The sequence below is a fragment of the Camellia sinensis genome, chromosome 6, assembly GCF_055761805.1.
Source record: "Camellia sinensis isolate YWXY chromosome 6, ASM5576180v1, whole genome shotgun sequence".
Classification (NCBI taxonomy): Eukaryota; Viridiplantae; Streptophyta; class Magnoliopsida; order Ericales; family Theaceae; genus Camellia; species Camellia sinensis.
The window spans coordinates 185,103,929-185,176,017 of NC_138966.1; the positions used below are offsets into that span (position 1 = coordinate 185,103,929).

The following is a 72,089-nucleotide window of genomic DNA, read 5'->3' on the forward strand; positions in this document are numbered from 1 at the left end:
GAGTCAATTTAGCCTCTGTTTGAAAAGTGAGTTAATTTTTTAGTTTTTTAACTTTTTGACTATTTTAGTCTGGAACTAAAAAGCCTGATTTGATAAGGACTTTTTAATTTTTTAACTTTTATTGTGAGAGAGAAGTATAATGATTATAAATTAAATTTAATACTTTATTTTTTATAATTAAAATAATTTATTTTATTTTTTTATGACTATTTTAATCTCTAACCCATCAAAACTAACTTCTCAAACTAGAAATTTAAATTGTGAATAGACAACACTTTCTACTATTATTATTATTATTATTAACAAGAGAAGAAGAGGAAGAGATAGGATATTGGACCACTCTATAGTCTAGTTTTAGGCTACTAACCGTTGTTAGAGTTTTTCTCTGTGCTCTGTGGAGGTCTCTCTCTCTGGTGTGGTGTGGTGTGGTGTGGTGTGGTGTGGTGAGAAGAGGGGGCTGAGAGACGAGAACAGAGGACCACACTATCAATCTAGGGTTTCTATAGGCTCCTCATTAGGGTTACAAATCCCAAGCGCTCCCCCTCTCTCTCTCTCTCTCTCTCTCTCTCTCTCTGAGTAAATGTAACACATATAATGCAGCAACAGAAAGCAGATAGACTGGAAGCGCACCCATTTAGCTGCGAGGCGTAGGGTATCCTTGTATGGAACCACCCAAGACAGAGAGACAAGGACTCGTAGGGGATTCTACCCAAATCAAATCTTAGTCGGTCTGTTATTTGTCTTCTCAATGTACCATCTTCCCCCTTCCCTTCTCATTTCCTTATCTAGTTTTTGATTCCCTAGAATAAAATAAACAGCAAGGTTGCTTTTATACAATTTTTTAAAAAAAATATTTAGTAATTTAAATTTGTATGATTTAAATATATCAAAATGACATTATTTTATTTTTAAAACAATATCATTTTGAGACATTCAAGTCATTTTAAGTTATAAAAATTCGGGCTACTGCACATTATTTTTTTTTTCAATTCTCCATGCATATGTTTTTGATTGATAAGAAAATAATTTTTTTACGGTCAATCTTTTTTTTTTTACCAGTTAAAAAAGCATTGAAAAGGAAAATTATATAAATGAATTATTAATCTAAAACAAAATATAATGAAATAATCTTTTTTTAATATTTTTATAAAAGAATTATTTTTTATAATAATAAATGATAATTTTATTGATATATTTTTATTATTTTTTAAAATTATTTTTAAATCATAAATTTAAATAAATATTTTATTTATAATTTTTTTTTTAATAGCCAAACACAAATGGACGATGAAATCATCAATCCAACAAAACAAATAGAATATGAGTGCACATAAATATTCAATAATGATTCATGCTATTAAAAAAAAAATCACTAATAAGATTAATGCATTAGAAATGTCAAAAAAAAAAAAAAAAAAACACTCACTATCTTTTTCATAAATATTTCAGATGAGAGACAATGAAGGCAAGCCTTACATGTGGACCCCACAAATGTACAACCCATCTATATCTATTTATTTCTCTCTCCTGTCCTGTGCGTCGTATTTCTATGAAATTTATCAGTGCACCAAGTACAAATGCTGTTCATTCTCCATTCAACAAAAGCTTGTTCCATTTTGCTTTTCGCAGGAAACGGACGGCTATTCTTAGCTATTGAATCCAGACGATTCCATAACAGTAATTATATACATATATATTAAAATTAAATAGTTTATTTTTAAAATAATATTTATTTATTTGTTACAAAAATAATAATAATGGGTGTTTGCAGGTCAATATTATCTTTTTTTTGTTGATTATCCTGAACTTAAAAAAATTAGGCCTAGTTTAAGAAAACTAAATAAATATACTTTTTAACTTTTTATAAAATATAAGTTGGACTTAAATTGAATTTGAAGTGATGTGTTAAAAAAGTGATTTAATTTAAATAAGATGATATAACTTAAATAGGATAGTGACTTTTTAACTTTTTATCTTTTTTCAATCATGCCAAACTTGACCTTAATATGAAAGTAGAATCCAGAGTGGTTCAAACAGCACATGTGCACTCAAGTGGACTGCAAATAATGTAATAGGATTGCAATTTGAAACGTTAGGCCTTGTCGATCCCAGGCTTCTTTTTTCTTTTTCTTTCTTTTTTTTTCTGATACCCAAAATACCCCTAAGACAGGACTCTTCAGATCCACCTTTATAAGCCAAATTAAGAAAAACTAGTCAATCCCAACTTGAGTTGCACTAAACCCAACTCTGAAATCTAGGTTAATAAACCCAACTCTTAAATCTTGGCTGAGCTTGAATTAAGAATTTAAATAAAAATTAAAAAAATAAAAAAATAAAATAAAATAAAATAAAACATTAATATAACTATATTTCATTCACATTTTACCTATATTTTTCTTTTTCTTTTCTAAATCACTATCCAAATCTATAAACCAAACCCCACATAAGAAAATTTTGATGAGATTTTGACCTATGAAAGAAATCCAACGTATATCCAACTCTAAAATCAAGTTTTGCCCCCGCCCAAATTAATTCGAGTTCAAAAAAAAGCAGACTGAACCCATGAAAAATTGAAATGCTTTGACAATTTAACCAGATCTACCATCCTCAACAAGAAATACATCAATGAATAATATTGCAGAAACCTCGGGTGTGTTTGGTTACCTACCCTAACAGAACAACAATTTTCGTTATGGCCAATAACATATCATCAGATGTCGCAGACGCCTGGATAAGGCTCGTATAAAGGAAATAATTTAGCAAAAGTGGTTGTTACATTAATCAGTGCCACGGGAAGGTCAAAATGACTCTTGGGCAAACCCAAATATTTGGTCCCGGGAATAAAGGATTTAATGTAATTCTACATCCTAGGGCTACAAAATTTGGGAATGGGAATGAATTATTACCTAGATCACAAACTACCCTTGTTCCAAGCTTCTTGAGCCAGTGAAAGAGCTTGTGTGGGCAACCAACATGTCATAGAGGTTCTCGGCTGTTGGACGAGCAGTCGGATTATTCTTGGTGCATCGGCGGTAAATATTAACAAGGAAATTCAAAGTTTCTAATTCTGCCTCTGGTTGACCTGGCTCTGTACCAGATTGAGCCATTGCAGGATCCTCTGGCAAACCCAACACCTCCAGCTCATCCGTCAGCGGCGGTCGTTTTCCCATCTGATTCAATCAAACCATTAATATTCACATTCAGCTTTGCTACATGTTTCAAATGCATAATTGACAAATGGACGTTGCTTCAGCATTTCATGGAACAAAAAATCAATATTCATCAAGAAAGGACACAACACATGCACGCAAAAAGAACAGAGGATGTACCTGTAGGTGGTCATGAATGTCTGATTCTGACAACCCTGTATAAGGGACTTGCAAAGTTAACAATTCCAATATCAAGCACCCAAACGACCAAATATCCACTTCCTATAGCCAAAAAGAAAGAAACCCTTATGAGCCAAATAATCGAGGTCACGGTGGCAAATAATAATAGCTACTATGCAAGTGCAAACCCTGCTGAAAATATTCATTCAATAAGTAAAGACTAACACTGCAAAGAGGCAAAGTCGCAAGCAGACAATTGATAGAAGATAAAATACAAGACCCTGCTAGAAAATGGACTCTCTTTCTCATATGAAGCCTAGGCACATGCAGAAGGCACCAATAGAATGACATATGTCCAGTGCATTGCCCAATTCATCTCTTCCCCTTCCTCGGAAGCTAGACCCTCTAGCAAGGGGTCAAAGGTGACAGTAACTCACTGGCAGCCTCATTGTGCTCACTTGGGCAGAATCTTAGCGGTGCCCCACTTCTTTTGGAATCACCCCTTAACATTTCCCCTTCTGAACCAAACAGTAGTCTCCTTGAAGCCATTGCTTGAAAAGTCATGATAGAGCATGTCATACTACTTATGGCACCCACATGACCAAGGTTTAATATCCTCCATCTCCAAAATGCTATGCTACATGAACTATTTCATTTTACTCTCACAGTGGAAATACTAAAGATGGGTCAGTTACAGATATAGTTAGAGATCAATTCTGATTATGCAATAACCGAAGGCTTTATGCCTCCATGTCAACCCAGACCTTAAAAAGAAGGATAAATTACAAATACATCCCCTTGAGATTTGCTTATAATACGATTTCCACCCTATGGTTCTAGAAATTGCATCTCGTCCCTTAAAATTTCTAATTTCATAACAAATTACCCATTTCATTAATAAATTGTCAAGTTAATTAACACTTTTTAATGATGTCAGAAATTTATTTCAATTAATAATTCAGGTGAATTTATCATTGTAAAGAACAGTTTGAAATTTTATTTTTTTAATTAATTCTGTTAAATAAAAAATTTTAACAATGGGATACTTGTAATTTTTCATACCATAGGGGCAAGGCTCTGAAAAGCGGTTGTTGTAGCCGTGACGGTGGCGGTGGCGGTGGCGGTGGCGCGGTTGCTATTGCAGGGTGTAAAGGCCGTAGCGTAACGGTTGCAGTAACTGGAATCGTGAATTTTTTTATTTTTCGCACAATTTGAAAAACACTTACCGATAAGCATATTTTTTTCCCATGATCATATTTATTGAGTTTTAAAATAAATATTGATGAATTTTTGTAAATTTTTAAATATGATCTAATATATTTCACATTTTTAAATCACTGTAAACTGAGTTTTTTACATTTTATTTTAATAATTAATAACTTAATATTATATAAAAAATCAATCACTAACTATTATATAAGATAAATAATGACAAAAATAAGAGAATAAATAAGAACCTAAATATATATATACATATATTTTAATCAAGCCAAATAGATAATGACCACACTCAAGATTCTGAAAAGCGGTTGCGGTTGTAGGGTGTAAAGGTCGTAGCGTAATGGTTGCGGTAACCGGAACCGTGAATTTTTTTATTTTTCGCACAATTTGAAAAAAAAATGACCGATATGCACATTTTTTTTCCATGATCATATTTATTGGGTTTTAAAATAAATATTGATCAATTTTTATAAATTTTTAAGTTTGATCCAATATATTTCATATTTTTAAATCACTATAAATTGAGTTTTTTTACATTTTATTTTAATAATTAATGACTTTATATTATATAAAAAATCAATCACCAACTATTATATATAAGATAAACAATGACAAAAATAAGAGAATAAATAAAAGTCTAAATATATATACATATATTTTACTCAAGCCAAATAGATAATGACCACACTTATTATTATTATTTTCAAACAATATATAGATAGACACACACAAACAAAATGGTTGAATGATAGTAGCTGAATAGAATAGCATAGGTCTTACAGTTTCAACAAATCAATAACATGTTCTTCATCTTCCCTCTTCTCTCTATCTCTCTTCCCCCATTTTCAATTTTTTTTTTTTTTTTTTTTTTTTTGTGTTTTTTTCGAAAGAAGCAATTCGGAGCCGTTATGTAACGGTACGTAACAGGCCGTTACGGCACCGTTACAACCGCTACAGCAGCCGCTATGGCTGACACACCTGTGAATTTCAATCACTGCAAAAGCGGCCGTACCGTGTGACGGTAACTATCACAACCGTTACGTAACGGTTGCGGTCGCTTTTTAAAACCTTGACCGCACTTATTATTATTATTATTTTCAAACAATATATAGATAAACACCCACAAACAAAATGGTTGAGTGATAGCAGCTGAATAGAATAACATAGGTCTTACAATTTCAACAAATCAATAATATGTTTTTCATCTTCCCTCTTCTCTCTCTCTCTATCTCTTGCTCCTCCATCTTTCCTATTTATCTTCCCTCTTCTCCCATTTTCAGTTTTTTTTTTTTTTTTTTTTTTTTTTTTTGTGTTTTTTTTCAAAAGAAGAGTTCGGAACCGTTACGTACCGGTGCATAACTGGCTGTTACGGCTATTACGGCACCGTTATGACCGCTACAGCCGACACACCTGTGAATCTCAATCACACTGCAAAAGCGGCCGTAACAGGTGGCGGTAACCACCACAACTGTTACGTAACAGTTGCGGCCGCTTTTTAAAACCTTGCATAAGGGACAACCCGTATTTGAAGCAAACCTCAAAAGTGTATTTGTAATTTACCCTAAAAAGAATGCCCCACTGTAACATAACCTAGTGGATGTTTAATCCACATAAATAGTTTCTACATGATGAAGCAAGATTAATGTGCGACTTCAGCTTCATCTATTTGCTACAAATCCTAATAGCTAAGTAAACATCAAAATCAAACTCCAAATTTCTCCATCAAAATAAAATTAATAAAATCGAATATGGCCATTCATTGTAATACCTAAGGCATACTATAAAAATGAAATTAGGCATATTGTGTTGACAAGTATGATCTCACTCATAAAAGTAAAAAGATTGTTTCCCCAACATTATTTCCAGACTTCATAAGAAACCATCAAGCCATAAGGGCTTTCTGCCGTTTCACCTTTGATAACCTACAACTCAATCAGAACAACCAGCTTACAACTTTGGACAGGTTTCAAGACACAGCAAACGTGCACCGTGTTTCATATTTATTTATTTTTAAAAAAGTAGAGTACAACAGAAAAAGACATCGGATGAGTAATGATACATAGCTCTAATTTGAGAGCTCTAAATGAAACTCTAGTGAGATGGAAGATAGAGAAAGTAGAGAGAGATAGAGAGAGGAGTGTGGGCCCTACCTTCACATGGGTACTCTCCACATCATTAGAGTTGCATTAAAGCTCTCAAATTAGAGCTCTAAAACATTATTGTTCCTAAAGATATTTGCCATCTTTATGCATGTAGTACGTATTTATATATATGGTGCAGTGCATCCTAGTGAAGTTGATTATGATTTGGGATCAAGTAAATGAAGCAATTAGTGCTGAGTAGATTTACTAGTAAGCATTTTGAAATCAAACAAACATATATTAATGCCATTAATCATCTACAAACTCCAGATGCTGTCTACATTAACCTTTGATTTTGTATTTTTTTTGCTGGGTTGGGGAGGGGGTATTTCAGAACTTCAGAATAAGTTGAAAACTGATAAACTAGCAGGGGAAGAAACTCACCAGCCCATATATGTCAGGCTTATGCATTGCCCGAAACACCTCAGGAGCCATCCAACGAGGTGTTCCAACACAAACATTCGGTGGAGGTATTCCAATATGAGCAATGCAGCATGAATGCAAGTAAGAACGAAGGGGGACTGCTCTATCAAAATCACAAAGCTTGACAATAGGCGATCCATCAGGTCTCCTCCCATCCAAATCTATCAAAATGTTTTCACTCTTTATGTCACGATGAATAATGTGTTCAGAATGCAACTCCACCAATGCACATGCAACATCTCTAGCAATATACAATGCCAATTCAACCTGGACATGCTTCTCGCCAGCTCTAGACAGCTTCTCTACATAATTCTGTTATGTAATGGGCATGGAATTTGTTAAAATTATAGACATTAAAAGCCAAGTGAATCAAGCAACTAAGAGGTAAATTAGAAGTATTAACAATTTAAAGAAAAATCACCTTTAAGGACCCCCCTTTTATGTACTCCATCAAAATAGCAGACTGCAATATGCGATGCTCTGGGTCGCCATCTAGCGAGTGACTCCACTTGGAAGATATTTGATGACCATAAATCTCTACGATGCAGGAGTGTTTCTTCAAAGCACTTAAAATCCTTACCTCCCCCAAACAACTGTACTCAAAATTCCGAATTGCTTCCAGGGAAGTTCCAACAACTTCTAGAGTATGCACCTGCAGTATTGAACAAGTGAGAGCAAGGTAGACTCAAGTGTGATCAGGATAGTTTTTTATTTAAAAATTAATATTGGCACCAGGTATGTAGTAGCAACTCAATTTTAAAAGAAAATGGAAAAATGAAAGATATAACAGAAAAGGAGTATAACTGCAATGGCTATATGCAAAGACAACAGTTATTCAAAGTGAACATTATACAGAATATAGTAATTGAACTATTATTTATCAACAAATGCTGGCAAAACCCTAGTACAACTTCAAGAAAGAAGCATGCAAAATAGAAAGATACAAGGGGTAACAATTAGCAATAAACACACCTTCGCCACAGCCTCAACTGATCCAAAATCACACCGGATGAGAGTACTAGAAGCCACTTTTTCTGTTTCTTCACTAGTAGAGAGAGAAGGAAAGGAACAACTTGGTCCAGGATTGCTATCTGTCACATGAGGAACATTAATCCGGCTGAGAGGAATGTACCTGAAACAACAACTTGCCCCTCAGAAACTACAGTAAAAGCATGCAGCCACATGCACCTCTCCATCAACAACATAACTAGCCCTTGAGAGGGACAAAGATTAAAGAAAATAGATGTTATTCAGATTTGTTCTCCCCTAACACAGCTGCATATATTGCATGGAACATGGCAATAGTCATGATTACCCTAATACATTAACAGTTCTCTGTCTTATAAATAACGACATTAGCAGCAATCTAAATATCTTCAAACAGATTCAAGCGGAGCACTATGCTATTTTATTTCAACCAGTGAAATCTTAATCAAAATAAGAAATATTGCTTTTATGTTACTTCACAAGGAATAACATAAATTTTCTCTCTTTCACACAGTGACACAAACACCCAAATAACAACGCAAGTCCATATGCAAATCTTTATATGGAAAACATAATTAGCAGCACAGAGACTACCAAGAACATTAAAATTATAATAAAAGCAGTTACCTGCAAAAATATTCTGGGTCTGTTTCCTCCCTTATATCATGTGGATGACACGCATCAACTATCGTGCGAACCCATGCATCACCCCTCTTGATAACAACAATATTCCATGCATGCGGTGAGAAATCTAAATACCCCCGAACAAGCTCACAGTGTACTCGAGGCTCCATCCGGTCACAAAGGTACTAGAGCACATTATGATTTGTCAGTTCACAAGAAACTAATGTAGGAAGGGAAGAGCAAAAGAATCAAAAATTACAAATGAAATACATGTACAGTAAAGGAATCACCTTCATAAGCAATGCTCTATGTCTACATATGCCAAACTGGAGAGTCCCAATAGGAACCACAATGGAATTTTGTCTTGCTTTAATAGATTGAAGAGATTTCTCACAAAGATCAAGGAAAACAATATCTTCCACACTCTCTGAAATTTGTCTAGTGGATTTCCTAATACTGTCACTGTTTCCAGTTGGGCAGGTACAGATAAAGGGCTTTCTATAGTTTGAACCAGATACAGCTTTCCGTGTCCTCTCAATTACTGCACTTTTATCACTGCCCCCAAAGTGGTCTGATACAAAAAGAGCAAGCCATGACGCAATCTGCAAGTCATCAATTGCTAAATGTTCTCTTTCCTTGGTTGAACCATTAATCTGCTTAAAATGGAACACTAATGCTCGAGCACACAATGCAATAGCATCCAACTTTTCATCGTTTTTCCTGAATGAAATATCAACAATCACAATCACTAAGATTTGAAACTATTCTATCATCCCCAATAGCCAACGGTAGAAAGCAACATCTAATTCAACACCAAGCATGTGTAGCATAAGGAATTACCTGTCTAAAAGTATGACTTCACGTGAATCAAGATGCAGATTTTGCTCATAACTCCTCAGTGGCATGAAGGGCCGATCTCGTCCTGCATCAAAAAAGCCATCTGGTAGATGGTCATCAATGCTACAGAATGATGTGTTGCTATATTTGCAAGATAGATCTGAGTGATCATCAATTGATCTCTGATATTTGCTAGGTTTGGGATTATCAAGATCCCTATCAGGATGCCTTTTTGACTTTGGAATACTGTTACATAAAGTCAAAGATGAGCCTTCATCTTGCAACTGAGCAGCATCTGAAATAGCATCCAAAGATGCATCATGTTTAGTACAGTCCTTCTCACCCTCTTTACATATTTCAACAGAGTTAACTGTCACACACGAGCAATTATCTATATGATTCTCCTTTTTCGAACCAATATCATCGTCCTCAACGCTAGTAATTTCACACTCGGCTTCTCCAGAATGTAATTCTTTATCATCAATGTCAGGAACTGAAATGCCTGATGTACAAGATTCTGAAGAAAGAACAGCATGTTTGCATGATTTGCATTTGTCTGCTGCTTTTTCTGTCAATAACTCGGCATGATCGTCACTTTTCCACTTCCTGCTGCTGTTTAAACGTTCTTGGCGAGCTCTCTGTTGTAAATAATACCGTCGTTTCCATCCCTTGCCAGTCCGTCGTGCCGCAAAACACCGACTGTTTGATGAGGATCCAGTTAAATGGTTCGATGAGGTAACAGGGAAGCCTAAATCATCACAAAATGTACAGTTATTTAAAATTAGTTCAAAAAAGAAAACGAATACAAAGAAGCCTAATGCCCTTGCCAAAAAGAGGGGGAGAAAATAGAAGGCAGGAAAGGAAATGTATGACAAAAAAAAAAATCTGGTAAATATATCTAGAGGCCTCACCTTTTCGAGATACACTATCATCAATCTCCCGAACATCACCCTCAAATACATCCATTTCAACGGCAGAACTGATGAATTCATCATTGGATGTGTCTTCACCATTTCCCTCCAAATTGCACCATATCCATGAAGGTATTTGACAACAACTGAGAAGCTTGTTGTACTATAAAGAATCAAGAGCACAAATATAACCAATGTTAAGTTCAAAATTTTGGACAAGACTCTGCAAAGGTATAAATTTAAACAAATAAACCACAGATTCACCAGCATGAGGGAAAATAGCTCCAAGTATTAAGATTACTTCAGAGGAAATGTTGAAACAAATCAGAAACAACATGGCAGAGTAAATACAGCTGCGCAAAATTATCAATATATAAATATGCATATACACAATTAAGCAAACCACATGCAACTACCAACTCAATAACTTCCATGAGGAAAGGGCAATTGGACTCACGAAGAAAAACCAATACTAGTATTTCAAAACAACTACTACAACAACAATGTCACAGCAAGAACAGAAATATCAATAACCCATCTCGGTCAGCCATTATCCACAGTTACAAGTATAATAACATGTGAATTAATATTAGACAAGGAACATATGAACAGACAAACATACTAAAGTAATACAAGATCATTGAATTCTTACACAACATTATTTTCTTTAAAAAATTCTGTAGAAGCAAGTCCGCCACAAAAAATTGAAGAAACGAACTATCGATCATGATCAATGACAGATTGCAGCTTTAAGTGAAACATGATGAGCTATGATTATACTAAAATTATTCTTGAGAATCGTAAGATTTTGATAACAAAGATTGGGGTATAAATAAAAGAACTTGGGGTACAAATGAAAGACCATCAAAATCTGTTTACGAGAATACAAGTTTAAAAGAACTTCTTGCCACATCATATTTCCTAGTTTATGGTTACTAATATGCTTATCAAAAAAAATTTAAAAAAAAAGAATTAATGATTATTAATATGTACCTGAAGATTTAGTTTCTGAAGGTTATGCATTGAGTCAAGTTCGAGACAACCCAGCGATGATAACCTATTATTTGACAGGTCCAAGGTCTCCAATCTTTGCAGGGATGACAAACCAGAAGGTAGTTCCACCAATTTATTATTAGTGACTTTCAATGATATCAAGGCATTTAAATAAGTTATCTCAGTTGGCAAACTCCTCATCTTATTGAATGAAAGATCTAGATACTCTAATTTTTTAAGGCAGCCAATTTCTGGAGGAAGGTATCTGCAGGAAAAACAACAAACAGAACATCACAACTTTCTCCAAGACGCAAAACATTAACATATAGGAAAAAAGATTAGAAAATGATCATAAATATAGAGGAACTCTATAGTTTGTTGGAATCTTATAAAATGGTAGAATTAAGACCAATACACAAAATAGTTTTTAAACATTTGTACCATTCTGCCTCAATGGACATAGTTTTCAAACTCATTCCCACCCAACAGAACACTAAATAATTGTAGTTTGGCTTGACTGCAAAAGGTTACACCACAATATATAGATGTTGCCCCTTTTTGTTGTCAATAGAATATTGTCAATCAAAAAAGAAAAAAAGTCGTACTAACTGTTTTATATGGTTGATGTGGATTGGGTGGTTCCTCCCTCTTGTATTCAAACGCTATTGATTGATTATAGGGGATTAGGAACACCAATAAGAAAGCTCGAGTTCTTCGGGATTATGTCATTTTTTTATATTTTGGGAAATATAGTGAGAGAGGAATGTAAGGATATTTTTTTATTTTTTTATTTTTTTTTGTGACAAATTTGAAAATTTGAAGGGGATATGGGATAAGATATGTCATTATGTCTTCTTTTTGGGCTTCAGTTGCTTCTACTTTTAGAGAGATTTCATTGTTCTTTATTAGTAGGGATTACAGGGTAGTGTGTGATATTTAGTTTTTGCGTTTTGGTAGATTCCATGTCCTTCACTTTCTTTATTGCCAATCAAAAAGGTAATTTTTAAAAGCTATTTCATGGAAATCAATCAAGAAACTCGAGTTTCGGGGAATTTAATAACTCTAGCAGTAATATTGATTATATATTCTTCTGCAAGATGAAGGTAGTGGAGGTAAAGTAGGCTAGGAAGAAGATGAGATTGGGAGGTAGTAGGACCAGATAGAATTCCCAAAAAAGTCTGAAAGTATTTGGGTGATGAAGGGATAGTTTTGGTTGATTAATTTGTTTAAAAATATTTTGAATTCTATTACAACAATTATGAATAGAGAAAAAGTACATTAGTTCCAATATATAAGAACATAAATTAAATTTAAAATTGCACTAATTATCATCATATTAAACTTATGAGTCATACAACAAAACTTTGATAGAGAGTGATTGTGTAGAGATTAAAACATGTGACGGCAGTTTTTAAAATACTATAAAAATTGAGGGGGGAAAAAAATGGAAAACTAACAAAGACCTTCATATGGTGTTTATTGACTTAGAAAAGCATATGATTGTATTTCTAAAGAGATAATGTGAGTTTCGGATTAGTGACAACAAAAGGAGTAAATTTTAAGCTTGAATTGTGGACAAATATTTACAATATAAAGAGTTTAGGTTAAGTTGATTGAGACAGAATACATGAAAATGTAATGTTAGAAAAACTACAAATAGGGATGAAGAAGGTAAGTAAAATTTTATGGGCATGAGATACATAAGAGTGATCATTTTTTATATCTTGGGTTAATTAGTATTCATAAAAATGAAGAGATTGAGGAGGACGTGTCTCACAAAATTAGGGAAGAATGGATGAAAGGGAGTAGTGCATTAGGAGCATTGTGTGCTCATAGGATTTCTAGTAAGATTAAGGGAAAAAATCATGACTTCTTTTTCGCAGATAAAAAATTGAAATTTATGCAATCGTCATAAGAGTTGCTATGATGTATGGTATAGAATGCTAGGCAACCAAGAAAAAAACATGTTATGGAAATGAGTATAGCTATAATGAGAATGTTGAGATGCATATGGCAAGGTTATAAGAAAAGATAAAATATGAAATGAATTCAATAGGAAGAAGTTAAAAGTGACTCCAATTGAAGACAAGAAAAAGTCATATAAGATGGTACAGCCATGTGCATCATAAACCAACATAATGCTCATATAAGGAAGAGTGATGTGATTCACATAGAGGATGGTAAGAGAAATAAAGGACAACCTACAAGAACTTGGGTTGCGATGATAAAGAAAGAATATGATTATAACCTTACCAAGGAACAGCTAATTTGAGGTTAAAAAAAGACATGGCTATCTTAAACATAACTTGTGTATGTGAATAAAACCAATTGAAGGAAATAAATCCATGTAGCCGAACCCAAGTAATTGAGACCCAAGCTTGTTGAGTTGAGTTGAGTTGAGGAATCGACCCAAAATTATATTAGAACCAACTTATATATATAGAACCTCACCGTTCCCAATAAAAGAGGCTTAAATCAATCCACACCAAAATAGTTCCTTTCTTTTTTTTCATTTTTTCTTTTTTCTAAAAGTGCCCGAGCATGCGGTATCACCACCAACATGAACTACTAATTGATCTAGATTCAATCTTCCCATGCCAAAATAGCTTCACAATAAAAAAATTTAAACACTTCGTCAAAATATTCTAAAATGAAATCGTAAGTATCATTTTGTTTGAAAATGTAATCCATCATTCAGTAAAGCAGGGGAGAGAACACAAAGTTTGATCAGAATGGCATAGACGCTTACTAGTAGAGATAAGCACATAATGTGAAGAATTTCAAGATACATTTGTGTAACTAATAAACACTAACAACTAAAATCTTATTAAGATATAAATTACCTAATTTTGCTTTTCTAATTGTTAGATATTCTTCCAAAATAACCATTATTACCAGCTTAGAGTGAGACCGAGAGGGATTAATTAACAGATTTCAACATGTGGTTGGGAAAACCAAATTAATCATAAAAAAAATTTGCACTACTACTGTAACTGTGTGACTAATTTTAGATAACAATAATCCTGTAGATTGACTCTAGCCTTTCAACATTAATATGCAATACATTATTAGTGCAATTGGGTGCCAAGAAAAACCATCATAACATCAAACCTTAATAAGTAATGGAGAAATATATAGGTTAGCTTCATTAGGGCATGGGTAAGTAAGATAAGTGTGACTAATGCTATGAATCTTCCCAAAACGTGGCCAGGATTCAAGACAAACCCCCAACTACCAAACCCTAAAAGTAATCGATCAGAGGTTACCAGTTCATACCAAATTATTACCATGTGTTGATGTGTCAGTTGCCTGACCAACAATAATCCAGATTTGCATTGCTTCAATAATGCTCAAATGGCATAGTTAAGTACAAAACCCAAGACCTTTATTTTCCCATAAGCTATGCTCCTCTTATATGGCTTCTCCATCTCGCCTACAAACCACAGTAATCCACATTTTGCAACTCTGAAACACAATCCAAATGATGCAACTTATTTGGGCACTTCTACTCCATTTTATCCTTCATTCACCTTTCTATTTTGTACCATTCACAAGCCACCTTAAAACCTCACATGGACAGTATGAATTTCTAATTTATTCTCATCACCTTCTACTCAACAGTCCAATCAATGAAATTCTAATTACTTGTTCATGCAGGTATTAATCAACAATACATTCACTTATATCCACAGTTTAACAAATGGCACAAAACAAATTTCCTCATAATACTGGTCTGGTCTCTATGAGCAATTGCAATCTTTTACACTAAGTAGCTTACAACAAGTCCAATTGACATGCATGAAACATTACTTAATGCAAATAGACTTTCCTCATTTATATCTACAATATTCTGTAGATCTACTGGTCTGTAATTATTCCCTTTTTTAATACTTTGGGAGCCACAAGGTAGTTGAGTCTGTTACTATCAAATGCCACTATTAGTAGTAGCACCAGCCAGCATAGCACAGCCAAATGAAAGATTGAATGACTTCATCACTTTACATGTAAAACAGAACATAACATCAAGAAAATTGGTTTATTAAATTGGATATAAGTTTGTATCAAGTTATTGTAAGAATTTAGGAAATTTTCAAGAAACTGATTTCTAGTCTGCCAATGAGAAAGTAACCGGTCCTTTGTTTAGATATGACATAGGATAGGTAAAGAATTAAAAAAGAACAGTAACCTGATAGAGAAGTGGCAAACAGAGAGCTTTGTTAAGCCCTTGAGCCCAGCAATCTCACTCAACAAAGGAAATGCCGAAGGCCTTGGAGGCACCTTGCAAAGCTCAAGCTCCTTCAAAGCCATTAACTTGTGCAAAGGCAAACCCGTCAAACTCGGCGAAGTTATCCTCAACTGCAAGCATTCCAGCTCAAACAAGTTCCTAAACTCCGTGGGAAAAATATTAACCTCATTCCCGAAGAACTTCAAAGTCTTCAACTTTCTCAAACCACCCAACCACCTAGGAATCAAATTGAACACATTCTTATACATATACAACCCCTCAACCGAATCCTCCGACCCGTTTGGTACCGAAAAATCCAAACTTTTTCCAGAAACATCAAGAACAGAGCCACAATCAGCATCATCTCCAGTTAAATTGGTCTCCAAAGCTCTCGATTTTTCAGATTTCTCGGCTTCTTTCGAGGGATCCTCTTCTGTAACTACAGGTTCGTCCGAATCGGTGACCTGCATTTGCTTAAAACACTATAAACAATAGATAAATATTTTGAGAAATTTGAAAGGAATTTGGAGATTTGGGTTAGGGTTTAGAAGTAGAGAAGATTGAGTGGGAGATCAATGGAGAAAAGAGAGATGACGAGAGAAAGGGCAGAATCGCAGCAGCGATGATGACGCATACAAATACATATGAGTATATGTGTATGTATGTATGTATATCCTAGAGAGAGAAAATCGAAAGGAACTGTGAAGAGCGCGAGGGATAAGAAGACAACAGAAGCGAAGCGCTTACCGAGAGAGAGAGAGAGAGAGAGAGAAACCCTAAAATCTAGAGGAAAACTCTTGGAGAAGGTACTTTTATGGGACAGTCCCCAGCTTTTCCCATTCAAGAGGGAACCACGGGTATGAAAAGTCATAATTGCCCTTATCTTTACTCGGAATTAATTTTATTTGCAATGGCGATTTTGACATTTCGGTGCACCGTGATTATTGCTTTACAAAATTCAAGACAACTAGGTGATTTTTTAATTAAAATTCTTTTAAAGTAACAAAAACAAATTAAAAGTTCGATTTCAAGAGGCCACGTCATTTATATTAGTTAAATATTTTTTATACTTAATTATTTAATTAAAAAAAATAATTTTAAATACATTAGTTGTTTTCACTTAATAAAAAAAATTTAAAAATTCAAATTTCCAAATGGATTCATATATATTTTGTTATATAAAATACACAAATTAAAATATCGTTTGAATCTTTTTTTATATCTAAAAAATATATATTGAATATCGTAAAGGCTGACATAATTATAAAAAAAAAAATTAAAATTTTAATTTACATAATATTTGTTTTTTTTATTTTAGATAATTTACAAATACATATATTGAGATTTACTTAAAATACGGATTATTCTCTATTGTTTGAAAAATTACAAATATCTTATTGTTAGATTTTTTTATTTAACAGAATTAATTGAAAAAGTAAAATTTTTAACTGTTCACCTATACAATAATAAAATTATCTAAATTATTAATTGAAATAAAATTTTAACATTATTAAAAACTATTAATTAACTTGATAATTTATTAATAAAATGACTTATTTGTTATTAAATTAAAAACCTTAAGGGCATAATGTAATTTCTAAAATCACATAGCATAATTTGTAATTTAAGTAAATATCAGATGGTATGTTTCTAATTTACCCTTTTATTTTTTTATGAATTAAATAAAGTAAAAATAACATAAATTAAATATAAGTTAAATTTTTGTTGCTTTTTCTTTTACTTTATCTCTTTTCACAAATTTATTTTCAAAATTTAAATTTAAACTCAACTTTTAAATTAAAAAAAAAAAGTGAGCATAAAAAAAATAATAATTCCAATTATCCTATGGGTGAGATACCGCCTTCTAATAAATCATCCTGAAATTTCAAGACACGTTTAATAATAGCTAAACATTCTTGTTTTATTGTTGGATAATTTTGTGCTGCTTTATTCCAAATTCCTGAAGTGAACCATAAAAGTTCTTCTCTCTTACTGGTAGGATTAAACTGTTTAAGAATACCACCATAACCCAAGTTAAAGGCATTTGTTTCAACAATTTTTTTCCATTCTGGATGTGGTAAAAAAAGACGAGGAAGACTCTTGACTCTAGCCTTAATTTTTTGAATAGCTTCTGTATGTTCTGGACTCCAAGGTGGAAGGTTCTTTCGAAGTCTGGTATATAAAATAGCTGCATCTGTAGCTAGATTAGGGTAGTAATCATGTATGCAATTTAAACTACCAAAAAATTGCTGTAATTGAGTTTTATCTTTAATTTCATCAGGAAATTTAGAGACAAACTCCATACTTCTGTCTATTGGAATTATTGTGCCATTATAAATATTATGGCCTAAAAATCGGACTGTAGTTTGAAAACCTTTCATTTTTTATGCAGAAATCACCAAACCATTTCGGGTAATAATATTCTTAAAAATATGAAGATGTTTCATATGCTGGTCAATAGATGATGAGAAAATAAGAACATTATCAATATAGCAAATTGTAAATTCTATATAAGGATTAAAAATATCATTCATGATGTGCTGGAGCTCAAATGGAGCATTTTTCTACCCAAATGGCATAACATTTCATTCAAAATGTCCAAAGGGTACTGTAAAAGCAGTTTTATACCTGTCTTTTTCTGTAATTTGAACCTGCCAATATCCTAATTTCATGTCAAATTTAGAAAATATGACAGCATCCTGTAAGCGATCTAAGAGATCTTTTTTATTTGGTATTGGATACCTGATCCACTGTAAGGTTTCATTAAGAGGTTTATATTTAATTACTAATATTGGCACTTCTCTTTCAATTTTTGTATTTTTATTAACATAAAATATTGTACAATTCCATGGAGATCGACTAGATCTAATGAGTTTTTTCTGGAGTAAGGTATTGATTTATGTCTTGCAGAGTTCTGAATACTATTTTTTCATTTGATTGGGACGCGCACTGGTTGGAATTTTGCGCTCATCAAAGTCTGGTTCATAAGGAAGAGAAACTATGTGTTTCTTTCTTTCCCAAAATGCATTAGGAACATCACTGTAGACTTCTGTTTGGAATTCTTGTTCAAGAAGTTTAATTTTATTCTGTAAAGAAGATTGCTATAATCTTTATTCTGTAGTAAGAAAAGAAATTTCTTTTTGTAAGAAATTAATTTGGTTTTCTTTTAAATTAACTAGATCCTTAATCTAATCTAATTCTTTGGTGTAAGGTTCTGTAATAAATTCAAAAATAATCTGTTGATTATTTAAGGTTGTATGGATGCCTATGGAATCAATCTTTGTGATTGGCATAAGTAGACATAGGAATGGTGTCCCTAAGATGATGGATTGAGACATATTTTTAATCAAGACAAAAGATGTAGGAAGGCATAACCCTTGGTTACATATGAAAACTTCTGGAAGTTTGTACCTAATATAAAAGAATTACCACTTGCGCTAGTAAGTGATTGTGTAGTTTTTTGGAAATATTTAGTTGGAATTAACCATTCCTGGATACAATTCATACCAGCACCACTATCGACAAGGGCGACAGCATCTTTAATTATAAAATATGGTTTTATAATAAAAGTAATTCTGATATACCGTTTCTGAAAGGTTATTGTATTCATAAGCATAAGATAATCAGGTTTAGATTTTTTATCATCTCGTTTATTGCTGGATTCAAGGATTGTAATAATTCCTTGTTCCTTATTATGGAGTTTACTATTAATTTTCTTATTTTCAGAATTAATTACAATGTTGGAAGTTTGTAAATGTTTGATTTCAAATTTTAAAGCATTTACTTCCATTTTTAAATCCTGGATTGTTATGGGTTTTTCTTCTGTAACATGCGAGAGTCTTTTGAATATTTCTTTCATACTATAGTGGTGAGGAGGAAGAATTTCTTCCTTTTTTTGTTAATTATAACATCATTCTAAAAATTTTAATTTCATTTCTGGATCGGAAATTTGATCAGCAATATTGATCATATTTTGCTCTGTTTTTGTAAGAACATTGATACTGGGTATTCATTTCAACTATGGCTTTACAATAGTTAGCTTATTCTGAAATTTGATTAACATTAGTTTTGCATTTACAAATTTCTGGAGAGGCATCATGTCACGACCCAAACCCACCCCTATGGATTTTGCACCGTAACCGGCCAGTAATCCGAGATTACCGAAGGCCTGCTTAACAATAATACAGAGTATAAGGGCTAGCGGAAGCCAAAACAGTAATTAAAAGATGTTCAATGAGCTGTGATAGTCTGTATACAAAAAAATTTTTCTTATATATATATATATACAATCAGTACCAAAACAGTATATACAATATATACGAGCATTCAGGACAGGGACTCAATCCCTATTAGAACAGTACGGTATAACAACATTCAGTCTATACAGAACATAAACAAAAAGGGGGGAAAAAAACCAAAACACCCCAAAAGCCCTAGCTTGACAGGCTCGAAACCTCGCAGTAAGGCACAGTGGTTGGCTTTGACAAAATGGGGGTCTAACCCACGCTCCTAGCTCCGGTCTGGCGCCTGAACACCTACATATATATATAAACAGTGAGCTAAAGTCCAGTGAATAACATAATGTGTAAAGAGGTTAAGAATGAATATCCCTTCAATATTTTAAACAGTCATTCGCCTTGGTAAATCAGTTATACAATCAGTGGCTTATATTTCATGCCATATCAGTCATTTAGAAACCATAGTAATCGTACGTGGCACATCCGTTAACAGAACAGTACAGTAGATCTTAATAGGCCGAACAGTCATAGATTGGCCATCAAAACAGTAGTCAGTGGGAGTTCCGAACATTGGAACTGGCAGAGATTTTTGTAACAATAGCAATAGCAGTAGCAGTAGCAGTAGCAGTATCAGTACAGTGATAGTACAGTAACAGTAACGGTAACAGTATAGGAACAATACAGTAGCAGTAACGGTGGTAACACAGTAACAGTACAATGGCAGTAGTAGTAACAGTGCAGTACGGTACAGAGCAGTAGTAGTAGCAGTAACAATACAGTACAGAGCAGTGGTAGCAACAGTACAATACAGTACAGAGCAGCGGTAGTAACAGTAACAGTAACAGTATAGTAATAGTACAGAGCGGTGGTAGCAGTAGTAGTATAGTAACAGTACAGAGCAGTAGTAGCAGTAATAGTATAGTAACAGTACAGAGCAGTGGTAGCAGAAATAGTATAGTAACAATACAGAGCAGTGATAGCAGTAATAGTATAGTAACAGTACAGAGCAGTAGTAGTAACAGGACAATACAGTACATCATTCAGAAAATATTCATCTTTGAACATATCTTTACAACATTGTTACTCACAGAGTTCTGGGCTATAAGCAGCTAGTGCGCGCCCAGATGCCAACCCTACACAGTTTACAGGATGAACACACACTAAGTTTCACACTTGGGAATCAATGACTTAGTCCCTATTTAGACTTGGTGTGGTTCTACATCAATATCCTCATTAAGATGCTTTAAACTAGGCCTAGGAACGCCTAGGATAAAATGAGGATGCAAAGATGCACTTTAAAACACTTTTCAGAATTTTCAAAAAACAGGGTCCCGCTCGAGCGTGGGTTTCTCCGCTCGAGTGGACGTGCAAACAAAGGTCTCCGCTCGACCATTAATTATTCCGCTCGAGCGGACTGTAAAAGTACTGGATGTGTGAAATTCCCGCTCAAGCGTCACTTTACCCGCTTGAGCGGACATGCAAGACTCAGTGTTCACGCTCGAGCGTGGAGTTCCCCGCTCGAGCATGAGTCCAAATTCTAGAAAATCCAGATTGAACCTTCAAGCTCCAAATCAACTTTTGATGCATCAAAATCAATCATTTTGGGCTAATTTTCTGGAAAACACTTCAAAACTCATAATATGACATGTTTCAAAGATCAATTTGAGAAATCAAAACCCAAAGGTAGTTCAATTAAACATGATTTTGAACTAAACTTTAAGAACATAACTTCCATGTAACATGCATGAATTCAATCAACTATTAAGCTTCAAATGCTAGCTCAAATGAGCCAATTGTTCTCAAAACATGGTGAAATCATGAACTATGCTCAAGACATGAACATGCATGTGGCAAATTTATGAAGAACATCTACAAAATGTAAGAATATGCCCATGCATGCAAAGATTAAGCCTCAATTCAACACTATTAGACCAAATCTTGACTTTAACTCCAATATGTCAAGAACCATGCAAAAGTAACTTAAATTCACAAGTATGAGGGTGAGTCTCCTACCTTAAATCTTCAATTTCAAGTGTAGAAGCCTAAATATGCAAATTCCCTTTAAAATCTTCAAGTCCCCAAGCAAAACCAAGATGAGGCCAAGTTTTCTCTACCTCTCTCTCTCTCAATCGGTTTTGGTCTCATGAAAAGGCTGAGGAAATGCTATATCAAACATATATGGAAAGTGGTGGAGTGGTTGTCTAGGATTAGCCACTCAATGGCAATTAAGTAATAAAGCCAACTAAAGTAATTCAACAATGTTTAATCTAATTTAACCGTACCAAATTACATTTTTAATTAAATATACCATATAATTGCATAAATTCTAATTAGCATAAAACATAAATCAATTTTTGGTTCGGCCGCCGATAAGGCCTTCAATTTGCAGTTTCAACATAAAACATGAACATATGGTTAAACAGTCAACAAATAGGTATGCATTTAGACCAATACAATCAATCGATCATTTCAGAATTCTAGTCAATCAGTCAGTTAACATGCTTAGTCATAGATTTAGCACTAATTAGTGGTCTAACGGTAAATAGTGGCGAGGGTTGTCACATATCAGACTCGTCTTCTGAGTTAGATGAATATAAAGCGGCAAGATCTCCTTCTGAACTAGCAGCATAACTAGATTCATCAGAAATTATTTTGAGAATCTGTTGTTGGATATCATCGTCTATAGCTAACTCATTAAGTTTTTGCTGGATTTTGGATCTGCATCGATTGGCATAGTGTCCTATTTGCCCACATTTATAGCATTTGATTGTGGGTTTACTATGTTTTTTACTGTAAGAAACCTTTTGTTTTCTTTTTGATTTTGAAGATTGCGATTGCTGGATATATTGTCTTGAGGGTTTATATTTTTTGGATTTTTTGGAATAATACTTAGAAGATTTTCCAAATTTGTGTTTTTTAGGTTTAGAAGGATATTGTAATTTTGTGTCATAGGCAAATTGTTCACAAAATTCACCTAACTCTTTTCTTCTTGTAAATCACACTAGAAGGGGCCGCCTTATTGAGATTTACTTAAAATACGGATTGTTCTGTATTGTTTGAAAAATTATAAATATCTTCTTGTTAGATTTTTTATTTAACTGAATTAATTGAAAAAGTGAAATTTCTATCTGTTCACCTATACAATAATAAAATTATCTAAATTATTAATTGAAATAAAATTTTAACATTATTAAAAACTATTAATTAACTTGATAATTTATTAATAAAATGACTTATTTGTTATTAAATTAAAAATCTTAAGGGCATAATGTAATTTCTAAAATCACATAGGATAATTTGTAATTTAAGTAAATCTCAGAGGGTGTGTTTCTAATTTACCCTTTTATTTTTTTTATGAATTAAAGAAATTAAATATAATTTAAATTTTTGTTTCCTTTTCTTTTACTTTATCTCTTTTCACAAATTTATTTTCAAATTTTAAATTTAAACTCAACTTTTAAAATTAAAAGAAAAAAGTGAGCATAAAAAAAATTTTAAAATTCAAATTTCCAAATGGATTCATATATATTTTGTTATATAAAATACACAAATTAAAATATTGTTTGAATATTTTTTTATATTTAAAAAATATATATTGTTGTAAAGGTTGACATAATTATAATAAATTCTCTTAAAATTTAATCTGTATAATATTTGTTATTTTTATTTTAGATAAATTACAAATACATTTATTGGGATTTGCTTAAAATATAGATTGCTCCATGTTGTTTGAAAAATTACAAATACCTCCCTGTCAAAATATTTTTTTTAATAGAATTAATTTAAAAAGTAAAATTTCTAACTGTTTACCTATTTAATAATAAAATTATTTGAATTATTAATTGAAATAAAATTTTAACATTATTAAAAACTGTTAATTTAACTTGATGATTTATTAATAAAATGACTTATTTGTTATAAAATTAAAACCTTAAGGGCATAATGTAATTTTTAAAACTACAGAGGATACTTTGTAATTTAAGTAATCCTCAAAGAGTGTGTTTGTAATTTACCCTTTTATTTTTTTATGAATTAAATAAAGTAAAAATAATATAAATTAAATATAAGTTAAATTTTTATTGCTTTTTCTTTTACTTTATCTCTTTTCACAAATTTATTTTCAAATTTTAAATTTAAACACAACTTTTAAAAAAAGTGAGTATAAAAAGAAATTAAAAATTCAAATTTCCAAATGGATTCATATATATTTTGTTACATAAAATACACAAATTAAAATATCGTTTGAATCTTTTTTTATATTTAAAAAATATATATTGAATATCATAAAGGCTGACATAATTATAATAAATTCTCTTAAAATACGGATTGCTCCCTGTTGTTTGAAAAATTATAAATACCTCCCCGTCAGAATTTTTTTTTAACGGAATTAATTAAAAAAGTAAAATTTCTAACTGTTCACCTATACAATAATAAAATTATCTAAGTTATTAATTGAAATAAAATTTTAACATTATTAAAAACTATTAATTAACTTGATTTATTAATAAAATGACTTATTTGTTATGAAATTAGAAACCTTAGGGGCATAATGTAATTTCTAGAACCACAGGGGTAATTTATAATTTAAGTAAACCTCAGAAGATGTGTCTGTAATTTACACTTTTTATATTTTTATGAATTAAATAAAGTAAAAATTATATAAATTAAATATAAGTTAAATTTTTGTTGCTTTTTCTTTACTTTATCTCTTTTCACAAATTTATTTTCAAATTTTAAATTTAAACGCAACTTTTAAAAAAAAGTGGGCATAAAAAGAAATTTAACATTATATTAGAAGCTCCGCAATATCCTAATCATAATATGTAACGTGAGCGTAAAATATAAAAATATAGAAGACTATACCATCTAAAAAAATGTAGAAGACTATATACCATCTAAAAAACTGTGAGGTGGATTGTGGAAAATATGTATTCGAAACAAACAAATCCAATTAAGAGAGGATTATCCCATCTAAAAAAATCCAAGGCGAATTATGGATTTTATCATTTTAGATATGAAGTGTGCTTGTAAGGCTTTGTTTGGTTTGTGATTTTTTAGTTTAAAAAATTAAAAAATCATAAAAAAAATTAAAATATCACATACGTAAAAATAAAAAATAAAAAAATCATACTAAATACTCTAACCATTTTCACTACATAAATTTTTTTTTTTTTAAAATACTAAGAAAGTCAATAAAAAAAACATAACTCACTCATTTTTACTTTTATTTTGTTCCAATGGGTCTCATCTCAAATAACAAAGATATATCATTGCATGTCACATTAAAAAAATAAATAAAAAATAAAAAATTATAGTCAATAGGCATAATACATACAATCAAGAGAAGCATCTAAATTTGATAGAGTCTACTGTGCCCATACGCAGCCACAATTGTTGCACATCTTATTGGCCTCATTTCAAAACTCAATTCCATAATTTAAACTATTCATATTTTAGAAGATAGTCATTCTATAATTTAAATCAGTCATATTTTAGAAGATGTCCGGTAGAACATATCTGTAAAAAATCATATCAATCGAATATCGTTAGCCCTTTCATTAAATCATATTTATATTTAAAAAAAATAAATGATAAATATAATTTGAAATATTAAACTCAATACAAATATGACTTGATGAAAAAATTACCGATATCTAATCAACATAATTTTTTACAATTCTGTTCTACTCTATATTTTTTAAAATATGAATGATTTAGATTATCGAATTCAACCCTAAAATAAGCTACGCAACAGCAACCGCAAACACAATTTTTTTTTTTTTTTGATATGATAATCACACAACATGATTTCAATATATTTGTCTTCATCAAAATCATATTTTACCATTTTTTGAAGATGAATATATCATACAACTCCAATTATCATGAGCATACAAGATGGGCAACTTTGATCATAAAAAAGGAATAGGCTCCATGGATCTAAATAGTACCCATCTAGTCCAATCAGTAGACTGAAGATAATATTTACCCTACACTTGTTGGGGGGTGGGAAAACTTTGGCCATGCAGGATAAGGGAAAGTTGCCATCCTTAATCACATGCACATAGCAACTATTGCCAAAGCTAATGTGCTTTGGCAATAACCATGGCCTTAATAAGATCATAAGAAAAAAAGATTACAGAACAAGATGCCATTTAACAGAGTAGGAAGGGTCAACAACGCATCAAATTAACAATTTCCCAAATACAAGCCTCCATGCCAATGTGATATTATTCCATATAATAGGTCTTTTGAGCCCAGAAAAAGCTTCATATTGATGTACCAGATTAAATTGAAACAGTAAGCAACATGTATACCGGCATTGGGCATATCTTGGTTAGCACATCAAGCTCTATACCCATTAAAGCAGCAGTCTTCTAGACAAGAACATGAAAGAAAATGGGAAAAGTAGAAAGATGGAAAGCTAACTAATAATAAAAGCCTTCCATAATGGAGCTGGTTATGAGCTAGTAGTGTTGGGACCAGTTGGCAGCACTCCCAACTCTAGGCATCCCACCAGTTTCCTTCCGAGACTCTGCATCCACCTTAAAAGTTGAACCGCACACCTGACCTGAGCTATCAACCCTCGGCACTGGCTTCAACTCATTAAGGGGGTGCTCGAAACTCCTCAGGCCCCCAGAGGTTGTAAAGAAGCAGCCTGAGAGGGGGGAGGGGGAGGGGGAGGGGGAGGGGAAACACAGATAAAATGAGAAATCTACTCTATTTTTAACTTAAAAAAAAAAAAGAAAAGGAAAAAAAAAAAGAGATAGATAGAAGGTTTTAAAAGGGTGAGACTGATGCTGAAAACAACTAAACCAAGATTATATCAGGTTAAAAGAAAAACAATAAATGAGCCACAAAATGCATCCCAAAATGGATCAAGAAACAAGTAGATTCTCACAATTGTTAGAATATAATGTGTGGGGAAGAAATGTGGAGTTCTTTATGACATATACAGTACCACAAAGTTTAATTTCAACCACATTTCCCAGATGCTGGGGTGATCCCCATGTCATTTCCCTCTCGTTTCCTAGTGTGTAAAATACATTTAAAAAAAAGTATGCCCAGTTTTGATCGCCATTGATGAGGGTCTGGAAGGGGTAGATTAGGTACAGATCTAAACTTTGACATACATTGCACAAAGTGGCTGCCCTCTTGTAAATTTAGCAGCATATTAAAGTTTGTTATCCTTGAGCTTACCCATAATTAGAACAGCTACTTTTCTTTACAAAAGAAAAGAAAATGAAAATGAAAAAGAAAAAGAAAATGGCAATGAAATTTCTAAACAAATGCTCACCAACATACAAAAGAGCATCACTGGCAACCACAAATTGATATACATATGTTTATAGATTATACCTTTTGGAAATGGTGCAAAGGATTTGCAGCAGCCCTTCTTCACAATCTCTACATCATCTGAAAGCACAATATTCCCTTCAGCATCAGCTCCCCAGAAGAACGGAACACTCCCATCGGCATCCTGCGTTACATGAAAGACACCATAAGGTGCCAGGGAAGACCGTGTGTCATATCAATAGCTTCATAGAAAACTCAAATGAAATCAAATACCAATGCTAGGTTCAGAGGTTAACTTACAGCAGCTACAAAAGTAGTCTTTGAAGAGCTATCATAGAGAATAAATGCAAACTTCCCATGCAGATCCCTCAAAACTTGATCTGCAGGATATGGACCTCTATCTCTCAAAGTCCTGTAAGCTTCCATAACAATGATGACTTCATTTGCAGTCTTGTTTAATCCATACTGCTGCTTAAGAGGAGCAACATTCTCAATGTGGCCTTGAAACATGCAGAATATGTCGTCCGTAACAGAAAACAATCTAGCATAGGAGATTGATCAAATTGTTAACAATCCGGTAACATAAAGGTGAGAGGCTCATCATAAATCTATAAGAGCTTGTCATATCCAAGTAATTCATTAATGATAAAAAAAAAAATAAATAAATAAATAATTTGTTGAAACTTCACAAAAGAGAGAGGTGCAATTAATCAACCAAATTTGCACGGTAAAATATGAGGACAATTTAGCAGTCAAATGTAAACAGATGATTTTTACCATTTTGTTCTTCATAGCTTCCACAAGAAAACACATATCACTCTGTAGAATAGTATCATAGAACATATAAAAATAAAAAATAAACTTGAAATTACTTATGAAAAACACATTTATAAAAATTTGGAATTAGAACTTGGAAAAAGGTAATTCCAAGAAATCAATAAAAAAATTCCCATAGAAATCAGTAACTTCTAAACACCTAGATTGTGCAAATAACAAAATGAAAACATCCCCATGGTGCTATAAAGAATACTGGATGCATAATTTCATTATAAAGGACACTGAAAGTCTCTAAAAAACTGAAAAATAATAATTAAAAAGGTATGAAAGCAATCGAACTAGATATACTTTTTTGTCTAATGCCATATCCATTGACCAAAAAGGATCAAAGCAATTTAACAGGATCTGTATTTTGTCTTTTATTACAACCCAATAAACTAGTTATAAACAAATGAAAATAAAAACAGAACATTCAGATCTGGATTGTACGCCTCCATACACCATAATCTATCAAAGATTTATGTACCCACAAAAATTTAAACAAACTACAAATAACAGATTGATCACTCAAGAAATGGATACATCTTTCACTTGGGTTTGCATAAAACACGAATACATAAGAATTTCAGTCCAGAAAACACAACAAAACAATGATCAATATATTTGCTCTGAAAGGAAAACATAATAAATCCCAAAACTAGACTAGCCACAAAGTTAGACAAATAAGTTCCAAAAAAACAGGTATCACCAACAATGATGGATCTAGGGGAGGCTGGGAGACAACCGCGCCCCAAAAATTTGAAAAATACCATATATTATACGAGAAATTTTAAAATAATCTAAAATTATAAGAGTTCGCCCCAATTTTTTTTTAGATAATTTTAAAATTATATAGAGTAGGCCCAATTTTTTAAACTGTAGTAGTCCCCAAAGTCATAATCCTGATCCGTCCCTGATCACCAAGATCTATAACCTCAGTCCTCAGATCATCCAAACAAGAAAATCTCCCAACAAACACACACACACATATATACATTTATGCAAGAACATGAAACCAAAAGAATTGAATAACACAGAAGTCAGCAAGATCGGATCAAGAACAAAAACTGAAAATGACCCAGATCCGGGAAATGGGAATCGAACCTTGGAAGAAGAGGGTTTTGCTTGTCCATGGAATAGGCCACGAGGCCAGAAGCACCGAGGTTGATGGTGACTGAACCAGGGTATACCGACGAGAAGTGTCGAGCCAGAAACCCATCTTTCAGAGAACTGACTGCCTCAGAGTGAGGACTCTGCAGAGCCTCAGGGCTCTTAGCAATCGATTTGTGGAACACTGCTAGCATTTTCTTGGTCTGTTCTTGATTGGAAAATCACAAAAGGCAAAAAAGATCGCTGGGTAAGTAAGCTCACAGAGAAAGATGATAGAGAGAGGAGAGAGATTTGACACGGATATAAAGCTGGTTTTTTTTTAAGACTTTTGATTACCAGAATTGCCCTTATCTCTTGTTCTAATTACGGATATATGGCATCTTTGTCTTCACTATTAACTATTTATTCTAGGGCAAATTACAAACACCCCTCGATTGTTTGGTGAAAATACATATTCTTCCTGAGATTTGAGAAATTACATCCCGTTTCTTGAAGTTTATATTTTCATAATAAATTGTCCCTTGAAGTTTTTATTTTCATATAGATTTCCTCCTAATTTCTCCTAATTTGTTATGAAAATTTGACATCCAAGGAATAATTTTTAATTTCTCAAACCTCAGGAAAAATTTGTATTTTTACCAAATCTCGACGGTGCATTTGTAATTTGCCCTTTATTTAAAAAAAAATTTCTTAGTAAGTTTACTTTTTTCCTCATAAATGTTTAATTAATTCTTATTAACAACGTAAATTAACCTTTTTAACAAAAAAAAAAATATAATTCAATAAAAAAATTATGAAAAAATAAGAGTTTTTTAAAAAATATTATTTATTAAATGTTTTAATTAAGGATATGAACAACATTTCAACATTTGTTGGGTTTTAATCATTTGTAATTTATTTAACTTGAAAATTGAAATCACATATTTAAATTATTATATAAAAAAGTGCGAAGTGTTTGATGCATTAGGCGAGGGGATGATATCATTTGAACTTGTGATCTAGTGACTTGAAATTTTATTAATATTACAAATTTAGAATTTTATTTAAAAACTGTATGATTTAAATTTATTTATGTTTAAATTTCACAACACACCATCTTCAGCTCAACTATATGCATCTCAAATACATATTTGTTGGTTACATATTTTGCATAAGTCAATTATAATTCGACGCGTGGCGTAATAAGGGTAATATAGGAAGACTATTCAGGTCCTCGATCCTGAGTAACAGCGGATCAACAAAGAGATACAAAGTGACGTGGCTTCAACGGTTACTCGCATTTCATATTCAAATTTATGAGGGAAGCTTAACTGCAAATAATGGCGTAATGGAGCTAATATTGGGGCAAAATGATCGATGATCATGGAGGAGCAGCTTGACGGTTGGAAATGCAATTCGATGGTCATCTTGGAGCAATATAAATAGTAGAGAAAGCTTCCAAAAAAGCCCCCAGACTCGGATCCAAAAAACCACTCCTTTATACTTATTTTCCTTTCCAGCTTTACATTTACAGTTTTTTTACATTTACAGTTCTTTACATTACTGCACTTTAAAATTCTTGCACTGCACTTCGCTTCATAGGAGTAGTTCCAAGTAGAGTTGCTGTAAACCTCTACGAGGCTGAGTTTGGATCATTACAAGTCTTTTCATCTTAATGAAATACTTCGACTGTTCTTCAATTCATTGTTATCTGTTTAATTCTTCAAAGTCAAGCCACCAGTAAAAGTCTTCTTCATGGAGGCTGAAAGAACTAAAACACAATCGTCTGATAATTGGTTGGCAAATAATTTTCTGTAAGAACTAATTGATCCTTGCTGGCACGCTCGCAATTACAATAATAACCTTCAAAAGCCAAAAAGCCAACATATATTTTTGGCACGCCCAGTGGGACTACATTTAAAATGGCTAGACGTAGAAGACAAGGAGAAAATGAACGCTTGGAAGAAGACGTGGAAGGAAAGGTAGAGACACCTAATCCAGAGGATAATGTGATAACACATCCTGCGGAAACTCCCATTTTATCAGAACCTATGGTCGAACAGACCAGTACTTCAGAACAAATACCACATGTTCGTAATATTGGACGAGACCAAGGAGTTGGACCATCCACTGTCCCATCTACTCAACCAATGAATCTATGGGGAGGCTTAATAGATGCAATGGGACAACAATTAATGAACACAATAGAAAGGTGGGCAACATCCTTTTTGGATCGAATGAATAACCACCAACTAACAAACGTAAGACACATAGAGGAAATTTCGAATGTCCTTCAACAAAGATTGACTAGAGGTAAACAGCCTATGCAAGTTAATGGACATTCTAATGGTCAAACTAGTAATCAGAACTATGAAAGACCATCACCTCAGTCTTGGTACGAACCTGTTCCAAGGCCTGTAGTATAGGAATGGCAACGGGGCGGGGCGGGGCCGGGGATCACCCTCCCCGTCCCCGATCCCCGATGGTCAAATTTTCCCCGGCCCCGGCCCCGATCCCCGACGGGGAATTTATCACTACCCCCACCCCCGCCCCCAACGGGGATCGGGTTTCCCCGACCCCGAGCAATCCCCGGCTAAAAAAAAAAAAAATAAAAAAAAATCAGAAAATACAACAACAACACCATCATCCAAGACAGATCTGAAACAGATCAAAAAACAAAAAAAAAAAAAATTGTGAAACAGATCTGGAAAAAAAAAATTCAGAAAATACAACATCATCATCCGAGACAGATCAGACCTGAAATAGATCTAAAAAAAAAAAAAAAAAAATGAAACAGATCTGAGACAGATCTGAAACAGATCTGAAAAAAAATTCAAAAAATACAACAACATCATCATCCGAGACAGATGAGATCTGAAACAGATCTAAAAAAAAAAAATGTGAAACAGATCTGAAAAAAAAAAAAAACTGATCTGTGAGCGGCGATGGTGGTCGGCGACGTCGAGAAAGGAGGAAGTGCATGAGAGATGCTGTGTGGTGGCGATGGATTTGAGAGAGAGACAGAACTCAGTGAACCAGAGGAAGATGAGAGACGGAGACGAGGCAGTGAAGAGAAAGACAAGATCTGAGGTGAAAAAGGTAAAGGCAGTGGGTTATAACTAAGGTAAAGGCAGTGGCTTATCAAAAAAATAAAAAAAGGTAAAGTTAGTGGTTTATATATATATATATATATAAGGGTATAATCGTAATTTAATATCGGGGATAAACCGGGCCGGGGATCGGGGACGGGGCCGGGCCGGGGACGGGACTGGGACACTGATCCCCGTCCCCGCCCCGAATATGTTCGGGGATTGATTTTTAAATACCATCCCCGTCCCGTCGGGAGTATTTTTCGGGGAAAACCCGCTCAATTCGGGGTCGGGGGTCGGGGTCCCCATCGGGCCGGTTTCAAATTGCCATCCCTACTGTAGTAGGTCAAAATGTCTTAGTACTTAACAGTGAAGCCATACAATTTGGTGGAACTGGTCCAGTACAAGAAAATGGCATAAGAATGGTTCCAAATCCCATGTTTGAAGCCATACCTGGCACAAGGGGGTTCACTAATCTCTTATTCGAATTAATACCAGGGGGGTTGGAAGGTTTTCCTACAAATGGAAGAGACACAATACCAGTTCCAGCACCTTTCGCAGGTTCTTTCGTAGGACAAATTAAAAGAGGTTACCCACACCCCCAACAGCAACCTGCACCACAGAGACAACCAGTCCCAAACATGCCACCTTATAGACCAAGAGAACCACAACCACAAGTTTGTCCACCAAATCCTATGTTTGTTCCTCCAGCGGTGGTTCAGCAGGCACAAAATATGGTCCCTAGAGACCAAATTACTGACATCGTTAGGGAGATGCGTGGACCAATGGCTCGGGGGGTCCAGACTCCTGTATACAGAAAATCATACCCAGAATGGGTAGATAGGGTACATGAATACCCAAGAGGTTTCAGGATACCAGATTTCACCATTTTTTATGGGAATGGAAACTAGTCAACAGTCGAGCACATCGCTAGGTTCGCTGCTTAATGTAGTGAATTCACTAATAATGATTATATGAAGCTAAGACTGTTTCCAAACTCTCTAACTGGGGGAGCATTTGTATGGTACATTAACCTTACACCTGGCTCAATCCAAACTTGGCAACAAATGGAAGAGGCATTTCATGCCCAATTCTTCCAATCGGAGCCAGAGGTTTCCATGGCAGACCTGGCAAGGTTGAGTCAAAAGCCTGAAGAGAAGGCTACTCAGTTTATTGCCAGATTTAAAAGGGCTCGAAATAAATGTAGAATCATTTTTCCAAAGCTAGAATTCGTAAGATTGACTCAAAATGGTTTAGAGTTTAGGCTTCGAAAGAAGTTTGACTCAACAAAATTCAGGGACTTAATGGAACTGACTTACAAAGTATCTAGATATGAAGCATTACTAGAAAAGGAGCAAGATCGAAATAATGCATCATACAAGACATACTACAAAGATCCTAACTATGAGATTGATACAGTAGAGATTATGGAGAAAGAATCTGTGATCTGTGAAGCATTGATTCATAAAGATACAACAATTGACCAGTAATTTAAAAAGAAAGACCTTCACAGGAAATACTCTTTCGATTTAACTAAGGCAGATGACATCTTTGATCATTTGCTTGCGGCCACTTTCCTTAAGTTACCAAAAGGGGTTAAAATTCCATCTCTTGATGAACTTAAAGGGAAAGTATATTGTAAATGGCATAATTCTTGGTCTCACTTGACTAAAAACTGTGTTGTTTTTCGAGACAGGATCTAAGAACAAATTTAGAAAGGGAGTTTGCTATTCCCAGCCAAAGCTGAAAAGGCCATGGGGATCAACAATAATCCATTTCCAAAAATTGGGGAGGCAGCAGCCAATGTCATTGTGCCAGACCTTCAGAACCTGTCTTTAAAAGAATTGAAAGAAGTCAATATGCAGATGCATGTGGCCAACCAGACAGCTACCAAGAGAGACACTGGAAATCTACCAGTTATTGGACAAGATTTCTCACACCAGGGGGAAGATTTTGATAAGGAAGCACTGGATGACGATTTCTTAGAAGCAGCTGTAATGCAAAGGATGTGTCCCAGGTGCAGACTAAGTTACAAGTGGTTGAAGGGGCTTCCAATTGATGGGAAGTAGTACTACAAGGATGTGCAAAGACGTCCTAAACCAACCAATACTTACAATAAAAGGGCATATCCATCTGGTGTTAGGCAGCAACCATTGATGGTTGAACCAACGGCCGATAGAATGCATTTTAAAGGCAAGAAGCCTTTGTATGAATCCAGATCACCTAATTATTATAGGATGAAGAGCAGTCATTCTGAAAGGAGACTGTAGAAGAGTTCAGTTTATGGGATCAAAGCCAAGGATTGGCCCCATAGATCAATTTCACGTAGGACAGAAAGTGAACACCTTCATGAAGGTCTGAGTTAGGCCCAAAGCATGAAGTTAGGGCTAAGCAGTGGCCTTCACAGACAGCTTCGAAGGTAGTTTTAAAGGAAGAAAGAAGCAGTTCAACAGTTGGGTCAGTAAGTTCGTGGGTACCTAGGGTCCCAGATTGGTTTGTGATGCAAAACAAACCTAGGGAAGTGTTTACTCAAAGAGAGGTAATTGGAAACCAAAGCAGGATGATCAAACCTCCTTTGGTGGCTCCCAACAATTGGGTGTTGCTTAAACACCCAAAAACAAAAGAACCAGATATGGTCCCTGTAATTTCTAGATCACAAAGGAGGAAAATTCAGCGTCGGTACACTCAGTACCAGCAAGACTTGAAAGAGAGTGGAGAGAGCTCTTCATTGGTCCAGACAGAAGGAAAGAAGAATCCAAAGTCAGACCATATTCCAAAACCAACTCCACAAAGCAAAATAGGTTGTAGTAGAGAACAGTTGACCAAAGTTCATTCTGAACTAAAAGTTAGAGAGAAATCCAGTCTAACAGGATTAGATAAGATATTGATGGAAAGTGATAGCGAGGCAGAGAAAGAAGTTGGCTTAGGCAAAAAAAAAGAAATGGTTGAAGAATAAATGTTCGAAGCCTTCATAGCCGAATAAACATTTTTGGTTGAAAAGCCAGTCAGAAAAGACCATTCGAAAGAATCTGTTAGGAATGAAGTGCCAGAATACAGCATGGAGAATGCTTCTGAGGTGGCCCGAGTAACTCTAGGAGGAGTTAAAGCAACAGGAGCAGATTGTGTGGAGGCACGCACAGGAACTGGAGTGGTCAGAACAGTGGAAGAAGTAACAACTCCAGCTCCTTTGGGCTTGGGCACATCCAACACCGTCAGTAGGTCTTGAGGGAAAATGGCCAGGTGCACTTCCATATTGGTCACCCACCAATTTTGGTATCTCTTCAAAATGTTACCTTGGGGAAGGAAGGAGATATACTCAAAATCGATCAAGTCCTGTATAAATTTGAAAGTTGCCTCTTCTAATATGGACCTTCGAACTTTCACATCCCTTGTGGTAAGACTTAGATTGGTGTTACTACAGAGAGGTATTGGGACCCCCTGAGTGAAGCAAAACTATCTAGCAAATTGTGCAGGACAATAGGGCTCAGCAATGCATTTGTAAGCTCTGGGGTTCATGGTCCCAACGAATAATTCTCTAGGGATTAAAATGGAGGCCCATATATCTTTGTGAGCAGGTGAAGGACAGAGCCTATCACTTAGGAAATTTTTCAACCAAAGTGGGCCAATAGTAGTGGGTTCGAAGGGACGAAAGCAGTAGGAAAGAGGAGAAGCTGAAAGTTAGTGGAAGAAAGAGAAGTAAAAAGCAAAAGTAGAAGGATAAAGAGAAGCATTGGCTAGCCTCATGCCATGAGTAGGAGGGTCTGGTTCAAAAAATTTAAGGCATTTGGATTGTAACTCAGGGAAATAAGCAAAAAGCCAAAACTGAAAAATCCAAATCGGCCCCCCTTGATTGACATCTAAGGGTTTCTCACAGAAAAGAGAGCAGGCTCTATATACGTGACCTAGAACGTATGGGGCTAAAACCACCATCTTCTGTAAAACAAGGGCTTTGGCAAGAGGGGCAAATTCAGGCATAATTCTTTGAGAGGAGGTGCAGAAAAAGAACTTGCAAAGCCAATATAATAAGAAAGAGAAGAATTCCTTATCGGTCACAAGACCCTCCTTTCTATTCTCAACCTTGACAAAATCACTATAGGATGAGTTAAGAGAGGGGAGGGAAAAAGGGACTGCTAGGTCAGGATAATCTGGTCCAATGGGAGTTCCAATGAGAGATAATCCTAAAAGATGGCAAATGTCAAGAACAGTAGGGGCCATCATCCCACATATGAATTGGAAGAAAATAAAAACAGAATTCCAAAAGCACAGAGCAGCATGAATTAAAAAGGGGTCCTCTGAGATGGTTAACCTGGATAATCGGAGGGCATCGAGGAGGCAGAGTTCTTGAAGGTCCAGGGTCTTACTAGGGACAACTCGATCATACCATTCTTGCCACTCCGGTCTCACCGTGGGCCAGCATCGGTGAGGGCGGTTCGTCTTCCAATTCCTCCAGTCAAGGCCACCTTCGTAAAGAAGACAATGGTCTTCCAGACGAGGGTATAGAGCTGGAAGCTCAATAGGAATCTCCTTGAATATGGGGCCAAGCACATAGTCTTGTTGCACATGATGACGAGGAATGAAGATGCATCCGTCAATGGCACTTTTCTCCCCAGCTTTGTACTTTTCACATTCTGCATCAATGAGCCTTTTCGGGCTACAGATGGGCTCACACGCTCTATAACTGGCACTTTCAATGAGGAGGAAGCCATCGATAGAACAATTTCTTAAAGGACGAAGCTGGGAAAGGGAGTAGAAAGAAGTGAGAGACGAATAGAGGTAAAGGGTTTTTATGTTGAGCGAGCAAGTGGTTTCAGAATGTGGAATAAAAGGGTTTCAAAAGCCTTTTTATCTGAAAGATACATCGCGTAAATTCGTTAAGTACTAAAAGTACGAATACGAAGAATTTCTTTCAATATTGATACTCTTGGAGGGAAAAAACACATCCCAGATGTTGATACCAGCTTCGAAGTAGAATGTTTGGCTTCGAAGCTAGATTTTGGCGCCAAAAGTCAAATAACAACGACTTCGAAACTAAGAAGCCAGCTTCGAAGCACATTCCATGCTTAAGGATGTAAGAATACTCAAGTATTCATTTACTTAGAAGGGGATTAATGACCTGTTTTAGGCTTCTTAATGAAAACAATGACCTTCGAAGTGAAACTTGAGACCTTGTGAGGATGGGAATTGGTGTTCAAAACATAACACACCAAATTTTGGCACCAAAAGTCCAATAACAACGGCTTCGAAACTAAGAAGCCGGCTTCGAAGCACATTCTGTACTCAATGGATGCAAGAATGCTCAAGTATTCGTTTACTTCAAAGGGATTAAAGACCTGTTTTAGGTTTTTCAATAAAAGTGATGTTCTTTGAAGTAAAGCTAGAAATCCCTTAGGAATGGAAATTGGCATTCGAAACATCGAAACCAATAGTTGGTTTATATATATTCAGAAAAGTTGTCTTTTTGAACTAAAACAGTGCAGCCCTCAAAAGGAGCTTCCATATTTTTGAAAGTATGGACTGTTGTTCAAGACAAAAAGATCAATTTAAAACTGATTGATCATACTAAATCATTGACCATATGTTGGTTGTGATTGAAACAAGTTTTGAAGAGTAAGATTGTTAGATTCGAAGCATGGATCCCAAATGGAAAAACAACAAAAAAACTATCTACTGCATTCCATAAATTGAAAAAGTTCATGGTCGTTTTGTTAATAGTCATTTAAAACTATTGAATCCAGGTTCGAAGGAAAAGATTGTTCAGTTCGAAGCTCTGAAATTGCTTTTAAAGACAAATGGAGACAAGATCAAACCATATCAAACAAAGACAAGTCTTAGTAGTATTAAAGCAAAAGCAGTTACATCGAATGGCCCTATTTGGGTACAAACTCAAGCTCATAAAAATAGGGAATGGAATAAATAACAAGATCATGAAATTTAGTCCAACTATGATCAATGAATTTCTGTTCTTTCTTTATTCTGTCCTCTATTTCTTCTAGCATTGGTTGCATGAGTTGATGTGCTTTCACTTCGTAAAAGAGCTCTTCAGCCTTTATTTCGAAAGCTGTTTCTCTCAATCCTTGTTCCAATTCGTCTATATCCAAGTCATCCTAGTATGCAGAATCTTTATTCTTGAAATCATTGAATTCTTCAATAAAGTTTTCTGCTTCGTACTGGACATGAATTCGAAGGGACGAAAGTTGGTCTAAAGATTGTGTGGTGGTCACAAAGGTCCGATGCCAGTGGGGAAGCAATAGAAGTTGGTCCAAAAACATGTGAAGCTCTGCTTGGGCGAGGGGGTTGAGGACGTGACCCCGAGTCAGAATATCACAAGCCCATCGAAGGTTCTTAAGAGGAACTTCGTCCTCAAGAACATTGAAGGGCAAGTGGGAGAAAGCCGCGAGCAAAAGTTGAGCTTGCTTCCGCTCAGTCGGAATAGGGGAAGGTGGAGGTTTATAAGGTGGAAAGACCTTATCCAAGGAGAGGGCAAGTCTCAGTTTCTCTGTCCAGCAAGGACTTGGCGGAAGAGAAGGTGTGGATGCTTCTATCTCAGAAGGTGAAGCAAGGGCAGAAGGAACAAAGGCATTGATATAATCGAGCTAGTCAGAAGAACAAATCTTCGCCTTCTGGCTAAGAATGATGGATTGTACCCTTGTGCCTCTTCTAGGCATCAAGCAACATGCACTGTCTTTGTAGGCGTGGAAGATGTATACCATGCCACAAGCAGATTCTCCTCCAAACTGCGTCGGTGGTCAATGGGCACGTAAGGATAGACCACCGAGCTTCGCGCATAGGAAGGGAATTCTAAAGGGTCAGTAAACTCAACAAAGTGATGGTTGATTCACTCCCTTAAATCACAGGCCTCGGGTTTTGACCAATTTGTCCAGTCAGAAACCCCAGAAGAGGAAGAAGTTGCAGCCTTATCCCATGCAGAGGGTTGTGAAGGAAAACTTCCCATGTCCATATTTGTAACTTTCTGAATCAAAGGATTGAGAGCAGTTTGTTCGTAGTCTGAGGATGAGTTAGAAAAAGACCTTCCCATGTCCATATTTATAAGTTTCTGAATCGAAGGATTAAGGGCAATATATTCGAAGTCCAAGGGTTAATAATCTGTAAAGGCATCCATGACCTGAATATAGAAGGGTGGGTAAAGGTGGCTAATTAATGCATGAAGGTTCTTTCGAGGAGGAACAACATCATCATATGACTCTTCGTGTACTCGATCAATAAAGGGAATAATTGATTCGGCCATAAAAAGTGTACCAGTCTATTCGAATACTAAGGTGGTGGAGGTGTTCAAAAGATTAAAGGGGAGTTTAATGCAGATGATAAATGACTGTTGCATTTCTGGAAACCATGCACGTTCTAAGACGTGGGAAAAGACTTTGATCCACTAGTATCACCAAGTATTGGGTATATTAATGCGGGGGGTGATGTTGGCTACATATTTTGTATAAGCCAATTACAATTCGACGCGTGGCGAAATAAGGGTAATATAGGAAGATTATTCAGGTCCTCGATCCTGATCGTACACGTGGCAGTTAGTATTGGTTATTAAGAGATCTAAGTAGCAGCAGATCAACAAAGAGATACAAAGTGACGTGGCTTCAACGGTTACTCACATTTCATATTCAAATTTATGAGGGAAGCTTAACTGCAAATAATGGCGTAATGGAGCTAATATTGGGGCAAAATGATCGATGATCATGGAGGAGCAGTTCGACGGTTCGAAATGTAATTCGATGGTCATCCTGGAGCAATATAAATAGTAGAGAAGGCCCCAGAAAAAGCCCCCAGACTCAGATCCAAAAAACTAGTCCTTTATACTTATTTTCCTTTCCAGCTTTACATTTACAGTTTTTTTACATTTACAGTTCTTTACATTATTGTACTTTAAAATTCCTGCACTACACTTCGTTTCATAGGAGTAGTTCCAAGTAGAGTTGTTGTAAACCTCTACGAGGCTGAGTTTGGATCATTATAAGTCTTTTCATCTTAATGAAATACTTCGACTGTTCTTCAATTCATTGTTATCTGTTTAATTCTCCAAAGTCAAGCCACCAGTAAAAGTCCTCTTCATTGAGGCTGAAAGAACTAAAACACAATCGTCTGATAATTGGTTGGCAATTAATTTTCTGTAAAGACTAATTGATCCTTGCTGGCACGCTCGCAATTACAATAATAACCTTCGAAAGTCAAAAAGCCAACAATATTACAACTCTTGACAAAAATCTAATAAATTTTGTTTTAAGAGCTAAGATTTATTGATTCAAGCTTAAAATATTTGACCACCAAATTATCTCTTTTACACGTAACCATTTATTTATATTGTTTATAAATATTGACTATATTACATGTATTTGAATCACTATCTTACCAATTTTTCAACAAAAGAAATACTATCTAATTCGATATTATTTAGATATATGTTATTTGTATATTTGTTTGTGAGACATGCCTTTGACTGAATCTTTAATTATATATGTCATTTAATTTATAAAAATTCATGAATCATTATAAATGTTGGAAATAGTTTGGAAAAAAAAACTGGGTTTATAACAGATTTTTTTTCTAACTTCGGTCTAATGTTTAGATGGGACCCGTGCGTCGATTTTCGTGGGTCAAAGTGGTAACGCGTTCTATGCCGCATTGTGATTCACTTGGTATATTTGGTTGCTCAAAACCATTACCGAGTGAATGAGAAATTGAGGCCAAAGTATGTTCAATGGAAATGGAGTTTTGGTGGAAAATCCTTAAAGGTTTGAATAAGGCTTGTCTCACATTGATTTGGTGGGAAGTTTTGAATGGGTTTATAAGGCATGGGTTTGGTACTTGGGGTGTGTCCCAAGGGGTACCCAATTGTTTTAGAGAGGGAGGTTGTGGGCAAAATGGGCTAGACCCATTGGACCCAAAAATCACCACACATGCGTGCGCGCGCGCCGCCCGTCTGGTCGGTCAGGCAACGGGCTGGGCCTGGGCTTGGGTACGGGCGCGGGTGCGTGGTGTGAGGTTGGGTTGGGCTTGTCCGGCCCAATACCTATCTTTTTGGGCAAAAAACATTTGAATTTAATTTAATTTTTTGGTAAAATAAAATCCAGAATTCAAATTAATCCAGAAATAAACTAGTCCGGTTTTACTGTATACCCAAACAGGTCTCTTCCCGTTTTTTATCTGTTTAAATTCAAAACCAAACAGGTTTGCATCTGTTTAATTCAAAACCTACTGTCACGACCCAACCCCAGGGGCTTAGAGTTGGAATCGTGACTTACTAACTTATTCTTATTCGTAGCAAATTAAGATGCGCAAGTGGAAATAAAAATAATTAAATAGAAATTTTACTTCATTTTACTATTTAAGAAAGATGAAATACATTTCTAGGGCTTTCATTATTTTATTATTCAGTGACCAGCCCCGAATAGAAACAAAAGGGAGCGAAAATATTAAAAAAAGAAAGATAAAATAGTGATTCAATATCAGTCCATGTGCAGGTTCCATTTTGTGGGGTTATGGGTTTCCTTTACATCTCGTCACCTGAAAGGGTAACAGCTATAAGCACACAGCAGAGTGAGAAATATTATGCCAATAGTGCAGGGAATACAAAATAACCATGGATAATTAGGTAGGCTAAAATATTTTCATAATTTAATTTAAAATGACAGTTTATTTAAAGTGGCAGAATACAGAAATCATGTAATAAATAATCATAACCACGGTATAAAACAGAACAAAGCAGAGGTCACAGAAGTGACAGTCAGAACAGAAGTCAATGGATCCATGACAAACAGAGGACCACAAAGTGGTCAAACAGAAGCCAATGGTTATTTAAGTCCCCCAAGACGTGGGACTCCTGTGGTGGTACTTACAAAACATAATTGTTTATAAGGTTATAGTCAAATATATACTAAAATTTAAACAAACATATTAATGGGTTTCCTTTTTAAGTAAATAGAGTTTAGAAAGTAATTCACGTAACTGAAATATTTATAAACATAACTTTTATTTATATAACTTAATAAATATAACTTGTATAAAATAAGTTATGGTAACTCAAAACATTCGTAAAACATATAATGGTAAAGCAAGGTATAATATAACTCACCTTAATTATAACCCTTAGCCTTACTTTACTATCAGAACTTCCTTACTATCAACTCCTCACTCTCACTTACGTACCTTTCTCTCTCGGCTTCCACCATTTTGTTCTTTCATTTTTTCCTTTAGTAGTTTATCACACCCTTGCCCCCTTTTTATACTGTGAGCCAAGCCTCACTTGGAGTGCCACGTACCCTCCTTCTCTTGGCAGGCATAATGAGGCTAGGGGTGGAGTTCTTAATTGCAAATTTAAGATGAGATTTGAGATAAGCATAAATCTTATACTTGGGCCTTATTACATACTTGGGCCTTTTTTTTTTTTTTCCTTTCTTTCTTTTGGGCCGAAGCTTACAATCCTTGCTGGGCAACTAGCTTATTTCTTTGTATTCATTTATTATTATTTATTACTATCTTTAGGTTGACCCAATTAATATTACAATTCCATAAATGTGTTAATTTGCTCCCAAATAATAATTCCCAATTAATCCTATAATCCAATGCCAAATTAGATTTATATATTTATTTATTTAATACCCTATCATCACAAGCAACCATAATTATATATAATTCTAACTATTTATGTGATACTTAATTAAACATTTAGGGTGTCACATTTCTCCCATTCTAATTAGAAGTTTGTCCCTAAACTTGACGTACCTTAACTTTCGAAGAGGTGTGGGTATTTGGCTCGCATTTGTTCTTCGGTTTCCCACGTAGCTTCTTCGATGCGATGATTTCGCCATAAGACCTTTACCAGCGGTGTGGTCTTGTTTCGGAGAACTTGATTATGATGATCGAGAATCTGTACTGGTTGTTCTTCGTAGGTGAGATCCTCTCAAACTTCCAAGTTCTCATAGTCGATGACATGTTCTGGATCTTGGAGATACCGTCGGAGCATTGAAATGTGAAACACGTTGTGGATATTAGATAGCTCAGGAGGTAGTGCAAGGCGATAGGCTACAAGACCAATTCTTTCCAGTATCTCGAATGACCCGATGTAACGTGGGTTTAGCTTTCCGCGCTGTCCGAATCGGATCACTCCTCTTGTTTGTGAGATTTTGAGAAACACATGATCTCTTACTTGAAATTCTAAGTCTTGTCTCCGAGTATCTGCATAACTTTTCTGGCGGCTCTGAGCAGTGCGAATCCGTTGTTGGATGAGTTGGATTTTCTCACTGGTGATTTGTACGATTTCGGGGCCTAACAATTTCCTGTCCCCGACCTCCATCCAGCATAGAGGTGATCGACATCTCCTTCCATACAGAGCTTCGTATGGCGCCATTCCAATGCTTGCCTGATAATTGTTGTTATAGGCGAATTCCACCAAAGGTAGGTGCTCATCCTAGTTACCTTTGAGGTCCAACACACATACACGTAACATGTCTTCAAATGCCTAGATTGTTCTTTCAGATTGCCCATCAGTTTGTGGATGATAGGCCGTACTGAACTTCAGTGTAGTTCCCAACGCTTCTTGCAATTTATTCCAGAAGTGAGACACGAAACGAGGGTCTCGGTCAGACACGATCGATACTGCGATACCATGCAACCGAATAATCTCCTTGATATATAAAGTGGCAGATTTATTCAGAGGGTACATGATTTTGATTGGTAGAAAATATGCTGACTTTGTCAATCGGTCTACTATAACCCATATTGCATCATTCTTTGAGAAAGACTGTGGTAGCCCGACCACGAAGTCCATAGTAATGTGTTCCCATTTTCATTCAGGAATAGGGAGTGGTTGCAGTAGCCCTGCAGGTCTCTGATGTTCTGCTTTAACACGCTGACAATGCAGACATTTGGAAACATGGCTTGCTATATCTCTTTTCATTCCAGTCTACCAGTAGTGTTTCTTCAGATCATGATACATCTTTGTGTTGCCAAGGTGGACTGCAAATCTCGAGTTATGAGCTTCCTCCAGTATCTTCTTCTTGAGTTCTGGGATGTCGGGTATGCAAATTCAATTCTGAAATTTCAGTATCCCATTGCTTATAATAAAATCAGGATCAGGCTTGTTCCTTTGTTCCTCGTACCTTTTCTTCAAAAGTCTATCTTCCCATTGGCGTGCTTTAATTTCTCCAAACAATGTAGGCTCCACGGTTACATTGGCGAGCAACCCATTGATCTTGCAGAAAATGAGAGTACATGTCAAACTTCTCGTCGTCTTTCGGCTCAGTGTGTCTGCCACCACGTTAGCTTTGCCCGGATGGTGATGAATCTCTATATCGTAGTCTTTCATAAATTCCAACCACCGTCGTTGCCTTATATTCAGTTCCTTCTGTGTGAATAGATATTTTAGACTTTTGTGATCAGTATAAATTTCGCAGGTTGAACCGTAGAGATAATGACGCCAGATTTTGAGAGCAAAGATCACAGCAGCCAATTCCAAATCGTGATTCGGGTAGTTCTTCTCGTGATTCTTCAATTGTCGTGACGCATAAGCAATGACTTTTCCGTCTTGCATGAGAACACAACCCAACCTATTGTATAGGGCATCACTATATATTACAAACCCATCTGCTCCCGTAGGGAGTGCTAGTATAGGGGCTGACACAAGTCAACCTTTTAATTCTTGAAAGCAATACTCCTGTTTATCGGTCCATTCAAAAGGTGTGTTCTTCTGAGTTAGCTGAGTCAAGGGCGATGCTATCTTTGAGAAATCTTGTACGAAGCGTCGATAATAGCCAGCTAGACCCAAGAAACTTCAGATTTCTGACACATTAGTAGGTCGCGGCCAGTCCACGATTGCTGCAACTTTTTGGGGGTCAACCGCGATGCCATCTTTATTAATGACGTTACCGAGAAAGTGTACACTAGTGATCCAGAATTCGCATTTCTTCAACTTGGCGTAGAGTTTATGATCACGTAGTGTTTGTAGAACCATTCGCAAGTGCCGCTCATGAGCTTCTGGTGACTTGGAGTATATGAGGATGTCGTCAATGAAGACGATGACGAACTCATCAAGATAGGGTTTGAACACTCTATTCATGAGGTCCATGAAGTCTGCTGGGGCATTTGTGACGCCAAAAGGCATGACGAGAAATTCATAGTGCCCGTAACGGGTTCTGAAGGCAGTCTTTTCAATGCTTTCCAATTTAACTTTTAGCTGATGGTAGCCCGAACGTAAGTCAATTTTGGAAAATACTTGCGCGCCTTGAAGTTAATCGAACAAGTCATCGATTCGCGGCAGAGGGTATTGATTCTTGATGGTAATCTTATTCAGCTCCCGGTAATCGATACATAATCTCATTGTGCCATCCTTTTTCTTCACGAACAATACTAGAGCTCCCAAGGGTGAGGTACTAGGCCGAATGAAACCTTTGTCCAAGAGTTCCTGGAGTTGAGTCTTCAGCTCTTTCAATTCTGTCATCGACATGCGGTATGGAGCTTTTAATATAGGCTGCGTGCCAGGTTGGGTTTCAATGGTGAATTCGATTTCCCGATCAACTGGAATACCGGGTAGATCTTCAAGAAAGACATCCGGGAATTCTTGAACTACAGGAATTGCATTAACGGTAGGGTCCTCTTTTTGTGTATCAATCACATAACAAATATAACTACCACAACCCTTTCTTAGAAGTCGTTGGGCCGCCATGGAGGATATAATACAGGAAGGGTTAGAAACTTCAGTCCCATCAAAGACAAGTTCGGGTTGGTTTGGTAACTTGAAGGAGACCTTTTTGGCTTTACAATCGATAGAGGCGTGGTTAGCAGCCAGCCAATCCATACCTAAGATTACATCAAAGTTTTTAATACGGAGGGGAATCAAGTCTGCATATAAGGTTTTGCCTTTTAGGAATATAGCACAAGATTTGTACACATTAGTACTACAGGCAGGCTTACCAGAAGGAAAAGACACAGACAATGTATATCCTAATGGTTCGGGTGTTGATGTCAACTTGGCAGCAAAGTGTGGTGCAACAAAAGAATGAGTTGACCCAGAGTTAATAAGGACATGAGCTAAAAGACCACAGACAGAAAGTGTACCTGACACAACATTTTCGGTAACTTTCGATTTTCCAAGTACCAAGGCGAAAGCTCGACCTTGGCAGTTTTGATCCTTCTTTTCTCCTCCCGGTCCCGCGGTTCTCCTGACTGGGATAGAGGGGTTGGCTGTAGGGTTAACCATCTTTGGACAATCCTTTAGCAAGTGGCCAAACTGTCTGCATTTAAAACATGCTCCCGTGTCACGATGGCATTATCCTCAATGAGTCTTCCTACAAGTGGGGCAAGTTGGAATAGTGCCATCTCGGGGGTTGGTCGGACCTTGGTGGCCGGAGCTGGTTGTGCCCATGCTCACCTTTTTATGAAGTGCAACACCGGGTCTTTTGTTATTCCTTTCCCAGAATCGCTTCTTGAAGCTTGGTTCTCCGGAACGTGAGGCTTTAATTTCCTTTTCTGCGATGTACGCCCGTTCCACCACTTCTGCATAGGTTGGCAATTTCAAGACCTCAAGTCTGTCTTTTATTCCAACATCCAATCCTGCTTCAAATTTTCTTGCTTTTCGAGCTTCAGTGGGGATGACGTATGTTGCAAACCGAGCGAGTTGTGTGAACTTGCTCTCATATTTGGCCATCGTCATGGTTCCTTGCTTAAGATGTATAAATTCGGATGCCTTCTGTTCCCGCAATGAATCTGGAAAGTATTTTTCGTAGAATACTTCCAAGAATCTCGCCCAAGTCGTAATTGCTTCTTTGGCCAGAGTGAGAAGCCACAATTCCTGTGCATTGTTTTTGAAAGTGAAAGTGGCGAAAGTTACCTTTTGTCTCTCGGTGCAGGGTAGGGCATGAAAAATCTTTTCCATGTCTTTAACCCAAGCGTCTGCTATCATTGGGTCTGGGTTGCCGGTAAATGTGGTGGGTTTCAGGTCCTGGAACTGTTTTATGGTAACCAGCCCTTCTTGCCGTTCCGGCGTCCCATTGTTGATGTTAGTTTGTAAAGCTTGCAAAAAGCTAGTAACCGCTCTTTCCATTACCCTTTCCATCGATTCAGTGCCACTAACTGATGACTCACTTCCATTACCATTAGCCATTCTACAAGTAATAAATGAGGCATTATATTCTCAACGCAACATATATATATATATATATATGTATATATGTAGCACAATACATATGTAGTACACTTTATATTTATATAAACTGCCAACATTACACATTTTTATTTATTTATATATTTTTTTCAATTCGCATTACATTAGTCAGAATATGTTAGTGTCCCATCCCTGCGGTAAACAAAACAAAAGTCAACAAAAGGGGATTAGAACATATCAAGATCAACATACAAAAGATTTTCTACTATCCAGATCTAGAGTGGTGGGTCAGATGGACCGAAAAACCAGGGGAAATAGTGCTGCATAAAAAGCTCAAACTCTCACCCCAACTGGACTACACCAAAACACATCCATGATACCTGGACCGTGAAAATGGGGATAGACCGTATATGACCCACAAATACTCGGTCGACAATCCAAACAAGTGTCTCAACATATGACAGATCATTTTCGAAGTCAACATTTGGAATATTAATGATTTCCAGTGGGTTAGGGACTGTGGTGACAATATAATCCTCGGGGTACACGTTCCCCCTCCTGGCTGCAAACTCTGGGGGTAGAGGGCCTATAATATAATGCGGGCGGTCGTGACCTGGGGCGACGTTAAGGACGTGAGATGGTCCGAGAAAACGTCTGCGTGTATGGACAAGGCTGTGCCTCCATAATAAGTGTGGGACATCGGTAGGGTCAACCTGGATATAAATGGGCCGACCCATCAACCGGCCAAGGCCTAGGTGCAATTCCCTGACTATTTTCTCAGAATCTCCCCAACCCTCAGGTGAGACGGGGGCGGGAGCAGGGTGTTCAGCTAAGATTTCATCTAAATTGATGGCCTGGAGGTCATTCCAAAAAGCATCATCAAGGTAAATTTCTGACATCCCTACAATATCAGAATAAACGTAAGATTTTACTCAGGAAAACTATCGTCACAGGTAAATATTTATTATTACTATTTTATTTATTTATTTTTACTATATATATATATATATATATTTTCTCTTAGCTATATGATTATTATTATTATTATTATTATTTTAGGATTTATTTATATATTTATTTATATATATATATATATATTTTTAAAACCGTTGCTCTGATACCACCTTTGTCACGACCCAACCTCAGGGGCTTAGAGTTGGAATCGTGACTTACTAACTTATTCTTATTCGTAGCAAATTAAGATGCGCAAGTGGAAATAAAAATAATTAAACAGAAATTTTACTTCATTTTACTATTTAAGCAAGATGAAATACATTTCTAGGGCTTTCATTATTTTTTTATTCAGTGACCGGCCCCGAATAGAAACAAAAAAGGGAGCGAAAATATAAAAAAAAAGAAAGATAAAATAGTGATTCAACATCAGTCCATGTGCAGGTTCCATTTTGTGTGGTTATGGGTTTCCTTTACATCTCGTCACCTGAAAGGGTAGCAGCTATAAGTACACAGCAGAGTGAGAAATATTATGCCAATAGTGCAGGGAATACAAAATAACCATGGATAATTAGGTAGGCTAAAATATTTGCACAATTTAATTTAAAATGACAGTTTATTTAAAGTGGCAGAATACAGAAATCATGTAATAAATAATCATAACCGCGGTATAAAACAAAACAAAACAGAGGTCACAGAAGTGACAGTCAGAACAGAGGTCAATGGATCCATGACAAACAGAGGACCACAAAGTGGTCAAACAGAAGCCAATGGTTATTTAAGTCCCTCAAGGCGTGGGACTCCCGTGGTGGTACTTATAAAATATAATTGTTTATAAGGTTATAGTCAAATATATACTAAAATTTAAACAAACATATCAATGAGTTTCTTTTTTAAGTAAATAGAGTTTAGAAAGTAACCTACGTAACTGAAATATTTATAAACATAACTTTTATTTATATAACTTAATAAATATAACTTGTATAAAATAAGTTATGGTAACTCAAAACATTCGTAAAACATATAATGGTAAAGCAAGGTATAATATAACTCACTTTAATTATAACCCTTAGCCTTACTTTACTATCAAAACTTCCCTACTATCAACTCCTCACTCTCACTTACGTACCTCTCTCTCTCTCGGCGTCCACCCTTTTGTTCTTTCGTTTTTTCCTTTAGTAGTTCATCACACCCTTGCCCCTTTTTTATACTGTGAGCCAAGCCTCACTTGGAGTGCCACGTACCCCCCCTCTCTTGGTAGGCATAATGAGGCTAGGGGTGAAGTTCTTAATTGCAAATTTAAGATGAGATTTGAGATAAGTATAAATCTTATACTTGGGCCTTGTTACATACTTGGGCCTTTTTTTTTTTTTTCTTTCTTTTGGGCCGAAGCTTATAATCCTTGCTGGGCAACTAGCTTATTTCTTTGTATTCATTTATTATTATTTATTACTATCTTTAGGTTGACCAAATTAATATTACAATTCCATAAATGTGTTAATTTGCTCCCAAATAATAATTTCCAATTAATCCTATAATCCAATGCCAAATTAAATTTATATATTTATTTATTTAATACCCTATCATCACAAGCAACCATAATTATATATAATTCTAACTATTTATATATGTGATACTTAATTAAACGTTCGGGGTGTCACACCTGCAGCCACCAATACATCTATAAATAGGACAGCCCTCATTTGATGTTTTACATTCAGAAATTTCGTACTTCGGCTCTGCAAATTTATTCTTCATTTTGCTGCATTTTATTTTTTGTGAGAAAGAGTATAAACACTTAGTATGTTCGTTAGGCAAACAATTTGTAGTGCTGCTATTGTTTGTAATTGATCATTTCATCCTGGGAGATAGACGTCCACATTCTGAAAGCACTGTGGAGAGGACGAATCTCTCTTAAGGACAAAGTGTCAAACACTGGACTTGATTAGATTATTAATCGAACAAATTAATCAAGTAAGTTGTTTAATTTATTATTCTGTTTTTATTTATTTATTTATTTATTTCTAGTTTGATTTTTGTAATCAAACAAATTCTCTCATTTCCTTTATTTCTTTATATTCTGGTTGTTATTTAGTACACAACAGAATTTAATCTATTTAAATACAGTGAAGATTGTCCAGCAATCTTAAGACAGAATTGTTTTTGATGTCTTCATTATATTTAATTTTCTATGTTTTCAAAGTGATATTCTGGTTGGAAAATACAAATAGTATTATAAGCTATTTGACAGGTAGTAGTAATATACTGTCTATTTTCTTTGACAACTAGTAGTAATATACTGGTGTCATTAACAATTGCAGAATATTATTTGGTGTTATAGAAAATTAATTTGTGGTATTTTATTTTCTAGTTTTAGTAACAAAGAAAATAAAATTATTTTGTGTTATAATTTATTTTCTGGTTTTAGTAACTAGAAAATTAATTTTGTTAATCAATCATGTAACTTTGTGTCTCAGTCATAATCTGTAAATTTTGTACGTGACTTACGGTTTCGTTTGGAAGACCACTTAATTTTGAGCCATTTGTGAAAAGACGTTAATTCTTTTGACTTTATCATAGTTCATTGTGAGTATACATGGAAGAATTTGTTTCTTGAGTAAAATATTAGTTTTACAAACTAATTTCATTTTTATTACGAAGAAACCTTTGTGGCAAGTTTATTTTATTTATTGGTTTTTTGAATCATTTTTAATTTCTGTGTGTGGATTTGTAATCGTGAATAGTTTCTGCATATGACTAGGAAATATATATATATTCACAAGAACATTTTAATGTTTATATATATAATTAGTTTATTTGTGTACTAATCAAACTGATTAAATCAAGGTATGCTTTGTCGGTTTTGGAGTTTATAGTTTAAAACGTGTTGTTTTACTTACGTTGGATTTTTGGGTTGAGAATCTTTTTATATCATGATGCAAGTTTTGGGATCATGCATGATAAATTTATTTTGTTAATTTATTTTTTTATTTGATGCATTTGATATGCATGTATTGATATCAACTCAAGTTATTTCTTAAAAAATAATCTCATGTGATTTGGAATGATAATTGATATGTTCACTTTGTACATAAGCAGATTAATTTGAGTATTTCTAATCAATTTGAATGGGTATTTAAACACCTGAGATATTTCAATAACATGAAGATTTAAATAGTTTTATTGTTCTATTTAATTGGAAGTAATTTTGAGAAATCTTTTATGTGGATTATTATTTGTTGAATTTGTGACATAAGATGTTGTCAATCATTATTTTACTTGTGTAGTAGAATTTTTTAAATCATAAACCATTATTTTAATATGGGAGTGTATCTCTTGCATTAGAAGAGATAATTTAGTTTTCTTTTATCACAAATATTTTTGTGACAGTGATACTTATTCGTAAATGAGTTGCAAGAATTTATACAATCAAATGAGATTTTTGTTTTGTTTGATTCTTAGGCAAAATCTTTATGAAGATATGATTTTGTCAAAACATTAATTCTGACTTGTGTAGTCATAATTATTTTGATTTTTTCATGAATTTGTTTTGAAATTTATTGATTTATATTAGAAGTGATAGGGGTGGTGAATATGATGCACCATTAAATGAATTTTGTGCACAACATGGCATTATTCACCAAACTACAACACCCTATTCTCCACAGCAAAATGGAATTGTTGAAAAAAAGAATAGAACCCTAAAAGAAATGATGAATGTCATGTTACTAAGTTCAGGCTTCCCACAGAACTTGTGGGGGGAAGCAATATTGTCTGCTAATTATGTTCTTAACAGAATACCCCACAAGAAAATCAACAGCACTCCCTATGAATTGTGAAAAGGTCGACCGCCTTCCTACAAATACTTAAAAGTGTGGGGGTGTTTAGCAAAAGTTGAAGTTCCTGTTCCTAAAAAGACTAAGATTGGACTAAAAACAGTATATTGTGTGTTTATTTGTTATGCTCAGAATAGTAGTGCATATCGATTTCTGACTTATAAATCAGAAATACCTGATATAAATGTGAATACTATTATAGAGTCAAGGAATGCTATGTTTTTTAAACATGTCTTTTCTTGTAAGAAAGGACAGGAATTAAGTTCACAGAAAAGAACTTATGATTGTACACAAAGTCAAGAGACTAATGACAATCAAACACAAAAGACTAGTAATGGTCTCGACCAACAGGATTTAACTGATGATGAACCAAGACGAAGTAAGAGAGCGAGAACATCAAAATCTTTTGGTCCAGATTTTCTAACATACTTGTTAGAAAATGAACCTCAAAGCTTTAAGGCAGCAATGGCAGGTCCTGAAACACCTTTGTGGAAAGAGGCTGTTAATAATGAAATTGAATTTATTATACAAAATCATACTTGGGAATTGGTGGATCTTCCACCAGGTTCTAAACCTCTTGGATATAAATGGATATTCAAGAGAAAAATGAAAGCAGATGGTTCAATTGACAAGTATAAAACAAGACTTGTAGTAAAAGGTTACAGACAAAAGGAAAGTCTGGACTATTTTGACACATATTCCCCTGTGACAAGAATAACATCCATTCGCATGCTTTTTTCTATAGCAGCTTTGTTTAATTTAGAAATATATCAAATGGATGTTAAGATAGTTTTCTTAAACGGTGATCTAAATGAAGAGATCTATATGGAGCAACCCGAAGGGTTTGTAGTGTTGGGACAATAAAAGAAAGTTTGTCGGCTTGTAAAATCCCTTTATGGATTAAAACAAACACCTAAGCAATGGCATGAAAATTTTGATCATGCAATGCTTACTAATGGGTTTAAGATAAACGAATGTGACAAATGCGTCTATGTTAAAAACACTGACCTAGGATATGTCATAGTTTGTCTTTATGTGGATGACATGCTTATTATTGGAAGCAGTCAAAACATGATCAAATCAACAAAGCAAATGCTTAACAAAAGATTTGATATGAAAGATATGGGGGTCACAGATGTTATATTAGGAATGAAAATTACTAAAACATCTGACGGATATGCATTATCTCAATCACATTATATTGAGAAAATTCTTGGTAAATTTATCAAGGATGATATGAATTTAGCTAGAACACCTGTAGACGTCAATCTTTATTTATCAAAAAATAAAGGTGATGCAGTGTCTTAGTTAAAATACTCCCAAATCATTGGAAGCCAATGTACCTAATGAATTGTATTCGTCCTGATATAGCTTATGCTATCAGTAAATTGAGTAGGTACACTAGAAATCTTGAAGAAGACCATTGGAAAGCGATCATTCGGGTTCTTAGATATCTAAGATTTACTCGTGATCATGGTTTGAACTTTACTCGATATCCAGTAGTACTCGAAGGTTATTGTGATGCCAATTGGATATCGGATACTAAAGATTCAAAATCCACTAGTGGATATGTCTTTACTCTAGGAGGCGCTGCTGTTTCTTGGAAGTCCACGAAACAAATTGCATCGCACGATCCACAATTTAATCCGAGTTTATTGCTTTAGACAATGCAGGAGAAGAAGCAGAATGACTTCGTTACTTCTTAGAAGACATTCCAATCTGGCCAAAACCCGTGCCAACTATTTGCATTCATTGTGATAGTCAATCTGCAATAGGCAGGGCACAAAATCATATGTATAACGGTAAGTCACGATATCTTCGTCGTCGACATAATACCGTAAGGAAATTGTTGTCAAACGGAATAATCTCAATAGATTATATAAAATCTAAAGAGAATATTGCGGATCCGTTAACAAAAGGTTTGACAAAAGAGCTAGTGTATAGTTCATCAAAGGGGATGGGATTAAAGCCTATTACATAAGAGTCGTCATAATGGTAACCTTACTTATATGACTGGAGATCCTAGGAACTAAGTTCAAAGGGACAACTAAGTTATGTATGGCTCGGCAGAAATCACCAAGGGATTAAAATTCCTACCCATTCCTATGGTGAGAGTGATATTTGCAACATATGTTGTATGCAGGGGCATAAGGATAAGTTTTGCTTTTAATGATTACTTATATCTTGATTAAGGCATAAAATCAAGACGAGTATAAGGACATACTCACAATAAGAATCACCTATATGAGTGTTGAACTAGGGCCGGTTTTATGAGAATGAAGAGGCTAAATTCTCTAGAAACACTCATAAAAACCAGGAGCGTTCAAGACCAAAATGAACACAACAGTGAGAATCATGATGTGTTAGAAGATATTTTGTGTGAAATCTATTGTCTTGGCTTACATAAACCGCTGAACAATTAAAGGCATCGCATCCATTGGTTAGCTAGTAAGTCCGATAGGTTATCACTAGAGAAGGTTCAAGGCCGAAGGCTACCTATCCTGATATAAAATATTTTCGACTTATACTCTTTCGATAAAGTCTGCATATTGTTGCATTTCCGTTGTCATCAAATTCCATTCATGTGGGGGATTGTTGGAAATGGTTTCGAAAAAAAAGAAACTGGGTTTATAACAGATTTTTTTCCTAACTTTGGTCTAATGTTTAGATGGGACTCGTGCGTCGATTTTCGCGAGTCAAAGTGGTAACGCGTTCTATGCCGCGTTGTGATTCACGTGGTATATTTGGTTGCTCAAACCATTACCGAGTGAATGAGAAATTGAAGCCAAAGTATGCTCCATGAAAATGGAGTTTTGGTGGAAAATTCTTAAAAGTTTGAATAAGGCTTGTCCCACATTGACTTGGTGGGAAGTTTTGAATGGGTTTATAAGGCATGGGTTTTGGTACTTGGGGTGTGCCCCAAGGGGTACCCAAGTGTTTTAGAGAGGGAGGTTATGGGAAAAATGGGCTAGACCCATTGGACCCAAAAATCACCACACATGCGCGCGCGCGTCACCGCCCGTCTCCCGTCTGGTCGGTCAGGCGGGTTGGGCTTGGGCTTGGGCGCGGGTGCGTGGTGTGAGGTTGAGTTGGGCTTGTCCGGTCCAATACCTATCTTTTTAGGCCAAAAACATTTGAATTTAATTTAATTTTTTTGTAAAATAAAATCCAAAATTCAAATTAATCTGGAAATAAACTGGTCCGGTTTTACTGTACACCCAAACAGGTCCCTTCTCATTTTTTATCTGTTTAAATTCAAAACCAAACAAGTTTGCACCTGTTTAATTCAAAACCTGTAACCACCAATATATCTATAAATAAGACAACCCTCATTTGATGTTTTACATTCAGAAATTTCGTACTTCACCTCTGCAAATTTATTCTTCATTTTGCAGCATTTTATTTTTTGTGAGAAAGAGTATAAACACTTAGTGTGTTCGTTAGGCAAACAATTTGTAGTGTTGCTATTGTTTGTAGTTGATCATTTCATCTTGGGAGATAGACGTCCATATTCTGAAAGCACCGTGGAGAGAACGAATTTGTCTTAAGAACACAGTGTCAAACACTAGACTTGATTAGATTATTAATTGAACAAATTAATCAAGTAAGTTGTTTAATTTCTTATTCTGTTTTTATTTATTTCTAGTTTGATTTTTGTAATCAAACAAATTCTCTCATTCTCTTTATTTCTTTATATTCTGGTTGTTGTTTAGTACACAACAGAATTTAATCTATTTAAATACAGTAAAAATTGTCCAACAATAAATACTTGAGGCATGTTATCTATGGAGTCTTGTTAGGTTTTTATTCTTGACAACCTCGTTTGACAAAACTTCTTTAAGTTGTATTTGTTTTCGCACTTTTTATTTCAGTGAGGCTATAAGTGTTTAGATGCGAATCCAACCCGAATTGTGTCTTGCAGAGAAGTTTGTGATGTTAATACTTTCAAGATTGCCACTTCGCTGATTATGACAGGGTCGAGCTGCCTGGTCAGCTCGCAAGGGTCTAGGGGGCAACGCTTCTTGGCGGGTTCAGGGCAGCGCCATGGCGGGGTCAAGGGGCAGTGCCCCCAAAGCAAAATGCAAAAATGCATTCAAAGTTGCCTCCCCGCTCGAGCGTCCATTCCCCCGCTCGAGCGAAGAATACTGAGTTCCAGAAGTTTGGTGAGTCTGCAAAAATACTGTGATCTGTGTTTTCACGCTCAAGCGTCGAAATCCCCGCTCGAGCGTACATCCTGGTTTGGAACACGTGAACACGTTATATAGTGTCCCCGCTTGAGCGTCCATTTTCCTGCTCGAGCATACACCCTAGTGCGGAACACTTCATATAGTGTCCTCGCTCGAGTGTCCATTCCCACGCTCGAGCGGACCTCGCGATTTCAGATTCTATAAATTGCAAGTTGCTCCAAATCTAGGATAACTTCTCCAGATCTTCTTTTTGGGTTCTAGGGTTTATATCTGGGGATATTTTGCTAGTTTTCTTTGATGTTTTGATTGAGTATTAAACTCATGGTTTAAAGAGTATACATCAAAGGATTATTTGTTTGTTCTACACAAAAGAGAGAGTTGTTCTTCGGTGGATTCTGAAGAATTCGAGCCTGAAGCTTTGGTGGATTCTGGAGTAGCTCATCGTCAAGACAATTCCGAAGTGAAGACGGAGTTGGAAGAGACACATAGAGGTTGGTTCAATTTGGGCGTGGATTCGCTAGGTAATTGAGAGTATACCTGTGTAATTCTTTTATATCTTCTTAGTGGATTGTTTTGTGGCTGTTACCTGTGATTTTTTTATCACAATTGGAGGTGTCCAATTGTGATTTTTTCACGTAAAATCATTGTGTCGATTTGTCTTGATTGTTTGATTGAGATTATTATATACTGCTTAAAATTGATACATAATCACAAATCAACATCTAGGGGATTTCTAGATTTTTCAAGTCTTATAGAGGAGACAGATCTAACTCTGAATTCTTTATTATTATTGACATTTTCTTAATTGCGTCTACATATATTGTCCATCCAATTTTCAATTTTTATACAATTGTTTACATTTTATTATATGTGTTTATTGCATCTAATTTTTTAAGGGCTTGGGTTGGTTTCTCATAAATTATATAAACAAAACCAATTAAAATTCACTCTCCCACTAGTTTCAATCCATGCCCATATGACCTTGTTAATACATGCACCCCTTTTTATTCAAAAAATTAAATAGATTTATAACATTGAATTACATATTTTACAATTAAAGTAGCTTAAAGAGTGAAGTTTCTTTGATATTTTGTTCAAAGAGTTTCTTTGTTTTTTATTTTATACTTGTTCAATGAGTTTTTTTTCAAGCACATCTATATTTTCTATTTACGTACAAACATTTAAACCACTACTATTTAATGGATGGTGATTATTATGTAAAGAAAAATCAAGTAACTGCACATTAATGTAGTATGTAACAAATATTATATAAATATATTGCTATTAAAAAAATTGATGATGTATTTTTATTATAATGTCTTATATTACAATAAAATTTAACTTATTATTAATACAAAAAAATAAAAACTTCTAAAATAAATAGAGAGAATTTTCAAATAAATATAATGAAAGATCTTACTGACAGTAGCAAAATTGATGATGATTGAATCACAATACCAAAATATTGTAAATTAAAATATTAAAACAGATATATAAGAGGGGTGCTCTAGTAATTTAAGCTCAATAATGCATTTGGATATAAAAAGATTGACAAAAGAACTCAGAGCATCCCTATCAGTTCCTTATAATAGTCTTTTGCTATTATAAGGGGTTAATTCTTTAGAATTTTTTTGTCAACAGATTCCTTATACCATCTCTTAAATTTAGGATTATTATAGTAACTCTCTATTTGTAGGGAGCCACTGTAACTCCTTTATATCTGATAAATTCTTATTTTATTTCATTAAAGGTATGAAGGGAAAGTCTCTTGGATATCCCCCCGAACGTCTCAGGACATCCCTCGAATGTCCATGAATGCCCTGTAACTGAAGAAAAAAAATGCCAAAAAATGACCTAACCGATCGACCTCCCCTATTTGTTTTCCTCTTCTTTGCTGCTAGTGTTTGGTTGTGCTGCTGCCCATAAATGCCCAAAAGTGCCCTGGTTGGCTTTTCAGTATTTTATTTTTAAAAAAATATTTAAATTTAAAAGTAATTACAACTATTATTTTAATAGAATAAAGAATGAATATTTACTAATAAATCCCATCGAATAAACAACTATACCAATCAGTCCCACTTTTGAAATGATGATAGGATAAGTCCTACTGGTGGAGAGGTTTAGATCTATGCGATCCTATTTTCCAAGTTTGGTAGTTAGTTCTGGTCATTTATACCCTTTCTTATTTGATTGGGTCTATTTTAAAGGGATCACCTTCATTTTTGTTAAGTTACACATTACAGTGATACACGTTTCCAACATTGGCTATTAGGGTTTTGGGTTTTTGGGTGGGGGCGGTGCTGCGTGGTCTGTGTGACATCGCAGTAAGAAAAGCATTTTCGATCGTTTATTTCTCTGTTGTTATGCAGCTATATATATATATTTTTGTTTAATAACACAGAGTTGTTGTGTTTTATTGGTAGTATCTATTTTTGGTATGGGGATTGTTTGCATCCATTTCATTATGGGTTAAATGTAGGTTGTGGGTTTTTGGGGAGGGGTGATGCTGCGTGGTTTGTGTGATGTCGCAGTAACGGTATCATTTCATGTCCTTCAATTAGTCCCTGTTATTCAGGTATGGATGGGATGGGTGTATTTGATTGGTAAGAAGTCCATGGACTTGATCTCTTACGAGAACCTGAAACAACAACAACACACCATTTTTAGTTTAAATGCAATTTCCAACATTAAAAAACAAACTTAAAATGGTACACATCACAACTACACTATGTTACACCCAACCACAACAATACATTTCATAAAAACATAGACAACAATACATATCACATTCGTTTCCCAATTTTTCCAACAGCCAACACTGAAATTAAATAAAATGTGCACGTGTATTCAAAACACCACCCACACACCCCACAAAATCACCTACGAAACACCGTCACCAAACAACAAGTTCTTGTTGCTATGAGTACATGTTATGCATAATCACTATAGCGCCAACATGAAACATGTCATATCGTATCAGAAGCATTTTAAATTTTTGTCACTCACACGGAACAAGCATCACACGTCCGTCACACACGAATACTTCACGTTTACAGAAAACCCACTCGCCAAACTCGATCCCAAAAAAAAAAAAAAAAACCAGCCAACACCTGCATTTACTACTCTGTTCACAATTTTTTCATAATCCCACCCGTATTGCACACACACCAAGCTTATCTTCGTGTGCGTACATTGTTTGCAGAGTTATTATACAACCACCTCTCAACATGTCACACTAGCCCCCCCAGTTATTCAACAGGAACACAACATAAAAAACCATTTCTGATCATAACCACTACAGACAACACACACACTTCATATCAAACACACCCAAACCCCTACCCCCATCCCCTTACCCCCACACACCATACGTCACACATACACCACAACACCTAAACCATTTACAACAATCTTCGTACATTACAAAATTCCACACCAACTTGCAACAAATAAAGTAAAAAAATGGGACCCTAAACATCATAACCTATTGAAAACACATATACCCCGCAAATTGGACCCCATACTACAAACTATTATGAGAACACATACATAACCAAACCCTACACCAACAAATAAAGTCAGAAAATGAGATCCCAAAAATCAAAAGCAATTGACAAAACACACACTCCGAAAATGGGATCCCAAACTACAAAAACAACTGATAACACATAATCTCCAAAAAATGGGTCCTCACATATCTATCTAATAAACCAAAATCAGCAGCAGGGTCTTGCTACATACCTTTTTCCGCCATCGATCCAGTCCACTGGGTTGAACACTAACACAATAAGGCTTTCAACTCACCGTCTTCCTCCCCGTCTCCTTTGAAGTGTGACAACGTAATCAACAAAACGTTGCACCTTTTCAACGTGACAATCTCGCACCTTCAGCAAATTCCAATCATTTCTCCCAAATCACGCACATAATCGTAATTCAATTTTTTTCAAAACGTAAGATTAGGGTTTCACACAACGCAGTAAACCTCCCCTAACAAAATGAGTAAGGGTCGTGGGTCTAGGTTTCGGGTATTGTGATTCGATGGCGTCAGGTCGAATTGTGTGACACGTTACAACTCCATTACTAAGGCTAAAACGACAAAAAGCCTATAGTGCGCTCCTCTACTATGTGGCACCCACAAGGTGTCATGTGTCTAGACCCACCAACCATACAGTACGTACACAACACCCCCTATGCACGTAAATAATGTGTGGCACACGACAAATCACACCAATCCATTTGCAACTAATACGCCAATCGTCCTGATGATGGCAAATAGGTCATTTTAAAAACAGAAGGATTAAACGGATCATTAGAAAGTATTTGGAACTAATTGGAAAACAAGTACAACTTTTAGGATTTATTGGTAAATTTCCCAATAAAAAAAGAATAGGAAGTTTGATGGGGAAAGTAAATGAAACAGTGATTCTTAAAATAATGAATGAATTTTTTAATAATATTTTAGGATAAAATTTAAGTAAATTGATAGTGATGCTCTTTGTGTATTCTTTGTGTATATTATTTCCACACACTAACGGGGTTGTTTGGGGTATTCTAAATAAGTGTATTTTTTGACTTTTTAGACAAAAAAGTTGAGGAAAAAAATATGGTTGTTTGGGATAACTTTTTGACTTTTTACGAAAAAATGTGTATTAAAAAATTGTATAAATTAGTGTATAGGGGAAGATTGGAATAAAATAGGTTGTACGGTGGGATGAAGTAAGGGACAACGTGCTGTGTATTGGCTAAGAGATAATTCCCTCCTTTTCGGGCATTGAATTGAGCGATGCTGTTCAGCCCGTGGGGGCTTACCACGGGTCCTGTTTTGCTAATCGGAGCCGTTAATATGTGGAACTCGTCAAGTACTATATGCCTGTAAAAAATCACATTGATCGAATATCAATAGTTATCTGATCGGATTAACTTTTTTTCAACCGTTAACTATAACACCATCCATTTTTTTATACAAAACTGATTTGATCATGTAGTTAGCGATATCTGATCAATATAATTTTTTATAAACACATAGTACTCGACGAGTTGTACACATTTAACGGTTTAAATTATCAAAATGGGACCTGTGATGGGTCCCTACGGGCCGAACAACACCGTGTTGTTGTGCACCCCGCCTGTGCAATTTTTCTCAAAAAGTCAGCTCGTGCCTATGGGATGTTAGTTCAGTTTGTAATAATTTTGTCTAAAATTAATTTTTTTATATTCTTTTTGATGAATAATGATAACTTTCAAAATTTTTTAATAACTTTTTGACTTTTTAATTTTTTTTTATTGATCCCAAACCAGGCCTAAATATTGGCCCTTTTAAATCTTATGCAAATTGATAGGTAGTTGTTTGCATGTATATCTGTGTGTTTGGTGCGCACTTGGTAAGAAATTCATGAGTTACATTAATAAATTGGGTTTTTTGAGAGTGTAGAAATTGACTTTAGCTATATTTGAAAGAAGTTAAAGATAATTAAACATTAATTGACAAGAATTTACTTCAGAAAAGTCATTGAAAATAAGTTAAAGATAATGGAACATGAATTGACAATAATTTGTTTCGGGAAAGTCATTTTAAGCCTTCGTTTGGCTTATGAGTTTTTTGGATTTTTTAGGTGAAATAGTCATAAAAAGGTAAAGGTTAAAAAATTAATAAAACAAAAAATCATATCAAAATCATAATTATTTAATTTTTCTTTTATAAAAGTCAAAAAATCTATCTTAAACGAGACTTTCTAATCTCAAACTAAAATAATTAAAAATTAAAAAGTCAAAAAAAAACAACTCACATTTCAAATGAAGCCTTAAATACATCCAATTTTGAAATTCATTCGACCTATAAGACCATCTCCAACGGTTCATCAGAGTTGATATCAAATTTAAATTTTGATGAAAAAGCCACTGTTCACAGCTCCAACGGTTGCACCAAATCAATATCAGATTGAGATTTCATCAAATAATTGATTAAATCGACGACAAGATATTGATTTCACCAAAACAATGTTGGTGATCGTTGGATGGAGGACCCGGTCGACCAACCGGTTGCCCGGCCGGTTGACCAACCGGTCGACCGAATTCCTTTGAAATAGATAGGTTCAAACCGGTCAAAAAAGGTTCAAACAGGCAAAAAATATATATATATATATATATATATTTTTGCCTTACCGGTTGACCGGCCGGTCAACCAACCGGTCGACCTACCACCAAACTGTTTCAATTGATGCATCTATGAGAATGAAAGTTGCAACTGGTGGATGAATCAATGAGAATGAAAGGCAATTTCAATTGGTGGGTTTTCACGCCAAAGATATTGACAGCAACCAAACAATTGGTGAGTTTTCATCAATTGATATAATTGGTGGGTTTTCATCAATTCAAATAATTTCAGAAACATAGCGTTCTAAAAAAAAATATTTATACTTACCGGTCGACCAACCGATTGACCTACGGGATTTGATACAGGATTTGATGCACACTGTTGGAGGTAGTGATATCAAATTTGATGAAATGAGTCATTTTTTACTCAGATTTGGTAAAAAAAAAGTTCACCGTTGAAGATGCTCTAATAGTAGTGACTTTGCCGACAAATAAAGTTGGTATTTTTTACTATTTAAACTATTTAACAAACATGATTGACAATAAACTTCTTCATTTTGGATGAAAGGTGATTCAATTCATTATCATTTCATGGAAATATTTTACAATAAATAATGTTATATGGATCAATTAATGTACTAATTAATTACTAATAAATAATGTGATATAACTTTAGAAATTTTAGATATTTGTAATTTATATGATAAGTAGAGTTAGTAATAATAGTATAATACTAGTTGGTATACTAGTGTTGTACGGGGAGGAAATAATTCTCCTCGTATAATCCTGTTGACCAAGTCCACGCTCCTCCGTACGACGTCGCTTTATCACCTGAAAACACAAACGTAAGCTAGCCGGCGGGTGTGTGCCGGAAACCTCTCCGATGCCTAAGTCAGTAAGCTTGACAAATAGACAAAGTTTTATGCTCTCGGAAAGAATTATGTTCAATTACCTCCTCCAAGGTGATGTTTATGGGTTTTTATAAGTTTCCCGTGGCACAATCCTAGTAGGACTTGTATTTCTCCATGCAGAGTCCTCCTAGGATTCATACTCCTAAGGATAATGCTTATCCTTTTACACCCTCCCCCACTGCTTAAACCAAGTGGGATGGTTTTCTCCATGGCCGAATCACCATTTGAACGAAGTAACACTGGCTATGCTGAGCCACAGAGAAGACCGAACTATCCATAGCTCGGTTTTCCCCTTCAACTCCTTATCTCGGCTTTCCCCCGTTCAACCATGATGCGTTTAGACCAAGCTTCTGAGTAGCAAGCTCTGGTCGATCTAACCATAATACACCGCAACCGGACTAACTTTGAGACCGGAATAACATCAAGTTACCTCCAGACCGGAGTAGTTTTACACCATCTTGGGCCGGAGCAATTACACCTCTCCTAACCGGAGTAACCATACCTCTCCCGGGCCGGAGTAACTATGTTTCTTCTGGGCCGGAATATCATTACGGCCTTTTACTGAGTCCTTCACACTTTGGGCCATGAAGTCCATCTTACAGCTCGGTCCAATTCTCTCCAAAAATTACCCTTTCAAGTGTGTACATTAATTGATGTATATAATACCACAATTCTACAATTTACATCAAAAGATTTTGTGTCAAGTTAAAAAAATTGACTGCTAATTATTATTATTATTTTTCTTTTTCTTGCAGCAATGTCATCAATAAAAATTGATAACGAAACAATAGTGATTGCGAAGTAAATGGGCAATAGGAATGATGGCGGCAATGCTAATGGCAATGGGAAGGTTTGCCAAAAGTGGAGAGTATGATTAGGATGGTCAAAAGGTGAGCCGAGGATTTAGGATTTAGATGATTAGGAAGGTCAAAAGGTGAGCCGAGGATTTAGGATTTTAGATGAAAAGATGAGGATATTTTGATATTTTATTTTAAAATAAAAATATAATATAAATAAATTTATGAAATATGTGGATTGAGAAAATTTAAGATTTGTTTAGTTTGTATGTCAAGATATAATTTTTAGAAAAAAAAAATTAAATTTTATTTGGTTAAAATTTTTTGAAAGAAATTTCAAAATCATTCTCTCTCTTTTACACCTCAATTAATCACTTTTTCTCTCTCTTCTTTTATTCTTAACGGTAGTGTTACATGCACTAGTTAGTATACCAACACTAGTTATAACATTAGTGGTGTTTTGAGAAATTGGTAAAAAACTAGCTTTTTAACTTTTTCAGTAACTTTTTGGATAAAAAAGCTGGTTTTTTGTCTGAAAAAAAGCTAAAAAACCAAAAAATTAACTTTTTTAGCCTCTTTCCAAAGTGCCCTTTACTATTAATCCCACTCATTTATTCACATTATAAATCTAAAAAATCTCTTAAATTATGACACATAATCAATTGATACACTAATTAGTACATTAATTGGTGCATATATCATTATTTTATTCCTAAACATTTTTTTTCTTACACACATCTACTTAATTATAACAAAATATTAAATTATTTCAAATTTCAAAATTATTTTTAAAATATATAATTAAACAAATCAAAAAAATTTATAATTTTTTTTTTTTAAAAAAAAAAATTATTTCAAAACATAACTAAACGCACCTTAATGCGTGAAAATAGAATTTTTCAGAAGTTAGAGCTTATCCAAAAACAAGCGTTGCTTGCGTGGCGAATTGCGTTCACGCCACGAAAAGACACAATAAAATATAGTTTGTTAATGACTGTTTATTGCAACGATGAAACAGTGTGAATTAAAATAGGACACTTAACTGAAGGGATTGTGATATTTTAGGCCTAGTTTAGGATCTACTATATAATTCATTTTTTTATTTTTTTTTTATTATATTATCTCTTTATTTTTCTGTATATTTTTTTATAAAAAGACAAAAAATATATTTTTTTAGGACAATCCAAACCAACACTTAATAAGATTTTGGGATATAAATCTTAAATTTTCAAGTTATATACGTTTTGGGGTCAATTTTTAGGAATTTGGTGTATTGGTGTTATGATGATCTTTTAAATGTCAAACGACGTTATGAAGTCAATGTATACACTTGAAGTCTATTCCTCATTCTGCTTCGATTAAAATTGACATTAGGTAATTAATTCTAAAGCCAATAGAGGATAAGTTTGAAAAGTTTACTAGTTAAAAATAAATAAATAAATAGAAAACTCAGTTTATAAATTAAATTTAAAATTTTATTCATCTAAATATTCATATTTTAAAATATTTTATGTATAAGCATAAATTATTATAAAATAGTCAAACTATCCCCATATATATATATATATATATTATTTTTCAATTCAAATCATAACCCGTATCTTTCCGCCTCTCTATTTCTCTCTTTCTCTCTCTCTTCTCAATTTTTTTCTCTCTCTCTAAAACCCATCCAGCTCTCTTTGGCTCTTTCATTTATCTGAATGGGTAAAATTTTCGAAATTTTTTTAGTCAAGTAAAATTTCTCTGTAAAAATATTAAAAACTTTTAATTAATAAAAAAAATATCTTAAACTTCTTTTATTATACAGTTAAAAATAGATATTTCACTAATTTTTCTCATAATTTATATATTTTAATTTTAATTTATTTTTTTACATGATATTATTAAGGTTTATTTTAGAATGATGGTTGAAAACTGATTTTTTAATTTTTTTAAAAAAATATGTAAAAAAATGTAAAAAACAATGTGATTTAATAAATTAAAAGTTAAAAAATAATTTTTAACTATTTTTCAAAATAAAGTTGTGATTAATACTTCTTATAAAAAAAATTTTATTACCAAGTGACATTTCAGATTAAAAAAAAAAAAGACATTTCAGCGAAAGTTCACGTGGACTTTGGTAATGATTTTGGACGGTACACGTGTCTTCTTTAATTTTCGGCTCTTTTTGACTCATTTTGTAAATAGTAACATTAAAGATCCTCAGCCTTCGTTCGGGAAATGGGTTAATTTTTTAGTTTTTTTGACTATTTTAACTTGATTTAAAAAATTTGATTTGAGAAGAATTTTTTGACTTTTTTAATTTTTTTTGTAAAAAAAAAGTGTAATGATTATGATTGGATGTAATATTTTATTTGTTATGATTAAAATAATTTATTTTATCTTTTGTGACTATTTTAACTATAAAATCACTTGCCAAACACCATCTAAAATATTTTGAAATGTCTTATATAAGTGGAAAACACGGATGAGATTATATGAGATGGGGTTTACACACTATTGATAAAAAATATTAGTCAAATATTTAGAATTTCCACCATTTTTCTTTTGAAAAGCAGGTAAAAAATTATTTTTTTAATTTTTTTAAAAAATGGAAAAAGAAGAAGTTTAATGTGATTTAAAACAAATTAAAAAGCTTATTTTTAACCTAATTGACAAAATAAACCTTTTCTACAAATTTCCCGGGTCGAGTACGAGTCCACTAAACTTTTGGAGGGATTCTATTTGAATTCAAAATAAGTACGCCTAATTTAACTTTATAAATTTAATTCTTATTGTATCTTAATATGAATTTATTAATAAAGACAATACATATTAAACCTTAAATAAAATAATTTTTTTCATTATGATACACCCTAATCAGTTATTCATATTCAAATTTCTATATCTTCTTCCCAATAGATCAAAGTTATTTCTTTTTCTTTTTCTTTTTCTTCTTCATCCTCCCTCCAAAACTCCAATCCACCCAACCAAAACTCACCATCATCATCAACATCATTATTTTATATTTTTTTTGAAACCCTAAATTCCATAAGAAAATTTGAACAAAATCAAATAATGGATAAGAGGAATAATCAAAATAGTTTTTTGAAGCAACCCATCAAAAATGATGTAAGTATTCATATAAAGAGATTTCACAATTTTTGTAAAATACCATCAATTATTTTCTATATCGTTTTTTTGAGAAAAATTAAAAGGTCCAGTAGTTAGATTAACAATAACAAATTATTGGAGTTGTTCTTATTTTATCATTTAAATAGTACATTATTTGATAACTACTATTTCTTGTTAGTGCCTGATACTTATGTACTTATAAGTTTGGTTTTTATTTTTCCATGAGCATTCTTGCTGATAATTCATAATGTAAAAGTTTTTTTTTTCCTGTATTGAAAAGTTTTATAATGCTTATGTAAAAGTTTAATTTTTTTTGTATTTATAATATTTACGTGCTTATAAGTTTGGTTTTTTCCCCTGTATTTGAGAATTATTTTCTGTATTGAAAAGTTTTTGAAATAATTTAGTTTTTTTAATTTGTTTATTATTTATTATTTGGGTTTACCTTAAGGGTAATTTGAGAAAAACAATAGGGTGTAATGAGAGTAAAATAAAATTTTAAATAATTAAATAAGGTGTATTTAGAAATTGAGAGTATTTAACGATTTTTTTTATGTAAATAGAATTCTCCAAACTTTTGGCATGGACTGTCAGGTGGGCCCAAAGATCAAAAGCACAGCCGGGGCCCAACGAAGTCAAATGGTCGGGAGGCCCGGAGGGAGACGCAAACTCATCATTATTCATATTGGTCCAATGAGCTCCATTGAAGAAAAAAACAAACAGAAAGTTGATCTCATTTAAATTTGTAAATCTTATTATTTTATACTACGTAAAATACATATTTTGTTCACACTTTTAAAAGTGTTAATAAAATCAAACTCCACCCAATGCTGAGATAAAAGATTTGTCATTTCCTTACTTGATTTTCGTTACTATCATATCATGTGATTATAAAAATTTAATGGTATTAAGCGTGGGAAACTCAACCAACTTGTATAATGTTTAAGTTTAACTTATTTATTAATTAAATTTAAATTTATACATAAGCTCAGTTCTAATACACAATTGAACGAATTTAAAACTCAAATTGAAAGTGAAAGTACACTATTATATATATATATATATATATTACTGATAATATTACGCACATAAAATACATTTTATAATATATATTATAAAATAATCAAGCTAAACTTTACCGAGAGATTATTTTAACTCAAATTCAATTCAAATACATAATTTTACAAGTTTGAATGAGATGCAAATTCGAGCCGTTCCTCTCGTTCTCATATAATGTACACAGTTGTAATGATTATAGTGCTAGCAATGTTTATCACAAATTTCAACCAATAAATTAACGACATTCTCAAGTTAATAAAATGGAACAAAAGAATTCATACGCAGTCCAAGTCTATGCAAATTATTGGAGAACGGATTGTAATCAGTGTGAACAACTCACTACTCAACTTATCATCAACTAATGACAACTGTGTACATTATATGAGAAATAAAGCAAAAGCTAAAACACATTGATAGCAGTGAAATAAAAGGATTCCAGACATGCTGCAGAAAACCACACCAAGCAAAATGCTTGCCCATTGGCTTTCAACATTTCCAAAATTCCTATGACCAAAAAACAGCTTCAGAACAGAATTTACTAGACAGAGGGTTGGAGATGGAACGCAGTAACTAAACACATTCTTGAGTGCATGAGAGAGAATTGGCTGGAGTAATTAAGAATAATGCACTCATTAAGGCAAGTGTTTGTAATATACATAGCAAGGGTTGACAGTTCATACAAGAAATAGTGAAATTGTTGAATCATTCCTGAAGTTTCTGTCAAAAGTATGGAAACCAATGTCTGCCCCATTGGATATTAGTTCCGCAATCATCCACAAAATCTCACAAATTGGCAACATAAAATCAAAATCATTTGGAACATTATCTTAATCAGACTGAATATCTCAAGAAGTCTCATTCTTCTTTACTCGAAATGTATTGTTTTTTCCTACACTCAAGGCACATTGTTCACAATTAAAATCATATTAAGACACGTTTATCTAAACTCGTAGGCTAGACTCTCCAAACACTGACCCAACTGGTTAAGAACAAACAACAATACAGGTAGCTTTGATGTCGGGCCTCAAACCCTGTTGTATCCAACTGACTTACTGAACAGGCGGTGTATATACGCAACTTGAAGTGCACTTGCAAGAGCCAGCATAATGTACTCTCCTATTGTGTAAAGTATAACACGCTTCCGTGTGCTCTCATTTGCTGCAACAGAAGAACAAGACATGGCTAATAAGTAATCGGTATGAGCCTATTTAGTTAAGAACCAGTACAAAATTGCAAATAAAAAAAGCTTATTATTGATGCAGTTTTGTGTAGATCAACACTCCATAGGAAGAAGAAAAATGAGAAAAATAACTTACTATGACGATGACGAGTATCACGTGCTTTCAGGTAGTTCTGTTCTGCTGTAACAGATTCCAATGCCTCCCTCAGCTCAGCAATTTTAACATTAATAGGGTCCAAATGTTCTGTAACAAACCACCATGTAAAGATTACAAAGACATCTTTATATATTATCAACCTCATATTCATTGGATGACAAGGTTCAAGATGCAGTCAAAATATAACTATCAAGGTGAACTGCTATTTGTAATTGTTAGTGCACAATTAGGTACTATGATAGATGAATACAACATGTTACTATGTAATGATAATAATGCATTTATATAAGAATTGGACAAACCATCTTTGGCGAGATCATGTTCACTAGGGATGTGGCCAACATGTATGTAGAAAGACACAGTCTCTGGTGTCGAGTAAGGATTATGGAAACAGAATTTGTACATTCCGCTTCGTGGGGCCTTAAAGTCAAACTTGTCCCCTGATGTTCCCTTCTGAGAGTGCACCACATTACCTGCAGGAGAGGTCACCTGCACAAAACCAAGAACCAATGTCCTGAACTGGTAAACTAAATATGTGTTTATTGGCTGCATTATTTGCCAGTCGAGAGGTTTTCTACAAAGCATGCCTCAAGGACTATGTGACAAGAAATAAAACATGGTTACCTGGCTTATAGAACCCAATGGAACTAGTTAATAAAATTATAGGAGTTAAAAAACTGTTGGTGTATTGTTTCCCATAAACAATCATGGTTAATTCATCATCATCATCATTATCATCTGTTTTGATAACAACCCTCTGAACTTTCCAAATTCATGTAGCTCGGTAAATAATGCTTTGTCCAAACCATTTGGGTTGACCATAAGAATTTGTGAATCAGATTTGCCATTCTGCCGTATCCAAAATCAAAGGTTCTATTTCATAACCCACCAAGTCCTCATTTTTGGGCCAAAGAGATGTGTTTATGAATACATTATAATATTGTGCCAAACCCAAATGAATACTACAAGAAGTAAATAAACAAGAATAAAAATATGAGAGAGAGAGAGAGAGCAACCAAAAAAGAAACACCAACCATTTTACGTGGTTCGGCAATTGCATATGTCCAAGGGCTGGGATCCAATCAATCAACTATAATCAAACAAGGAATGCAAGTACAATAGATACACTACATAGTTACCCTTGCTTGACTGAATACAATTAACTCACTGTCAACAACTCAACTCAAACAAAGTCGCCTTGTTTTGGTATGGTTAAACCCAGAGTGGAACACCAAAGATAAAGGCTACAGTGCTCTGAGACAATAGCACTTCAAGAGATCTCACTGTTTCTGGTCTCGCTTGAAGCCTCTAAAACCTACTTTTTAAAGTCTTTTTCACTCTGTTTCTCTCCTGGAAAACACCATGAGTACCACCTTTTTATAGGTGCTGAAGGAAGCATCTAAATGCTTCTATATGGATGTAAATGTACGAACATTGGAATTCTCAAGCAAGGTATATTCCTATTTGACGTTTAAAGTACAGGATAGATTTCTCAAAGAATCCATGCAATACTTGCTTTGAAATATCCAAGCATGCATGCATCTTTTCAAGACTTTATTCAGCCAATAAAGAATGAGCACTGACCACCCTCTTGCACTTATGCCAGAATAATTGTTATCCCATAGCACTCACTGTCTCAATCGACATCAGTCTTGACATCTACTAGGCTTGGCAACACCCTATATATGAACCATATTACTCTTATCTCATTAATGCATATTGATTTCCATTACACATATCCAAATCCCACTAAATTCAAAACACCTGACAATTCAAGGGAACAGTTGAATTCATCACCACCGAAAATCAAAGCCAAATGGTTCCTTCTCATTTCCAATTCCATGCATAGTCACACTATTCTTCCACAAGGATGTTGGTTATTGGTTCCCTCTTCCCATTATTCCTTACAAAAAAGATTGGTTTGATATTCCTAACTAGCTTCAATTATATTGCTAGCAAAAAAAGTAAATAAATAAATCAAATATGAAACTTTGCTATCTGATCTTCCACAGTTGTGAGAGACTCGGAAGAAGTTTAATGAAATATTTATACCAAATCCATCATGCTTTCATCCTTCGATCTCTCAAACTCTTCTTCTAGCATACAATCCATAATTTCCGTAACAATCAAGTTCAAGCACTCTGCCCCCCATACCAAATTATAGCAATGCAAAAAATTGTGCTAGGCACAAAGTTTAGCAAGAGCTCCTCTGTATCTCTATCTTGATGAGTCCCACAAATGACATTTATATTTGACAGCTTTTGAAGAAAACAAAAGAAATAATATTTGCACCATTGAAAAAATATTGTCAAATCATGACATTTGACTTTGTACCATCCCAAAATTTAGGTTTAACATTAGCATTTCCACACAACAATTGGAGATGCTCTTATGGTATTTTGAGCTCAAGGTAGGTCCAAGGGAACCTAATAGTCAATTGATCTAGGTGCGAGGTGAAAGCAACAAT

The 72,089-nt window shown here is 34.6% G+C and overlaps 4 protein-coding genes across 4 annotated transcripts in view; all 4 read right to left on the reverse strand.

Moving 5' to 3' along the window:
- Positions 1–2,555: 2,555 nt before the first annotated feature.
- On the reverse strand, positions 2,556–16,505 carry LOC114315690 (Leucine-rich repeat protein kinase family protein). The gene is made up of 11 exons (XM_082875648.1): positions 15,653–16,505; positions 11,467–11,731; positions 10,474–10,636; positions 9,566–10,310; positions 9,016–9,445; positions 8,729–8,910; positions 8,087–8,246; positions 7,536–7,766; positions 7,076–7,426; positions 3,330–3,431; positions 2,556–3,170 (listed from the first exon to the last, which is right to left on the reverse strand). The coding sequence occupies exons 1-11, from the start codon at positions 16,159–16,161 to the stop codon at positions 2,919–2,921; spliced, it is 3,390 nt and encodes a 1,129-aa protein (XP_082731774.1). The 5' UTR covers positions 16,162–16,505; the 3' UTR covers positions 2,556–2,918.
- A 9,620-nt stretch (positions 16,506–26,125) lies between these two features.
- Positions 26,126–29,572, reverse strand: LOC114315689 (stem-specific protein TSJT1). Its single transcript, XM_028262310.2, has 4 exons — positions 29,146–29,572; positions 27,526–27,766; positions 27,289–27,409; positions 26,126–26,587 (listed from the first exon to the last, which is right to left on the reverse strand). Exons 1-4 carry the CDS (start codon positions 29,343–29,345, stop codon positions 26,397–26,399), a joined length of 753 nt encoding a protein of 250 aa, XP_028118111.2. The 5' UTR covers positions 29,346–29,572; the 3' UTR covers positions 26,126–26,396.
- Positions 29,573–45,465: 15,893 nt separating this feature from the next.
- Positions 45,466–47,337, reverse strand: LOC114315727 (uncharacterized). The gene is made up of 3 exons (XM_028262338.2): positions 46,606–47,337; positions 45,867–46,446; positions 45,466–45,770 (listed from the first exon to the last, which is right to left on the reverse strand). The coding sequence occupies exons 1-3, from the start codon at positions 47,335–47,337 to the stop codon at positions 45,466–45,468; spliced, it is 1,617 nt and encodes a 538-aa protein (XP_028118139.2).
- Positions 47,338–69,128: 21,791 nt separating this feature from the next.
- LOC114315687 (emp24/gp25L/p24 family/GOLD family protein) overlaps positions 69,129–72,089 on the reverse strand; it is a 4,032-nt gene continuing 1,071 nt past the window's right edge. The window contains exons 2-4 of the mRNA XM_028262309.2: positions 69,925–70,111; positions 69,602–69,709; positions 69,129–69,443 (exon numbers count right to left, since the gene is read on the reverse strand). Of these exons, the coding sequence (XP_028118110.2) occupies positions 69,310–69,443; positions 69,602–69,709; positions 69,925–70,111 (429 nt within the window). The 3' untranslated portion in view covers positions 69,129–69,309. The remainder of the gene's footprint in view (positions 69,444–69,601; positions 69,710–69,924; positions 70,112–72,089) is intronic.

What these genes read in the sequence shown, in the direction of transcription:
- LOC114315690 (XM_082875648.1), bottom strand. Translation starts at nt 16,161, where the DNA reads ATGCAGGTCACCGATTCGGACGAACCTGTAGTTACAGAAGAGGATCCC. An exon ending in CAGTTGAGGCTGTGGCGAAG is followed by an intron (nt 7,767 to 8,086) that starts GTGTGTTTATTG and finishes TCAATACTGCAG; the next exon opens with GTGCATACTCTAGAAGTTGT. An exon ending in AGCCTGACATATATGGGCTG is followed by an intron (nt 3,432 to 7,075) that starts GTGAGTTTCTTC and finishes TTTTGGCTATAG; the next exon opens with GAAGTGGATATTTGGTCGTT.
- LOC114315689 (XM_028262310.2), bottom strand. Translation starts at nt 29,345, where the DNA reads ATGCTAGCAGTGTTCCACAAATCGATTGCTAAGAGCCCTGAGGCTCTG. An exon ending in AGACTACTTTTGTAGCTGCT is followed by an intron (nt 27,410 to 27,525) that starts GTAAGTTAACCT and finishes CATGTAACGCAG; the next exon opens with GATGCCGATGGGAGTGTTCC. An exon ending in CTTTGCACCATTTCCAAAAG is followed by an intron (nt 26,588 to 27,288) that starts GTATAATCTATA and finishes CCCCCCTCTCAG; the next exon opens with GCTGCTTCTTTACAACCTCT.
- LOC114315727 (XM_028262338.2), bottom strand. Translation starts at nt 47,337, where the DNA reads ATGGCTAATGGTAATGGAAGTGAGTCATCAGTTAGTGGCACTGAATCG. An exon ending in GTGTTGCACTTCATAAAAAG is followed by an intron (nt 46,447 to 46,605) that starts GTGAGCATGGGC and finishes CACTTGCTAAAG; the next exon opens with GATTGTCCAAAGATGGTTAA. An exon ending in ACTTCTAAGAAAGGGTTGTG is followed by an intron (nt 45,771 to 45,866) that starts GTAGTTATATTT and finishes TCTTTCTTGAAG; the next exon opens with ATCTACCCGGTATTCCAGTT.